Source organism: Sapajus apella, unplaced genomic scaffold (assembly GCF_009761245.1).
Source record: "Sapajus apella isolate SASKATOON/1434 unplaced genomic scaffold, GSC_monkey_1.0 scaffold11, whole genome shotgun sequence".
In the NCBI taxonomy this organism is placed as follows: Eukaryota; Metazoa; Chordata; class Mammalia; order Primates; family Cebidae; genus Sapajus; species Sapajus apella.
In genome coordinates, this window is record NW_022436951.1 from 8,963,370 (window position 1) to 9,035,458 (window position 72,089).

At 38.8% G+C, this 72,089-nt stretch overlaps 1 protein-coding gene across 2 annotated transcripts; it reads right to left on the reverse strand.

The window, feature by feature from the left end:
- Positions 1-8,764: 8,764 nt before the first annotated feature.
- On the reverse strand, positions 8,765-57,394 carry TARS1 (threonyl-tRNA synthetase 1). 2 transcript variants are annotated; one of them, XM_032279009.1, is made up of 19 exons: positions 57,162-57,394; positions 31,411-31,491; positions 27,843-28,033; positions 23,883-24,006; positions 22,224-22,345; positions 21,594-21,711; positions 21,198-21,262; positions 21,037-21,115; positions 19,902-20,048; positions 18,614-18,712; positions 17,463-17,629; positions 16,029-16,191; positions 15,799-15,936; positions 15,350-15,427; positions 15,085-15,185; positions 14,886-14,990; positions 13,268-13,340; positions 10,429-10,543; positions 8,765-9,522 (listed from the first exon to the last, which is right to left on the reverse strand). In XM_032279009.1, exons 3-19 carry the CDS (start codon positions 27,992-27,994, stop codon positions 9,374-9,376), a joined length of 1,995 nt encoding a protein of 664 aa, XP_032134900.1. In that variant the 5' UTR covers positions 27,995-28,033; positions 31,411-31,491; positions 57,162-57,394; the 3' UTR covers positions 8,765-9,373. The 2 variants fall into 2 exon arrangements, with proteins under 2 accessions (XP_032134900.1, XP_032134899.1); XM_032279008.1 differs by lacking the exon at positions 57,162-57,394 and adding an exon at positions 34,978-35,356.
- Between the last annotated feature and the right edge of the window lie 14,695 nt (positions 57,395-72,089).

Here is a 72,089-nt window from a genome sequence, read left to right on the forward strand (position 1 = left end):
GTGAAGGGGAACTGTTATATACTTTTAAACAACCGTATCTCATGAGAACTAAGTCAGTATAACAAGAACAGCAAGGGAGAAATCCACCCCATGATCCAATCACCTCCCACCCGGCCCTTCCTCCAACACTGGGAATTACAATTCCAGGTAAGATTTGGGTAGGGACACAGAGCAAAACCGTATCAAGGTATTATCTACATTTTATGGGTAAGAAAAGTAGCTCAGAGAAATTAAATAATTTTGCCTTAGGTCATCCAACTGACAAGAGACAGAACAGTAACCAACTGCCTGGCTCCAAAGTTCATAACCTTGCTTCTATACCAGGGGACCAAGAGGTTCAGTAGAATGGCTGGACTTAAAAGGAGGCAGAACACCTCATTTACTGGAGGAAAGAAGGGAAGTACTATATAAGTTTCCAGATTTAATGAAGTAGGAGGAGAGCAAACAGTCTGCTGACAGTGTAGAAAGCAGACGAAAAGCGAGGTGAGAATTGAAAATATAAAGTTATATGCTTTCTATAGCTCTTAGAGAAATTCAATCTGGGGGAGATGTAGGTATGTGAAGAAAGTAGTGACAGTTACTGAGGGACTTAAGGGACTAGATAAGGAAACTACATGGAGATAAATTATGGTGCAGCTGAAGCTAGAAATCATGAATTGGAAGCAGCTCCGGTTCTGACAATTCTAAACTGTTTTCTCTAACAGTGCTCAGTCTCCTAACTGTAGAATTTGGAGAAACATTCGGCATTTGTTCAATGAATCAAGCAGGACATGGATGCACAGAAATTGAGATTACTGGTAAAAGAGGTTTATAAGTGATTGGCTATGGAAATTAAGGCTTAGTGAGGAAGAGAAACATAAGGGGGACAGAACAGGAGACACAAAGGAATTAAAAGACTAGACAGGGCAGAGGACTTTTGATATGGTTTGGCTGTGTCCCCACCCAAATCTCATCGTGAATTGTAGCTCCCATAATCCCCACGTCATGAGAAAGACCTGGTGGGAGGTAATGAATCACGGGGGTGGTTACCTTTATGCTGTTCTCATGATAGTGAGTGAGTTCTCACAAGATCTGATGTTTTTATATGGGATTTTTCCCTCTTTTGCTCATTTTTCTTCTCCTTCCTACTGCCATGGGAAGGATGTGTTTGCTCCCCCTTCCACCATGATCCTTAAGTGTCTTAAGGCCTCCCCAGCTCTGTCGAACTGTGAGTAAATTAAACCTCTTTGCTTTATAAGTTACTCAGTCTTAGATATTTCTTCATAGCAGCATGAGAACGGACTAATACACGTTTTAAAATTTAGATTTTCAATTTTTTTTAGAGACAGGATCTCTGTCACCCAGGCTAGAGTGCAGAGGTACAATCATAGCTCATTATAACCTAGAACTAGCCGCTGGGCTCAAGCAATCGCTCCACTTCAGCAGCCTGAGAAGCTGGGACTACAGGCAGAAGCCACCATGCCTAGCTGTGGCAGAGGAGTTTCAACCCCGTTTGCTCAAAATTATTCTTGAAACAAAGACAGAAGCAGCTGTCCATCTTTGGACTAGAAATCTGACCATAGCAATTCAATTAAATTGGGTTTTATTCTATCATATAAAAACGTAGTAGGCAGTCCAGGCAGGTTCAGTGGGTCTATAACATCATCAATAATCTAAACTCCTTCTATCATCCTGTTCTTCTCTACTAACCTGTACGGTTTTCATTTTCATGGTCACCTGGTGTTTGCAAGATGGCTGCTGGACTTCCTTCTAGAAAAAAGAGGAAGAAAGGCAAAGAAGGGCAAACAAAAGGCAAAAATTTCTCCCATTTAGTAAGCTTTCCAAGCAGCTCTACACAGGGACTTCCACTCCTATTTCACTGACCAAATCTATCTCACAGGTGCTCCTAGGGCACCACTGTCTTCTTCAACTAAATCTGAGTGTAAGAAGTTAGTTGAGCAATAAGCAGTCTGACACACCAGGAGACATTTGTAACCTCAAACCACAATCTCTGAAGACTGCCAACAAAAAGAGTCAAACTCTGTAAAATATTTGAAGAGACTTATTTTGAGCCAAATATGAGTAACCCTGACCCAAAACACAACTCCAGGAGATCTTGAGAACATGTGCCCAAGTTGGTCAGGCTACAGCTTGATTTTATACATCTTAGGGAGACATAAGACATCAAACAATACATGTAAGATATACACTGATTCAATCTGGAAAGAGAGGTCAACTCCAAATGAGGGCTTCCTGGCCATAGGTGATTTAAAGATTTTCTGATTGGCAATTGATTGAAAGAGTTATCTCAAAACCTGGAATCAACAGAAATGAGTGTCTCGATTAAGATAAGGAGTTGTGGAGACCAAGGTTCTTCTTACGTATAATAGATGAAGCCTCTAGGTAGCAGGCTTCAGAGAGAATAAATGGCAAATGTTTCTTACAAGACTTCAAAAGGTGCCAGATTCTTAATTCTCTCTGGGATTAGAGAAAAGACCTGGAAAGGGAAGGAGATTCTCTATAGAACATAGATTTTCCCTTATCAGAAAGTTTTGCAGGGCCATCTGAAAATATGTCAAAGAAATATATATTTTAGGGTAAACTAATTTCTTTCAGGGTCTGCTGTCATGTTGGTATCTTATTGTTCTGTTAAGGTTTCTGTTTTAATATTAATGCAGGTCAGTTGTGCCTGAATTCCAAAGGGATGTGAGTATAATCAGGCATGTCTGAACCCCATTCCCATTACGACCTGAACTAGTTAACTTTGGAATGCCCTTGGCTGAGAGGAGAGGTCCATTCAGTTGATGGGGTAAGGGGACCTCAGAAAATGATGTAATAGAGGGAATGAAGGTCAAATCAAAGCACCTGCAAATGGCAGGAGTGGTACCAACAACTAGCAGGGCTATTTGCCCTCAAGGCATGCTTATAAAATAGAGGCCAAAATATAAACAAACAAACTTAAAGGAAATAGAAACAAGGCAGGGTACTAAATAAAACTTCAATGTAATTAAAATAAATGATCTGAGATAAGAAAATAAATCCAATCCAAGTAACAAAAACAGGATGCTTTGATATAAACACTGAAAAGTTAAAAAACAGCTGAAAAATTTTAAAACTCAACAGAATAAATGGGAAGAGAAAGTTAAGAAAATCTCCCTTAAAATAGAAAACCTTAATAATAGAAGGCCCATTATGGAGAGAACAAGGTAGGGAAGGAAACCACCAAAGACTAAATATAAAAGTATTTAGAACTGAAAGATGCAAGTCTCCACAATGAAGACTGCTCCCCATTATCGAAGGCTAAGGTAACACAGTCATGAAATTTTAGAATATTATGCCCAATAAAAGAGATCTAAATCTTTTAGAGAAAAAAAATGACTGGTGACATACAAAGGTATGAAAATAAAAATGGCTTCCTCATAAAAACACTGGAAAGCAGAGGAAAATGGGGGCAATTTCTTCTGAATGTTAAGAAAAAATATATTAAAAAAAATTATTGTGTTGTCTAGGCTAGTCTAGAACTCCCTCGCCTCAAGCAATCCTCCTACTTCAGCCTCCCGAAGTTCTGGGATTACAGGTACAAGCCACTGTGCCCAGCCACAAAGAAAACATTTTACTTTATTTGTTTTCAGACAGGGTCTAGCTCTGTCACCCAGGAAGGAGTGCAGTGGCATGATCTCAGCTCACTGCAACCTCTACCTCCCGGGTACAAGCAATCCTCCCAGCCCAGCCTCCTGAACAGCTGGGACTACAGGTGCATGCTACCATGCCGGGCTAATTTTTTGTATTTTTGGTAGAGACAGGGTTTTGCCATGTTGCCCAGGCTGGTCTCGAACTCCTAAGCTCAAGCAATTCACCTGCCTTGGCCTCCCAAGGTGCTGGGATTATAGAAGTGAGCCACTGCACCCAGCCAAAGAAAACATAATTTATTTTTTATTTTTGAGACAGTGTCTCACTCTGTCACCCAGGCTGGAGTGCAATGGCACTGTATCAGCTCACTGCAACTTCTGCCTCCTAAGTCTAAGCGATTCTCCTGCCTCAGTCTCCCAAGTAGCTGGGATTACAGGCATGCACTATCATGGCCTGCTAATTTTTATATTTTGGGTAGAGACGAGGTTTCACCATGTTGGCCAGGCTGGTCTTGAACTCATGGCCTCAAGTGGTCCACCCACCTTGCCCTCCCAAAGTACTGGGATTACAGACATGAGCCACCACACCTGGCCGAAAGAAAACATTTTAAAGAAATGAATAATTATTAGCTCCAATAATATATACAGAAAAGTACTAAAAAAAAAAGTAAACATAGAATACTATGTGGCTTACTAGAGCATAATATTTATGGGCATAATAACAAAGGCAGCTAATACGGATTTAATAAAAAGTTTAGATATGACATTAAAAGGATGGAGGGAAGAAATGGAGTGTGAAATAAATTCCTCATTTTCTGAAACAGGAAGTCAAGAGAGGGGTTCTAAGAGTGACTGTAGGGGTTCAGTCAGGGTGGTGGGAAAAACTGTAAAATAGATACAAACCTTCTTGGAAGGCCAGGAGGTTTTTGCAAAAGCCTTGGGGAGGAATGAGCCAAACGTGGCAGTTCTTATCTAGAGGCAATTAGGCAGAAGTAGTACAAAGGAAATGTGGGGGTTTAACTAAAGAATTTGCTTACTCATGTGGTCCTAAGACTGACCTTTGAACATCCAGGGGAGCATGACTGCTCTCTACTGGGGGAGAAGGTGTCAACAATGTTATTACCCACAAATGGTGTTTGCTTTAGGACTTGGAACCTGGCCTGTAATCATTAGTCACAAGTATGTTGACTCAAAGCCTCTGTCATTAAATCTATACTGAAAAAATGCCTGGAGTGCCAGCTGGTCAGGGACGCAGCTGTTAACTCTTTACAGCACCCTCCTCGGGGTCAGTAAGCTGCCTGGACTCCCAGCCCACTCTTTCACTGAGTATCTGTGTCTGAGTGCATTTGTTTATCCATCACTGGGTCAGGGTCTGCTGGTTGGATCTGGCAAGTGATGAACCAGGGGACAGCAACAATCAGGTGTGGTGGCTCACTCCTGTAATCCCAACTATGTTGGGGGCTGAAGTGTGAAGATTATTTGAGGCCAGGAGTTCAAGACTAGCCTGGGCAACACAGTGAGATCTCATCTCTACAAATAAAAAATTTTTTAAAATTAGCCAGGAGTGATAATGTCTACCTGTTCCCAGCTACTTGGGAGGCTGAGGCAGGAGGACTGCTTGAATTAAGCAGTTTGAAGCTACAGTGAGCTATGAATGGGCCACCACATTGTGGCCTGGGCATCTCTGTTAAAAATAATGAGATTGCAATAGTATTTAGAAATAGGAAAAGAGATATACACCAGCATGTCTAAAAGTGGTTGCCTCAGCAACAGAAAGACAGATGAAGGTCAAAAGTACAAAAAGTTCATTTTCTTATAAGCCTCTTTTCCCTATTTGACTTCTTAAAATATTTTTTTAAGGCAAAACAAATAAGGATGGTCAGAGCAGGAATGAGAGCCTTCTATTCAAGTGTGTTTCTCAACATCAACTGGGAGCTTGTTAATGCAGTATCTCCAACCCAGTCCACATCTACAGAATCAGCCTGCATTTTAATGCCATCTCCTGGTGATTCGTATGACCACTGAAATTTGAGAAGCATTTGTCTAGTAGTCACAGAACAGGGAGGCCGAGATGAGATGCAGGTGTCTATCGTGATAGTAAAGGTGAGGAACTGAAGCAAGATTGATGAAGCACACAAGATTGTAAGTCTGAACTCAGCCCATCATTTGAGGTAACTTCACCCTTTACCCTTGCCTACACCTTCTTAACATCACTGCTCTGTATTTCTGGAAAGCCTTAATCTTCTTGCTTCCCAAATTTCCTGCCCTGGTCATCGCTTTTTTCATGATATGATTTGATTTTAGCTCTTTACTTCACAAAATGTACCTTTACAAATTTCGTCAAATGGCAGTTGCATGTATTATTGTTCTCAAATTATCCCTGTTTATTTAATTACCAAGACCGTGTAACACTCAAACTAGATGCTCAATTAAGCTTAGTAACTGGGTTCTTTCAAATCTTCAAGTTACATTCTGGAACAGATGCATGAAGAATTGTAAGTAAGTAGAACAGCCCACTCTCTAAGCACTTTGGGAGGCTGAGGCGGGAAGACTGCTTAAGCCTGAGAGTTTGGGACCAGCCTGGGCAACAAAGGAAGAACCCATCTCTACTAAATAAATAAATAAATAAATAATTAGCCAAGTGTGGTGGCATGCACCAGAAAAGGAAGGAGAGATACAAATACAGATAACAGCTTTGATGGGGTAAACCCACAATTATAATAGCTTTTAGAGAGTGGTCCCTGGGTACAGTGGCTCACACTTACAATCACAGCACTTTGGGAGGCTGAGGCAGGAAGACTGCTTAAGCCCGAGAGTTTGAGACCAGCCTGGGCAACAAAGGAAGAACTCTATCTCTACAAAATAAATAAACAAATAAATAGTCAAGTGTGGTGGCATGCACCTGTAGTCCCAGCTACACAGGAGGGTGTTGTGGGAGGACCACTTGAACCTGGGAGTTCAAAGCAGCAGCAAGCCCTGATTGTGCCAGTGCTCTCTAGCTTCGGTGACAGAGCAGGACGGACCCTGTCTCAAAAAAAAAAAAAAAAAAAAAAAAAAAAAAAAAAAAAAACCAAGAAAACCCCCCACCAAGACAGTGGCTCTCTAATGATTCCACTAGAAGTGAAGACTAGGCTAAGTAAGGTGTTAGGTAGATCAAGAGAAATCTTTGATCACCAGTCCCACTAAAGTATGTCTTTATTATACTTTTTATCCCAAGTTTTGAAAGATTTGTAAATCTTTCATAAATGTTTCAAGGGGAGTTATGCAATTAATATATTACATAGGCCCTTTGTTGCTTTAAGTGTAAAATGGGTACTGAAAACAAAATCTAGCTAAACAATAAATAGTTGGTCTTTAGACCATAACAAAATGATTCTGTAATATTAAAAAACACTAAGAAATAAAAAAATACAGTTTTAAAAATAATCAGAAAATTGTGGTATTATAATGAGAATACAGAGTCTGGTTTAAGCATAAAATTAAGTTCCTTCAAACACATAAAAATTACAACTCTATGAAAAGCTAATTTTGAAGCCATTCAGAAGCAACACTTAATTACAAAGTTTCAAAAAAAAAAAAAAAAAAAAAACCTCTCTGATTAAAGATTTTATCTCCTTTATTAAAGTGAAAATTAATCTAGGCAAATTAGCTTTTCTCTGAAGTGAACCTTGTGTATTAGAGTTCTCCAGAGGGACAGAACTAATAGGATGTATGTACATATGAAAGAGAATTTATTAAGAATTGACTCACACAAGCATATGGTGAAGTCCCACGATAGGCCGTCTGCAAGCTGAGGAGCAAGAGAGCCAGTAGTGGTTCAGTCCAAGTCCAAAGCCTCAAAAGCAGGGAAACCGACAGTGCAACCTTCCGTCAAATGGCTGAAGGCTGGAGAGCCCCTGGCAAACCACAGGTGTAAATCCAAGAGTCAAAAAGCTGAAGAACCTGGCATCTGATGTCCAAAGGTAGGAAGCATCCAGCACAGGAGAAAGATGAAAGTCAGAAGACTCAGCAAACCAATTTATCCCACCTTCTTCCACCTGCTTTGTTCTAGCCACACTGGCAGCCAACTGGATGGTACCCACACACACTGAGGTTGTCTGCCTCTCCCAGTCCACTGACTCAAATGCCAGTCTTTCTGGTAACACCCTCACAGACACAGCCAGAAACAATACTACTTTACGAGTTATATAGGCATCCTTCAATCCAATCAAGTTGACACCTAGTATTAACCATCACACCTTGCAAACAAGCTCTTTGAGGTTATTTAAAAGCACTGACAAGATGTTGCTTTTTAGGCTGGGCGTGGGGGCTCACGCCTGTAACCCCAACACTTTAGGAGGCCGAGGCAGGTGGATCTCTCATACCTAGGAGTTTAATACCAGCCTCAGCAACACAGAGAAACCCTGTCTCTAGAGAAAATACAAATATTAGCCAGGTGTGGTGGCACATGTCTGTAGTCCCAGCTACTTGGGAGGCTGAGGTTGCAGTGAGCCAAGATCGTGCCACCGTACTCCAGTCTGGCTGACAAAGGGAGACCTGGTCTCAAAAAAAAATAAGAAATAAAAAAAATACGTTGCTTTTAAAACATCATTATATCAAGGAGGAATTACTATTTATCCACATAATAAATTATTTACTTTGTGCTGTCCTCTCAATCACCATTTATTGGTAGAAGATTTTGAAAATGATCCCTTATAAGAGAATAGGGGATTTGTAAAACAAGTAATTCTATGGCTAAGAAGTCTGCCATAAACAGATATTTCTCTGAAAACTCATTTATCTTTTAAAAATTTGTGCAAAACTGGCCGGGCGCGGTGGCTCAAGCCTGTAATCCCAGCACTTTGGGAGGCCGAGGCGGGTGGATCACGAGGTCAAGAGATCAAGACCATCCTGGTCAACATGGTGAAACCCCGTCTCTACTAAAAAAAAAACTACAAAAAATTAGCTGGGCATGGTGGTGCATGCCTGTAATCCCAGCTACTCAGGAGGCTGAGGCAGGAGAATTGCCTGAACCCAGGAGGCGGAGGTTGCAGTGAGCCGAGATCGCGCCATTGCACTCCAGCCTGGGTAACAAGAGCGAAATTCCGTCCCAAAAAAAAAAAAAAAAAAAAAAAAAATTTGTGCAAAACTACTCTATAATAGATCCATGGTTTTTATTTGAAAAGGCTGTCGATCCAACATTAAGTAAAAATGACACTCCCACAGGTGTTTATCCTCTGAGAAGCCAGCACCCAGCTCACAGTTTAAGAACAGCATGATGATGCTGCAGACTCACCCCATCTCCCCGCATCCTGCATTATGTTTGCTGTAAAACTGCAACACTGAACCACATAATCTGTCTCAGGCATGTATGTGTACATGTGAGGGACAGAGCAATCTTGAAACTCATGTGAATAAATTTTTTTAATTTTTACATCATAATTCTAGTTTTCATCTTAATTGAATTTGAAAATTTTTTCAACTGCATTAAATTTACAAAAAAGTTCTCCCACATTACACTAAAGCATTCCTGATGTTCATTTCCAGTAATGAGGTGTGGAATGAGCAAAATCAATTCACTGGCTCTCTTTTAATTAACTCCTCCAAATGTACATTGTTTAAAAACTGACTAGGTCAAAAATGGTTGCCCCTATAGGTTGACCTATTTGGACTCTGCCAAACTCCTCCAAGTTCAATATAAATTGATGTTTTCAGAGGACAAAATCAATGTAATGGAAACACTCCTCCTCGTTTTCCATGGAGCCACCTTGGGCAAATCTTTGTCATTAAAATTCTTCTTCTGCCTGTTTGCTGCGGGACTCCTTGAGCTGCTGTAGTCGCTCGATAGTTTCAGAAATGGTGCGCTCCCCGTGAACCTTATTGTCTCTTGTGCGGATATTAACAGTGCCACTGATTTTCTCTTTTTCACCAACAACTAAAACAAACACACAAAGCTTTGTCAGATTTAACCTTAAGATATGGAAGGATTCACAATGAACATCTGAAAAGAAATGATCCTATGATCCAAAAGCTACCCTAGAACTTCAGATACATTAAAAGTTACAAGTGACCATGTATTAATATTAATATTAAAAAAAAAAAAAAAAAAAAAAAAAAAACTCTTTGCAATATCTAAAACTACTGTGCTTAGTGAGTCAATCCAGGAAACTTAAAAACAAAGCAACAAAACCCTAAACATCATGAATACCCTTTTTCAAATAATTCTACATAAGGTAATCAAACATATGTATTTAAAACAATGCTTCTTCATTCTTGTTATAATGCCAAAATATTTTTTTCAAAAAAATCCGTTTTTTTTTTTTTTTTTTTTTTTTGTGACAGAGTCTTGCTCTGTTGCCAGGTGCCAGGCTGGAGTGCAATGGCGCGATCTCAGCTCACTGCAACCTCCGCCTCCCGGGTTCAAGCAACTCTCCTGCCTCAGCCTCCCAAGTAGCTGGGACTACAGGCGCACGCCACCATGACCAGCTAATTTTCGTATTTTTTTAGTAGAGGCGGGGTTTCACCATGTTGGTCAGGATGGTCTCGATCTCTTGACCTCGTGATCCATCCGCCTCTGCCTCCCAAAGTGCTGGGATTACAGGCGTGAGCCACCACATCTGTGATTAAGTGAAAAAAAAAAAAAAAAAACAAACAAAACAAACAGTATGTAGGCATGGGCCTATTTTTATAGTTATTACATATTAAGATATATGATCAAAAAAAAATCAGGACTGGAAGGAACTAAATAAATTCTTGACTACAATTCACTTAAGCCTGTCTCAAGGTTTCAGTAGACTTTCCTGAGGTCTGGCAAGTTTTCTCTGTAAGTTTCCTTTCTTACCTAAAATGAAGTTATACTGTGCTAACTGTGCATTTCGAATTTTCTTATTCAATGTGCAGCCTGGATCCAGATCAACGTCCGCCATGAATTTAGCATCATGGAATTGTTGCCGTACCTATTGCAACAGAGATACAGAATTCATCAGATCTAAAATTAGAATTATATTTTGATCTTACATGATTTTATTGAACACAGGGCTCAGGATTTCCTGAATGAACTTTCAGGAATTTAAAGCTGACAAAACTATTCAGATAATATTATTCACTGCCATTTTTTCCCCTCAAAAAGGCTGGTTCCTCTTTATTGCCTCAGGTCATGTGTATCAAGTAAACAATGTTGTCATTCGTCTTCTTTTCCAACAAAGCAATATACTAGGTTATATTTTATTAATTAGCTTAAACTTCCCATTACCCTAATAACCTATTATTAATATGACAAAAAGACCTAACTGAACAATTTTAATTTCACTGTTGTTTCATATGAACCTAGATTACAGATATGAAAAATACTATGTGATCAACACCTGAAAGAAATGATCTTCAACTGAATAAATCTTAACTTCTGAGTATCAGAAAGTTTATCAGGTTATCATAGGCATTAGTCCTTTAACTTTAAAATGGAATAATAAAGATTTAATAATCTAAAGTAATTTAGATTACAACAATTTAACGATAATATAAAAAATATGTTTCCATTAAACCTGCTATGAGAATTCAGCATTTTACCTTCAAATCACCCCACACCTGGCAGAAACCTGTTTCCTAACAGCGGCCATTAATGCAAAGGAGGAGCAGGAGAGTTGGAAGAAGCTGGAGTTCCTTCCTCATCTTTGCCAGAGACAACACCCTTGGGTTTTCATGCAAAGCCATGTGAGCAGTGACTGCCTATCCTCTTTTTGTAGACACATAAGTTATGGTGTCCACTAGGAGAATCCACCCAACGGTGGCCACAATTCCACCCAGACCCCTAAGAAGAAGGGTCAGAGCTTCTGGAAGTCCTTGTCAGAAAGCAGAATGAATTCTTCCATGGAAACACCTTAAGTACAGCTGAAAGTGAAATAGTATCATACTCTACTTAAGTAGCACCGGTAAAACCGGCATTCTCTTGTTGACCTAGGTGACCAAATATTTCTTTCAATTTTTGACTGAAAAAGATTCTAAACGATCTACGACACATTCATTTCTCAAATGTGAGTTGTGTAAACTAAGGGTTATTTATGTATGTCAAGTGTTTATTTCCATTTAAGGGATGCTTTTTGAAACAATGTAATTGACTTTGCCTATACTGTGCACAAGCGTTAGGTTTTAACTAGTAGATTTTTCAGCCATAATGATCACGAACCAATTAACCTGTTGAAATTTTAAAACACCTATTTCAGAAGCGTCCTTATGGAATTTTAGAATGCCAGCATAGGTCTACATCTTCAACTTGTACCTACTTTGAAGAATAAAGTACCAGTTTTTTCATTTTTCTCAACATGGGTTGTGTGTGTGCATGTGAGATGGGCAATTCTGCAGTTGGGGAAGTGGCCTAATAATTATAGGGCACTTAACATGGCTCCTCTATAGTCACTAGGTATCAGGAGTACTGCCCTGTCTTCTCTCCCCCTAAACACAAAGCTTACCACCACATTATTCCGAATGCCACCCTACCCCCAAAAGGAAGCGGGGAAGTCAGTGCTGTCTCCAGTTGAGAACTCAGCTAACCAATACAGAACTTTTTCCTACTGTGTGAGCTTTCACGTGCAAGTAAGATAAAGCATTCTCAACCATGGAACAGAACTTTGATTCTCATCATTTTTAACTAAAACTACTGTGTGCAGTACTAGGAACAGTCTGAATGGTTTACCTATTAGAATAGTTTAATGTTCATTTTTTCTGAGATGGAGTCTCACTATGTTGCTCAGGCTGGAATGCAGTGGCTATACACAAGCACAATCATCACACCCTGCACCTCGAAGATCCTCCTGCCTCAAGCTTCCAAGTAGCTGGGATTACAGGTATGCATCACCACGCTCAAGTTCATTTATTTCTTAAGGATAGTTAAGACCTAAGTGTGGTTTATTTTGATGGTCTGGAGGCATGATGGTTTTGATGTTACAGTACTGTTCACTGATCAACTTTTAATAATTTGAAATTCCTTAGTATGGAATTTTCGCTATGGCAGAACAGATTGTTCTGTGCTTTAAAGTGAAGTTATGAATGGCTATACATTTGTTGGTAGGTTAGTTTTTTGGTGGGAGGGGCAAGACATTGGTCTGCTATGCTACTAACCTGAAAAAAAGTTTCAAATAGCTGAAGAAACTTACATTAAAATGAAGCAAAATTACTCTTTGAGTCAAACAGCAGCTTAAACTGTATTTTGAACTGGAATTTATCTATCGTACTGAAGTACTTGACATTTGCTAATTTAGTTTTTTAAAATAATAAATACTAAAATATACAAGTGTAACTGGGTACAGCACCTGCTGCCTGTAGTCCCTGCTACTAGGGAGGCTGAGGTGGGAGGATTGCTTGACCCCAGGAGTTTGAGGTTACAGTGAGCCATGACTGTACCACTGAACTCCAGCAGAGGCAAGAGAAAGATCCCAACCCTTAAAACAAATACAATAAAATATAAAAGTGTATATAAAACACCATCCAAATATGTCTTCCAATTATGGAATCATGTAGAAAGCATTAAAGAAGCAATATAATCTATTCAAGCTTAACAAAGATTAATAATAGTAACATTTCTCTACATCACAACAGCTCGATTCACCAAGAATACAGGGCTTATGTGATTCGAAAAGCTTAACAAAAGATATTAAATTGAAAGAAAATTCATATCTAAGGCTTACCTTTTGGGCATATTCATCACAGGTTGGTCCCACTGGAACTACCATTACCTGGCGAGGTGACAGCCAGAAGGGCCTTTGGAAGAGAATAAAAATACTCAATGTAGATGTGGGCACATTCACTAAACAGAGACAGCACATTTCTTAATCTACTCTTCTTTGGTATCCTTTCCTGAAACATGTAAGGACTACTTTTAAAACTTGGCTTAAAAAAACCCCAAAATGAAAAAAACCTAGCCAATAAAGATTAAGGCAAAGAGACTCAGGAGAAGAACACTAACCCTACGTAATGAAAGCTTGTAACTACGATTCGTCTTGCTAAGCAGACAGCAAAGCAAACTGAGGATAGGACGAGGCCTCACACTTTAATATAGCACATAACAAAATACCACGTATTGGTTGAGAGGAAGTAACAAATTGTTTAATAACTGCATGTAGTGATTAATTGTTCAAGAGTATTTTATTACTTATTCTTCATGGGGGATAACGTGCCTTCAGTTTACTCAAAATCCATTTGCACCATTCAACAAATTGTAAGTGATAATAATTAGCTATGGCACTTGGTAAAAATGTGGGTTTTCACTACTTATTTAAAAATAAGCCTATATGCAATTCTCTCTTTGAAGCAATTCACGTATCAAATGCTTCTGATGCTGCAAACATCAGGCCAATATTCCTGTCATTCCTCTATTTTCAGTTGTTCTGTTTATCAGCCAGAAGGCTAAAGTAGACACTAAATTCTACCTTAATAATGAACTTTTCCCCACCTACAACAGGTTTAGCAGAGCATTAGCTGAGGACTCCCTCAATTATTGAAATATCTTGTAGAGAATGTGTCTCACATTTTATCTGACTTTTCTAAAGAGATTATCTTACATCATTGACTAGCATGAGAAACTGTCCTAATTTCTGAACTAACCAAGTTCAAATAAAACTGAAATGACAGTAACGTGTAAGATTAAATCAATTTACATCATTTTATACAAGTTTTACATCACTAAGATTAGCATGGCAGCCTCTACAAATGGATGTTTTTATAACCCTGTACTACTTTCAAATGTATTGTGGGTCCAGAAAAAACTGCTTAAGAAATAAGATGAAAGGTATGTGGTCATGTATCTTGCCAACAAAAACTTAGCCTCATAGAAACTAGTCATAAAATGATGACTGGTTTGGCATCTGTTTTAAAACACGCTTGGCTTTTGAAAGGTGTCAAAATACTTGCTTGTTATGATTAGCAAGGCTGAACGAAGAAAGTCATAAGCCTACTCATTTATCTATGTAAAACCAGCAAAGCCGTCTAAATCTCAAAACAAAGTCACTAGAAAAGAAACCAAAGCAGTAAGTATACTTTTCACAGAAAGTAAGTCCTAATTAGAAAGTATTACACAACATTCAAACAAATCAAGTTCTGGAATTAAAGTAATTACTATTAACAAGAGTTTTTAATGCTAAAAAGTTTGTGTTTAGATTGTGGTTCCTTACTTTTTAACGAACACTTGTCATTAGTTAGAAGCAACTGATCGGAATCATTCACCCTTGATAATTAAATGGAAAAGTAGACATTTCTTGTAGCCAATTTATATTAATCAGACAAAAACAAAACAATGATAAAAATTACCATTTGCCCCCATAGTTTTCTGTGAGGATAGCAATCATTCTTTCCACTGACCCCAAGATGGCTCGATGAACAATCACTGGCCTTTTCTTATCATCACCATCATGGCTATAAAGAAAAAGAATTTGTTTTGTCTTGTTACATATATTTTCCTTTATGTATCCTTGGAGGACCATATTCAGAGCAGACACCAGAAACTCACCTTACAAAAGTAAGATTAAATCTGATGGGCAGCTGAAAATCCAGCTGGATGGTTGCACACTGGTGGTACCGCCCAATCGCATCTTTAATCTGTATGTCAATCTAAGAAGCAAAGGCTGGGTTATTATAAAATATGCCAGTGATACTAAAGTGGAGCTCAACAGTTGGATTAGGACTGGTTTATCTTTTTTCCAACTTTTTTCAAAGTCATATCTTCTTCATCCACAAATGAAAATCCCATAACCCAAATATACTTTAGTGCTCACCTTTGGACCATAGAAAGCTCCGTCTCCAGAATTTAACTCCCACTTTTCACCAAATTCATTCAGACTGTTTTCAAGTTGCTGAGGATAAAGCAAAATTATTTTTACTTTTTTTCATCTGCAATATCTCTTCTTCCAGCCCAATTTGAGACTAAAAATACAGTAATTACTCATAGATCAATATTCTCTGCTTTAGAATTTTGTCTATGTGAACATATGCTCAAACCAACCCCTTTTTAAAGCTTATAGCTTGATAACTGAAAAAAGCCATTAAAACATTCAACCATTTCTAAAATACATAATCACAAAGGAAAAAACTAGCTTACTCAAACCTAGGAACCATTTCCAACTTCCTTTTGCTTTTATCCATTTAGAGAGGCTTGGCTTTCTTACATCTTGGAACAAGCCAATTTCAAACAATATTCAAAAGCATGCTGAAAAACACCACTTACTTTCTCAGCTTGATTCCATACTTCAGTATCTCCAAGGAATTTTTCCGGGCGAGTAGAAAGGTTCAGTTTAAAAGAAAATCCAAATACGCTATACACCGTACGTAGAAAATCCAAACAACCTTTTATTTCATCTTCAATCTTTAATTTTTTTTAAAAAAAGAAACAGTAGTTATTTTCCTTGACTTTCTTGACACTTCTTTCAAAGTATTTTATTCCACAGGGTCTCATACCTGCTCCATGGCACAGAATATGTGAGCATCATCCTGCTGGAATCTTCGTACCCGGGTGAGTCCTGTGAGTGCCCCAGACAGCTCATTCCTATGAAGTACCCCAAAATCAGCTAGCCGCAGAGGCAGCTCTCGCCAGGACCTTGGCCGATGATCAAACATAAGGCTGAAGAGAAAAAGAAAAGTCCACAGACACTTAAGAATAAAAACGTTTCTGTAATGTTTTATTTAATTACATGAAAGGTTTTCAAAAAGCCACTGATTCTAGTTGTCCATCCAGGCAACATTTCTCAAATTCTGGGCTTCATACAGCAATAAAAGCACTTGCATGAATAAAACAATAAATTAATTATAATTTAACAAACCATAGCTAAGAATAAAAAATATATTCCAGTAAGCCTGGAGTCAAATCCTTGTGACCCATATTTCATTAATTTGAAGCCTGCTATTAAGAGTCCTCTAATAGGATCAAATGTAACAAAAAAAATATTGCAAAAATAAAAAGAGGAAAAAAAAGCTACATACAAAATTGTTTATAACACTGGAAACTAAAGTTTGATTTGCTCTCTTGTCAGTCTCAAAATTGCTCCAGCTTCCTTGTTAGTCTGACGGTACTTCAGAAACTGAAGAATCTGGGAAAATTAAGAGTGAACTTGGTTGGTTCCATGGCCTATCATACAGCTTCTTCACGAAGATTCCTCTCTCAGCTCCTGTGCCCTACAGGCCTGTTAGTAGGAGCTGTGGACACTGAGCTACCTTTATCCACAGCTTTCCGTGTCTTCCCTTAAGCTGCTCTTCACCCAGCTTTCAAAGACAAAAAGCAGAGCAGCCTCACAACAAGCAACATTTTCCAAGAATGCTGAGTTATTAGTAGTAGGTTTTGACAGAACAAGTTTCTTTAAAAAACAATAACAAAAAACCACATTAGATCATTTGTTACACCCCCATATTCCATCTTTATGTTCTGCCTTGCTCACTGCTATAATCCCAGTATCATTACTGAATGCCCATAGATCTGGAGCTCTAGCCTGGCATGGTGGCTTGTGCCTGTAATCCCAGTGCTTTGGGAAGCCAAGGTGGGAGGAGAGCTTGAGATCAGGAGTTTGAGACCAGGCTGAGCAATGTGGCAATATCTTATCGCTACAGAAACAAAAATTAAAAAGTTAGCTGGGCATGTTGGCATATGACTGCAGTCCCAGCTGCAGTGAGCTATGATTGCAAACCAGCACTCCCATCGGGAGACCTGTCTCTTTAAAAAAAAAAAAAGATCTGGGGATCTAATCAGGTACAGAAGATATAATACAACAATGATGTTGCATTTAAATGCTCTTCTGACACATAATTTATTTTTAATGAAAATGTTGTTAAAGGAGACAGAACCCAGGATGAATTGTGGCCTGTGAAAATCTTTAACAGGAATTCAAAGCTGCCAAATACCAGTGTCCTGGGCAGTTCATAGGTTTCAGAGCAAACTGTTCTTTCTCCACCTCAAAGGAGAACATGTTCTCGCTGTAGTGCTGCCAGTGGCCCGAGGTCATCCAGAGTCGGCTATTGTAGATGTTTGGGGTGACTACCTCCTGGAATCCTCTTTTCCTATATTCGCTCTGATAGAAAATAAACAAAACACATGTGTAGGCAGATAAAGGCTTACCCTTCAAGTGGGAATAAAAACTGAAAGAGCAATTTTATACTCTCATGAAAAATGTGCACACATGCCATGATTCAGAAATCCGATTTCTAAGTACATACCAAAGACAAAACTCTCAGCACATGCACATAAGGAGGGTTATGAAAGCGATGCTACCACAGCATGGCTGATAATAAGGGACAATTCTAAATTAGCATCCATCGATACAGGGATGAGTGCACTGTGGTAGTTATATAACAAAATAATATGTAACAAGCGAAAATATGCTGGATTTGTATGTCTAAAAATAAATCACAGTGCAGTCTGATACCAGTGAGGCTTCCTGTATGTAACACATAAATACATAAATAATTTAAGGGTACAAATACATAGGCTAGATGTAAATAACATGGACAAAAAGAATCCATGCCAACTTCAAAACTGGTATATGAGATGACAGCATAAGGATATATATAATATACCAGTATATGGAGATATATGCATCAGAAAGGGGTCCTAAAGATAGGCTTTTAAACATCGTAAACAAAAAAATCTCAAGCAAATATAGCTCAACGTCAGTATTTGTAAAATTTGGGTAGTAAGTACACAAGATAGTGGTTATACTGTTCTCTGTAAACTTGTATTTGAAACATTTCATAATTTACGAAGAAAAAAAGCAACATACAAACTGTTTTTTCAAAAAAATACAAATGAATGATCAAAGTCAAAGAGGACTCCTATATCAAGGACCACAGATCCCCCTTCAAGCTCACCAGCTTCTATGTATATGGGCAAAATCACCTACTAGAAATGATTTATGAGACCACAGACTTCTACTTTTACTTATCGTTTTATGTATTTCTTCTCAAATACACATTATCTTTCCTTTTAGTAGATCCTTATTTAACAAAAATGATCATATATCCTAAATCTAAAAAAGAAAGCAGTAAATATGACTTACCCTAATGAAATCAATAAGGGCATTATAAATGTAGGCTCCCTTCGGCAGAAAAAAGCAACTTCCAGGGCTAAGTTCATGAAAGAAATATAGTTCTTGGTCCTGGGTAAAAGAAAAGCAAAAAAAATGTTTATGTATGTCATGTATATGTGTATGTATATATATACACATACATTTCAGTGTTCTGGAGCTCAGAATATGGTCATGATGTGCCACATTTCAATCAGTGCCAATCCTGAATCAAAGAAACCACATCAGTGTTTCTGGTGGTACAGAACTGCAGCTGATTTACAATTTGGCAGATGTGTAACACATGCCCTTCCTGTTACATTCCTCAATCCAATCAAGTTTCCCCAACAGTAACAGGGAGTAAGGATCCCTCAGTTCTCTTACTATCCACTGCAGTACCTCTTATGGTTCTTAATTCCTTAAAGCTCCAAGATCTAGATGTTTTTTTCATTTTCATTCTTTTTTTTTTTTTTTTTTTTCTTATTAGGAGGGTCAGGAAGGAGACTGGGAAAAATACCCTGATAATGAAATAGATGATGGTAAAGTGGGCTGACTTTGAGTCATGGTTAAAGAAACATACCCTCCTACCTTCTTGCCCAACATACCCCCCACACCAACCAAATGCCCAAAAGTCCCAGGGAAGGGCCCGCCAATCATTGCTGGCTGCCTCATAGCTGGACTATCAGGTAGTCAGGGGTACAAGGGAGTGGCTGATATCTCCAGCTCAAGCTTAATAACTTAAAAGCCACAGACCTCAGGCACAGAGTGACTATTTTAAAGAGAAATGTTTTATTGAGCCCAACCTCCAGTTCAGAGGACATTCAGGAGTAAAAGAGATAATGGGTAGAGGAAATGACAGCATAGAATCCATGTGTGACAACCTTGGGCAACAAGCAGGTTATCCTTTGTGGGACTCTGTTTCCATATTTTAAATGAGTCAGTGAGACTAAATTGTTTCCGAAGTCTAGGAAACAATTATCTAGATCTCCCAGCTCTACGAGAAGCTATATACTTCTTTTATGAAAAAACTGTAGCTCAAATCAGCATTTGTTCTCAATAAAAGTAGTTCAAATGCATTTTTTAACGGTATTGAACACGCTCCAGGCCGATAATGTGGACAATCAGTAAGTATTTACAGCTCGTACAGGACGTAGCACCAGTTACTAAAAAGCTACATTATCGCTTCAAAACAAAATTCCTAGTACTTCATACAGCTAAATTTCAAACTTCAAATGAAACTGAAGATAACTCAGTCTAGACGCATCACTGTTGTTGAACATACCCTGCCAATTTTCCTATGATCCCGGTTTTTAGCTTCCTCTTGGAACTTCTCCCACTCTTTCAACATTTTAGGATCTGGGAATGAAATGCCATAAATTCTCTGGAGAGTCTCCATATCTGCTTTGCCTTCCCAGTATGTGGAGGAATTCTGAAAACAAGGATTAACCATGAAACAACATTCAAATTTATAAACATCTCATTTATTTTAACTCCCAATTGCTCTGAGGCCTTGTTAGAGTAGTTACTCATTCTGCAGCACAAAGTTGGCTGTTTTCTTCCCTTGAAAATGCCCCTCCCTCAATAATCCCAATACTTTGTGAAGCTGAGGCGGGAGGATTGCTTGAGCCCAGGAGTTCGAAACCAGCCTGGGCAACACAGGGATACCCTGTTCTTTACAAAAAAAGGAAAATTAGCCAGGCATGGTGGTGTGCCCCTATGGTCCCTGCTACTCAGGAGGCTCACGTGGGAGGACCACTTGAGCCTAGAGTACAGATCTCCGCTCACTGTAACCTCCATTTCCCAGGCTCAAGTGGTCCTCCACTCTGTCTTTTTGGGGCAACGGAGTGAGACCCAGTTTGGGGCAACACCCCTAAAACTGCCCACCCCTCAATACTCAATCAACCACAATTCCACAAACATTGCTTTGCCTGCAAAGGCATTTCTCCCAAAATGATTGAGCAGAAATAGAAATGAACCAATAAAAAAAATCTTGAAATGACTCAATTATTCTCTTGATTTAAAGTGCATTTTAATAACCTCCATAAAATGTTTATGAACTAGTATAAAACTGACTGGGTTTTATAAAAAGAACAACTTGGGGATTGATTAATTTAGACATATAAAGGGCAAAAGCACATACTCCTACAGTCAGTCTCAGAGCTTTCAGAGCCAGGATGGCCCATGCTGTATGATTCTGTAAAACCTCCACCCCCTGTGCTTGCTCTGGCCAGTCACTCCTTGAGGGAATTTCAATTATAAAAACCTGATGGCATACAGCTCCCAGCTAATAGATAGCCTGAGAAAATATCATCCTTTCATGTGCAACAGAAAATGATAAAGAGAAATCAGTGAAAGTTTAAACAGATATCTACTCTAGACAGATACATTCACATAATCTTTAAAGTTACATTGCTTACTTTGTGTATTTTTAAAGCCTTAATTTTGCCTGTGTGTCTGACATGAGGACCCCGGCAGAGATCTATCAAAGGGCCACACCTAAAGATAAAATGAAAGGAATATTAACAAAGACAAACTGACATACACACCAGATACATCTAATGATATGTAATATTCTCACCTATAGACTGTGGTAGTTGGAGTATTCACCTTTTCATTCAATATCCGACATTTGAACTTGTTGTACTGAAAACAGGAAATATTTTTAAAAAACTGTCCTTTAATTTTTACCTCTAAGTACTATAGCTAAAACATAACTCAAAGTATATCTCAACAAAGCACTATATGAATATAAATGTTGACACTGAATGCTTTAAAAACATGTTGGAATGGTTTGCTAGGAAAAAAATGAGATTAAAAATAAATAAATAAAGACACATAAATTTTTCTAAAGAACCAAATAGGCTTCAACTTAGTACACTGAACCCCAGTGGTTACACTGAACCCCAGTGGTGGCACTTCAACTACCATAAATAAATGATATAACAGTGGAGGCAGACACTGTGATTCAATTTACCTTAAACATTGCCAGTAAAGTTTCTTTCTTAACTTCCAGTCTTTCAAAAGCTTGCTTTTCTTTAATGATTTTCTTACATAAAGCCTCCAGAGAAGAGAAATCATTGCTAGACACGCCCCTGAGGGAGAAGAAAGTATAATCTTTTTATTCCATTCGATCACACCATGGTTTAGAAAAATGTTTATTTGGAAAAAGTATTTTGAATACTTGAAGGGTTTTTAAAAAATTAGACTAAATTCTAAAAAAAAAAAAAAAAAAAAAAATTCCTAAGTAATTTTTACATTTTATATTTTCAGTGGTTTCTACCTTGGTCATCCATGGAGACTTTTCTCACTAGTGACCCCCTTCCTGCAACTCTATCACCAGGTTTTAAAGGAGTGGGGAGGATCAGTCTCCTCGAATTTCCTAGAATACCTTAGGACTCTACCTCCATTCAATCTAGAACAGAGATCTCATTAAATCCTCCATAACTTCAAGAAAATTGCAACACTTCAAGTACTGATAATGGGGATGCCTGATGACTAAGAAGCAGTGAGCTCCATATCATTCCTTGTTTACTGAGAACACTAAAAATAATTTAGGGACTCATAGTCATTTACTTCATTTTTCTTTATCTAGTTGATAGCTTACCCTTCTTCGAGGTACATGTCATAATAGAATCCATTTTCTATTGGCGGACCATAACATAAACATCCACCATAGACTCTTTCCATGGCTTCACCCATTATGTGAGCACTAGAGTGCCAATACACCTGAAAATTTAAAGAAAAGTGGCATGGTCTGAGTATTGGCATATAAGCTGTGAATTAATGTGGTTGTCTGAAAGAGACAAAAAATATTTATTACAAGTAAACCCAATATATAAAAATCTATATTTCTAAATCTATAAACTACTGTGTTTCTATCCATAGCCAAACTAATTCAAAAGGCTTCCAATTACTAAAGTGTATTTTTATTTTGGAAATCATCTGGTTTAGCTGTTTTCAAACAAATTAAACTAAACTTGGCATCATTAATTAAATGGCATTGACTTTGTTCTCTGAAAACAATTGCTACTCAAAATGTGACTGTCTCATTGACTGCAATGGCCCAGGTTCTTTTGAGTCAATGTGCTCACAGCACCATGTCTCAGACACTGTGACCTGGCCTTCAGCTGGGTATGGAACATCACTTAGAAATTATATGTTGTTACTGGCCCAAAACAAAGGTGGTACAACCTGACCCCACAACACAATGACAAAACACAAGGACACACATCTGTACACTGAAATCAAATGGCAGTACTTGGTTTTACAGTAATCACTGGGATGAGTCAGAATACACCCAAAGCAATGTTTTCAAGATTTATTATTAAGGTACCAAAGTGACATTAAAAAATTCTCATAAGAAGCTTGTGGACTCCAAAATACATTTGAAAACCACTGACCCACATACATAAGTGAACAATCAGAACTAAAACAAAATACTTTGTCTTCCCTTATATGATACATAGCCACGGAGAAATAAAATCTTGGCATTAAATGCAGGTTGATTTTTATAGTGCTACCTAGCAGATTTGCATCTTAAGATGAGAAAAAAAATACAGAAATTGTTTAATCAAGGGAGTACCTTGAAGTAAGGTTCAAATTTATTTGTCAAATGTACATATCTAGCTAAAGTATTCATAGTTTAGAGGCCAGGCACAGTGGCTCACACCTATAATCCCAGAACTTTGGGAAGCTAAGATGTGCAGATCACTTGAAGTCAGGTGTTCAAGACCAGCCTGGCCAACATGGTGAAACCCTGTCTCTACTAAAAATACAAAAATTAGCTGGGTATGGTAGCACACTCCTATAATCCCAGTTACTCAGGAGGCTGAGGCTGAAGAATTACTTGAACCTGGAAGGTGGAGGCTGCAGTGAGCCAAGATTATGCCACTGCACTCCAGTCTGGGTGACAGAGCGAGACTCCATCTTAACATAAAACAAAATACAATAAAATATAAAATAAAGTGTTCATAATTTAGAAAATGATTTTTACTTCCTTAATCAATGCTTAATAAAATTCCCAAAACATTTTCCCCACTGAAGTGTCTTAGTAGTGAAAAGACTTATTCAGATTTACCTCTTAATTTTCTAAGGCAAGCACTTTTATTATGTTCCCTAAATGAAGGACAAAATGAAGATTTCAAATATGACAATGAGACAACAATAAATGTTAGCTACCCAATCGCAGCAATACTGAGCTGGAAAAGACTGCAAATGTGAAACAGTGCCCTAAAATTCAATGAATACTAAATCAGCAACTTACTGCCTGAGCTTCCTCATCCTCAAACTTGAGAAGTGCCAGCGTACAATCTTCTTCCAGAGGGCGGTCCAGGTCCCACACGGCATTATTTACTTTAGCAATAACGGTGTTGTCAGCCAGGCCTTGACTTAAAAAAAAAAAGTCCACACATACATAAACACACAATAATCTAAAAAATAATCTCTTGTAGCACAACACTTAATTTGAAAACAAGAAAATAAACACATTTTTATTACATATTGATTTTTTATATTGATGTATCTCTATTTTTCTGAAATAAAATGAAAAAACAACAAACTCCAAAAATGTACCTAAGAATGTAACTGGAAGATCCTAAAAATGCAGAACACTATCATTTGACATTTAGTGCCTCTTTTTAAGCAGATATGGCAGCTCTGATAAATAAGCATGATAAATTTCCAATGGTCTGATTAATAATTTCTCCAAATACGTGTTTTTGTTTTTTTCATTTTTTAGAGACAGGGTCTTGCTTTGTTGCCCAGGTTGGCCTCCTGGCCTCAAGCAATCCTCCAACATCAGCCTCCCGAGTAGCTGGGACAACAGGCACAAGTCACTACACCCAGCTTTCTCTTAATACACCCACCTTTCTCTTTCTACAAAGCTAAGCTATTGAGATTCCAAAGAAAAACAAAAAAAAGAGACCTACTAAATAACTTCTCTGCTCCTCTTCCTAAAATGTATACCAGATAACTTTCTTTGACAGACAATGCTAACCCCAGAATTCTGCAAATGACTAAGATGATAGTATTTATAATAAATACAGAGGTAAAATGAAAGACTAGTAACTTTTCATAATATGGTTAAAAATATTATTTAGACACCAAATATACAGGATCAAACATTAAGTGTCTTCAAGTGATGAAATATCAGACCACACAGAGTGTAAAGCCACAGAAGTTCTGAGGAGAGAAAAGCAGCCCAGGTCAGAGTCATCTGGAAAGGCTGCAAGCACTCATGGGAAGAAAAGGGGAGGCGATGGCATTCTAGATAAGCGAATGGCCACAGATGCAAGCAGGGATGCAAGTGAAGAAAGGATTGTTCAGGAAGCTGTGTGACTAGAGCAGAGTTGAGTGAGATGAGCCACATTGTATATCTGAATGCATAACTAGAGAAATAATGGTCTATAATAGTCTGGGCATCTCAACAAAGGTAGGCAACACTCCACACTGTGAAGAAAAACTATACACCCTTTACATTGTAAATCTCAAAGAAATCTACCACTAGAATGCTTCAAACTAGCTAGGCGTACTGTGTTGGTGGTTCTTTTTGTGAGGTTTACAACCAAATGTATACAACTTTTCCTATGTAAGGATCAGGAGAGAAAAATGAACAGAAGGTAAACAAACTCCTTTCTATTTTCAATGTTCCTACTGACTTTACCATAGGTTATAGACAATGTTTTCTTTCCTCCTGAGATCAAATGGAACCAATACAATAAATATATGCATTTCACAAAACATAACATGAATTTGGCAGAGAAATGTATTTTATCATATTAGTGTAAAATGGTTTACAGGAGCTTAAATAACTGATCAAAAAGTGACTGATTCCCTACATTCTTTGGGAAGAACCTGACTTTTATCTTATGATCCAAAATGGAGTCCCAAGATTCTTAGAGTTACTTTGAAAATGCAGATTACACATGGACCATACTGGATCATTTCAATTTTTCAAAGAAGGGTAAAATAATCTATAAGATGTGTAACAAAACAAAACTTAGAAAAACCTTTGATGCAAATGAAACGTGTGTTTTCTTTTCCTTCCATTTCACATACACCACAAATTATCTGAAACTTTAAAGAGACTGCTATATTTTCACAAAATAAAAAGTTATTCTGGACTTCTGTAAAAATTTCATCAAATATTCTCAGTGCAGACCAGTGACTTAACTCTAGAGCTAAAGCCCATCAATGTTTTATGTAATTCAACTTCTTTTTTTCGAGACGAGTCTTGCTGTCACCGAGGCTGGAGTACAGTGGCTCAATCTTGGCTCACTGTAACCTTCACCTCCCCCGTTCAAGCTATCCTCCCAACTCAGCCTCCAAGTAGTTGGGACTACAAGCGTGCACCACCAGGCCCAGCTAATTTCTGTATTTTTAGTAGAGATGGGATTTCACCATGTTGGCCAGGCTGGTCTCGAACTCCTGACCTCAGGTGATCCACCTGCCTCAGCCTCCCAAAGTGCAGGGATTACAGGTGTGAGCCACTGCATCTGGCTATGTAATTCAACTTATAATTTTATAGTTCTCAAAAAATATTTTTCAACTAGAGACTTGATAAATACAATGTAATCTAGATCAACATTGTAGACGGTAGAGAAAAAAATTCCCAGACTAACAGAAGCCTAAATTTTAATGACATGGCTACAATCTCATTGTGTGACAACAGAAGAATCTCTAAATCAACCTGACCTTCAAAATTATCTCCAAAATGAAAAGTTGAACTGATACTTAAAGGTCTATCCAGTTCTCTATGCTCTCACATAGAAACCTGCATGGTATTCCAACTTTTTTACTTCCTTTGGCGTATGGTAGAAGTTATAGGTAGAAGCACTTGTCAAATGAACTGAAACACTCCATTCACTTTGTAAAAAGTACTAACCAATGTCTGTGGTACAGTAGAGGGCCATGGCTCACAGGCTTAACTGGTTCTGCTTCTACTAGTTGTACAATAGGCTTACCAAGAATCAGCCACATAGGTTCCCCAAACTGTTTCTGTGCTTGTTATTTTACGTGTTTGGTTCAACAATACAAAATTGATGATAATCAACCATATGACAATTCATATGGTGATTTCAAATGGTTCAATTCAATATATAACGATTATGAATAAACTTTAAAAAATATAAATATAAAATAATACAATGAGGGAATTACGATTTCTATGAAAACCAAGTTGCGTGTTTGAGAAGGCTTGATAAATCCAAGTCACACAAACAAAAATATTGTCTAGTTTGGTGTGACTCTACAACTATGTGAAAATCTGGAAGGATTGTGCACTCCGATTGCTTCTCAAATGTGTTAAGATAATGTAAGGATTCTAACTAGCACTCACTATCCCCCAAAACCTTGCCATATAGATTCACTATTTTATATATGTATATAAAGTTAGTAAATAGATATATATTTACATATTTTAAAATGAAGTGTTTAAAATCAAGATTGGCAAGCTTTTTCTGTAACAGGCCACACAAATATTTCACACAATGCAGGCCAAACATGGTCTCTGTTGCATATTCTTAGTTGTTTTATATTTTCCAACTATTTAAAAATCATTTTTATTTTTGGCTTTCAGGACATACACAAACAGCTTATGACCACAGTTTGCCAACACCTGGTTTAAGACATATATATAATTATTTATGTTGTACCAACTATCATTTTGTTAAAATGACCAATTACTGATCCCAATCATATCAGATTAAGAAAGCTTCTCCCCTATTACAAAATATGCATCTAATTCTCAGTTAGTTGAGATAACTTCTTCCTACCCCAATAAAAGTTTTAAGACTAGGTATAGTCCGTCACTGAATTTATAAAAATAGTACATTTTTTTCATGTGTCAGATAAAGTTTCTCAACCTTTCCATGTGAGAGTATCTAGCTTCATTTTTAACTTCAAAACCAAGACATTTAAGTAAAAATAAGTAAACACTGTCTATCTGGTTTTGTAACATTTATAATCAAAGTAAGACTAATAATATAAAATGTCCCATAAGATAATAAGACCAAAATGAACTCTTTCAGAAATTAACTTTGAATTTTGACTACAAAGTTCTGTATCATTTCGATTTTTAAAAAACCTCAAGTAGGCCAAATTCAACAGATTAAAAACACTGAACAGTAACATAAAAAATATTATAAGAATAAAACATGGCAGGACGATAAAAGGAAGTTTAGTTAGGTCACAAACTATAGAAGGTCATGATGAGTGTAGCTTATACCTAATTCCACAGGCAATTTGATATGGTGTAGTTTTCCAAGATTCCGCATCAACCTGTTTACCATCAGGCAAAGTGACTTTAATTGGCTTGCTATCTTTTTCTGCCTTTTCTGCCAGAATAGAATCATGTTCTGCTTTTAGTATATTGTACATCTCAAGACGTGTGTAAATATACTCAGGCCAAGGATTCAACTGCAAGACAATAAATGAGGAAATAAATAATCAGTAAATATTGCTTTCCTATTTAGAAATGGGAAAGAAATAATAAAAACAACACAGAAATCCACAACTATTGATTCATTGTGGTAAAAAACACACTGCTAAAATCACCAGGCATTACCTCAATTTGGTCCTAAATGAAGGTAAAAGAAGGAGTTAAGTGCCCCATTCTTATGCTGAATTGACAATTACTATTTAGCTACTATTTACAGCAAGTGGTCTTTTCTCTTTTAAGATGCTTTCTTAGTATCTTTTCTAACTAAATTATTTTACACATAGAGCTATAAACAATACTGGAAATATAAACAATAAACTGGCTTTTCCATTTTGTTTCAGTCATGTCCAGGTGATGGTCTGTGCAGCTGGTCAGCCTATATGTCCACTCACAACCAATCACAAATTTATTTGACTTAAGGTATCCCTTTCAAGGGAAGTATTTACTGAATTCAAAGATGCCATGATCACCTTGGAGTATTTAATTAGTAAATAAAATAAAACAGCACACTACTACTTTCTATTGTAGATAAAATTAACAGAAATATTTTATATAAAACACCCACTTAGGTTTCCTAAGGTTTGGCTAAGAAAAAAAAAAAGAGACAGCAATCAAAGAGCTGACTTCCTTCACTGTCAGAGACTCTGTAATCTATGGAACATTCCAAAAAGGCAGTGAATCTGTGGTAACAAAACAGTCAAACTTCTAACATCTACAGCATTTATAATCTTTAGATAACATCAACATTAACACTACATACAAAAGTGAAGAGGAAATTGCTCAATTTTGCCATGACTTTCTATCTTCAATAAATTTCTATTTATCAGATATAAAATGACTTATTGCAACACAGATTTTAACATTTGTTCAATGTTGATAAAATGCTACCAAAACATCCCCATATATATCAACATACCACAACATGAAAGGAGTACAAGCTAATATCTCATCCTTAAGAAACTGACTAGGGCCGGGCACGGTGGCTCATGCCTATAATCTCAGCACTTAGGGAGGCCAAGTCAGGTGGATCACTTGAGGCCAGGAGTTTGAGACCAGCCTGGCCAACATGGCAAAACCCTCTCTCTACTAAAAATACAAAAATTAGCTGGGTGTGGTGGCACACACCTGTAGTCCCAGCTGCTTGTGGGGCTGAGGCGTAAGCATCGCTTCAACCTGAGAGGTGGAGGTTGCAGTGAGCTGAGATTACACCACTGCACTCCAGCCTAGGCAACAGAGTGAGACCCTGTCTCAAATAAAACAAAACAAAACAAAACTGACTGGAGATAACAGAAAATAACATCAAATGAAAAAGATTCATGGTCTGCCAAGCTTGGGTACAGAGGTTTCTGATGGTAATGATTATCCACTATCTTAATCTTAAAGGTTAACAACATTTTTCTACATATAATAGCAAAAAAAGAAAAAAAAAGCCATGACATTAAAATAAATATGTATTTATATTTCATCCTGTTCAAACATGTCAGAATAAATTCCCTATGTGAGGTAGTATTATCTTTTATGCCACTCACACAAAATTTATTTCAGTCATGTTTTTTGAAATGGAAGTCCCTAATTAATTCCTTCCCTCCCTCCTCCTTTCCAGTCTTTTTTAACGACAGGGTCTCACTATGTTGCTTAGGCTGGCTAGAGTACAGTGATTATTCACAGGCAAAAATCACAGCGTATTTCAGCCCCAAACTCCTGGGCTCCAGTGATCTACCCACTCAGTCTCAAGTGGTTGGCCCCCACCATCGTACTAGGCCCTAATATCTTTATAATTCCCACCCACAGCAGTCCCTCCCTTTCTTTAGTCTTTTTGTTGCTCTTTGGGAGCTTTTCATCAAATTATCACAATGGTCCATAACCTTCAATGGTGAAGAACCCAGGAATTAACTAAAAGCTCAGAGCCTGTCATTATACAACCATAATCTGAACCCCTCAGACTAAAGTACAGTACCTGGTTCTATCCACTTGAAAGCATCATTATAATCCTACCCAACTGCACTACTCTCTGTATCTTAACTGCATTTTATCATCATAGCCACTTGGCATGTCCTAATTAGAATTTAGTGTCAAAATTTCTTCAACATTCATTCAGCAGATACTCTCTGTGGCAGGCTCTGTGATTGCAGAGATGAATAAAACCTGCATGTTGTCCTTGAAGGGGAAGGCCAAGGTCTTGGACAGTTCACCGTAAACTCTTTTTTCCAGACCAATCGTTAAACATAAATAATCACATGTCCCACTCAAAATTCTCTGTTCAGAAGAGTCCTCTAATTATACTCTTTGTCTTATTTCCAGGCCAATTCTCAAGCTGTGATGGAACAGCATGTATAATATGTTTGTATTGAAAGTATAAAAAAGAAGTTAGGGAACATAAGCATTTTTCCATTTGCTTGCAAATTTTAAAATTCACAATCAACAATTTTCTTCACAATTACACTGTTCGGGACAGTGATCAAACGTAAGAGAAATGGTTAGGTAGGGCTCTAAGCAACACTACACTTGACCACCTATAAACGTACCCTAAAATAAATGACGTATCCCAAAATAAATGACGGCACTATAAACTTAGCAATTGCAACTTTGTAAAAGTGGCTCTTAAAAGCCAGCTTATTGTGCTACTTCTAAAACGGCTGTTCCTTTATGCTTCTTCCTTCCTTTCTAGAGAGTCTCCAATAAAACAGCTGTAATGACTAAAGCAAAAAGTGAAGCACAGTTCACAGCAGTAAAAATAAAGTAGAAAGGCAAGCTTAACTGCCTCCAAAAGCAAAATACTCAGGAACCACGTTGATTCAGGGCTGACTTTTGATATGCCAGTTCCTTTCAGAGTGAGCCTAGGGAAGTGAAAGCATTTTCTCCAGACTTGAGAGGCCTTAAGGGGATTTGTCCTGGCTTAGAAGCCAACCCCAGGGCAGGTCCAGATGGAAAGGGCAAGAAGCAGGTCAAAACACTGACTTTCTTTGGCTTCCATTGTATTCAGTGTAAGCCCAAATCTTTATTCCCTAACATCTCATTTAATGAAATGATCAGAGGGCTAGCATCACATCTGGCAAATGAATAATTACCAGTCTCCTCTTCAACTTTTGTTCTCTGATTTTTATATTCAACCCCACAATCAGACCATCTTATGTAATCATAATCCAGTTGCTTTCTTTTGCAGTAACAAACAACTGAAAGTCTTTTCTTCCCCTCTCAGGTTACCCTTACCTAATTCTTCTTCCTGATTTTCCCAACCAGTACCATCTTACATCATGTAAACAATTAGAAACCTTACATATTTGGAAAGTCTGAGAAAGTTTCCTGCAATTTGCCAACCTTTGATAACAGAGCCCTCTGCGATGATAACTTTTACCTCAGCTCGACCTCCATCTCCAGATCCTTCTTTGTTCTTCTTCTTGCCTCCTTCCTTTCGCTTCTCCTCATCAGCACCAATCTAAATAAGCAAAAAAAGTTTTATGTTTTAATCTAATGTGACACCCCCACCCTGTAATGCCCCAGGAAAAGTCCTGATAATGTTATTTTAGCATTTGTTATTTAATTTTTAAAAAATGGAAATCTGATTTTGAAAGACTGAACAATTTCATCACCAGCAAAGACAGGTTAACAACTTACAATAAACACAAGTATTTAAAAAGTAGAAAGAAGTTACTAACAATGTTTAACTCCTCAAATTTCATTTATTTTACTTTAACTATTCCCATGACTCTGCTTCAGGTTTACTTGGACCACGTACTAAACATATAGCCAAAAGGCAACATGTAGTTGATTCAGTAAGCATATTTCCAGGAGGAAAAAAAAAAAAAAGTGAATGCAAAGTGTACCTATCAATTCCACCAGTGCTACCAAAAGCCATGGAAGAAGCAAACGTAAGACCCAATCTCTAATATGTGTAAACCTAGTCTCTCCAGGGAAACTAGGGCATACAAGTGTGAGAAACTCCTGGAGAAAACAACACAGCAGTAGTGCCAGGATTAGATGTCAAATAAGCTGGGACTAATGGAAGGACTTTAAAGGATGGAATGCACTTCAACAGGTGGATTCTGAGAATAGAGGCAACGCGTCCTGTGTGTCACATAAGCTTGTTGTTAGAAATGTTAAAATTTAAGAAGAGAGGAAAAATAATTAAACCAGGTTGATTAATGAAGGATTGCTTTAGAAAGTTATGCAAGGTAAGACAGACTAAGGCTGACAAAAGCAAGAACTAAAAGTTACCATAAGGAATAGAGACTTTAATGAGAAGCAAGTGAAGTCACAGAAAGTTTTAAAGTAATAAATCCTGTACCAGGAATGTAAAGGAGGGAGGATTTTATTTAGTTTGCATGTTTGTGACCTTTAGATTTTTTAAGTTTTATTAAGAGACAATTCATACACCACACAAGTTATCCATGTGAAGTATATAATTCAATGGTTTTTAGGTATTCACAGTTGTGCAAGTATCACCACCATCAATTTGAGAGTATTTTCATCACCCTCAAAAAGAAACCTTGTACCCATTAGCAGTTCACTCCCTGTTGCCTTCATCTCCAGACCCTAACAACCATTAATCTAGTTTCTGTTTCTATGGATTTGCCATAGAATTTCATATAAAGAGAATCACACATTATGTGGTCTTTTGTGACAGGCTTCTTCTAGTTAGAATAATAATTATTTGATCATCAGGTTGTAACATGTATCATTATTGTCAGTGTACCTTTTAATTATCAAATAATATTCCATTGTTTACTTATCCATTAATCAGTTGATGGATGTTTTCTTAACTTACATTGTCTTTTAAATCCTATAAAACATGTTACTTGTATAATTAAAAAAATAAATTTTGAAATATGATCCCTAATTTCATGCTGAACCAAAATCCCCCCTACTCCAGGAGTCTGGATTTAGTAAACTTTAAAGGTTCATTTAGATTCGATAAATCCCTTGTTATACTGTAGAAGTGATTTAACTGGTCAAGTATACTGGGTAAAAATAAAAATTAATTGTAGGTCTGTGCAGGTTTAAAATGGAAAGTGAATAAAATAAGTTTTATATTTCTGATAAGATTATTTTTTATTTTGACCACTTGGCCAAATGACCAGGGGTAGTGGGAGAGACAATCACCACAAACGTTTTCTGGTTCTAATAGTGTTCCATTTTACAAACGAGAGCATTGGCTCAAAGAAGTAACTTGTCCATTTGCTGAGACATTACAACAGGTCTCTCTGGAATCCTGAGGCCTATTACCTCTTTTCTACATCTCTGGGAAGAGAATGGGCAACTGTTCCCTATTTTTCTGAGTATATGTGTTACGTACATCTACATAAAAGTAATGTAAAATTTCAACCCAAAAGTTGAGAAACAGAACTGGATTGTGAAGAGAAGCTACAGAATTACCTTTTTCTGGAATGATGTTTCCCTGACTCACTCAGAACAACACAGAGGTTATGATTATTGGCAATAAGATGCTGAGTTTGAGGAAGAAAAAAACAGGGAAAAAAGTGGGGGGATACTGGGTTTGAGCAAGTTACTATTCCAGTGCCTGCTTTCTCATCTGTATAATGGAGATAATAACAGAATCCAGTTCATAGCCTTATGAAGACGACTGAATGACTTAACTCATGGAATGCATTAACACAGTGCCAAACTCAATTACATATTTGTTAACCATATATATCACTTCCAATTAAGACTAGCAGGGGAGAATATGGATTCGGAAAGTTATAGACCACATCCTATTAAGTAAAAAAAAAAAAAAAAAAAAAAAAAGTTACAAAACAGTAAAAATACAATTTTTATGTGAAAAAAATCTAAATGTATGTATAGTGTATGTATTACGTATGTAAAATCTGTGTATAATGATACTATTTATCATCTAGAATTAAACTTACATATTTTAGAATGTGCCCATATGCAGTTTCTCCATTCACTCCCAAGTGGACAACCAAGAAAAAACTTGGGCTTCTAAGTGACTTGTCCTGTCATAGAGCTGGGACAGGGGCTCCCTTATCTGATAATGTCACCACTTCTCACCTGGACTATTACAACAGCTTTCTGGATGTGGCCTCAGCTTCTACCCCAATGCCAGCATGATTTTTACAAATACAGTCTTCCCGCTTAAGATCCTTCATGTATAGAATACAAATATCAAACATCCTTGTTGCCTAAGATCCTTCTGATTGTCGTACCTTCCCATTGAGGCATATATGTCTCTTGCAAACAACCCCAAAGACAATTCACCTGCGTGCCCCTTTTCACCGCCTTCCCTACCTTTACGTGGGAAGCCCCGTCCTGCCTGTTTTACCTGGTGAAATCACTCAACTCGAAAGAGCCCTCTTAAGCTCCCTCTTCTGTAGTCCCACACGGTTGATCACAAAACAAAGCACTGGGGCTGTTTTCCTGTCTCTTACACACCAGGCTGTGAGGCCCTCAAAGTCTGGTAACTGGGTCCTATTCATCTTCCCACCTGCATCGTCCAGCTCAGTGCTGGGCAGAATGTATACTTAACCACCCAAACTTGGACAAGTTGGGTCAGATCTCATGGACACGGTTTTCCTTTCCTTAAACTAGAGCTCTTTACCCCTGCAGAATCTTAGGAGATTGATTAAATAAAGCTCTGCTATGCGTTTCCCTCTTACAATACGCCCTAAGCGCAACTTTGGAAGCCCCAAGCCTAAGATTCTGATTCTGTCTCCGCGTCTAACTAGATGTCTGTTACATCATCTGTAAAGAGAATGGACCCAGAGCTGAACTGCAAGACCCCACCCCTATTTATGAATGAACGGTTCCCAAAGGGGTCTCTGACTTTCCAGGCGTTCCACCATTCCCCACCTCCTCCGCCCCACGCGGTCCGGGCCGCTTCCTGCTTCTTGGCCCTACGCTGAGCGTAGCGTCTGCACCCACGAGAGTCCCAGGTCGGTCTGTGGGCCCCACCAGGTCTGCTCACCGACTTCTCCTCGCTTCCCATCTTCCCTGAAGAACTGCTAGGCTGCTCCTCAAACATTGGTGAACCACGAAGCGATGAGAGAACCCAAAAGCTATAGTCTAGAGGAGAGGAGCAAAGAAGCAGGTAGGAGACGGGCCAGAGCGCCCGGGAACGCTGCGCTTGCGCCACTTGGCTTCCACTGGACCAGCTGATGCAATCGGAAGGCGCCCTAACTCCGCCCCCAACCTGCGGCGTAACGGGCAGCCAATGGACAACAGGGGAAGGCGGGCCCTCCCTCCTCTAAGCCAATGGAAAAGCTTGTTGAGTGACAGCCCTTCTAGGAAATCAGGGCGCGGTGGATGAGGAGGGACAACTGCAGTAGCTATACGCGTAGTCTTTGCGACCTAGGTCTGGACGCTTTCCAGGGTCAAGTCCGCAATGCGCGTGCGCTTTTCTCTCTCTCTCTTCTGCCTTCATGTCTCACAATCATGGACCTTCCCGGCCACCGTAGATAATACGATGGTCTTTGTCTAAACTTCCGGAAAGTTTTCGGCGAGCGGGTTACCATCTCCAGCCCTGGGACGAATCCACCGTGGAGTTCAAGTTTTCCCGAGGCGTCGGCGCTTCCTGACCTAGCTCGACTGCCAACTTCTGAGCACTCCCCAGGCCTCGGGCTCCCTATCTGTAGTGATGAATTTAGCCTTCCTCATGGCAGTCTAGGCTCCTCAAGCCCCGAGTCCTGATGATTTGGGACAAACCCTTCCTTGAACATTCTTCACTACGAGCCGCCCCTGATGTGTACTGCCTGGAAGAGAATTTCCATAGCGCCCGCAAAAATACAATAAAGCTCACCCAAGGCAATAAACATGGATTCTCCCGCCTAGGTGTCAGTGTTTGGAATCGACTGGGCCTTTTAAATTTATGTTAGTACGCAATTTAAAACAATTAGTTATTTGAAGTCAGAAGCGCAGTGGGCACATTTTCAGGTATGTGCTCCAACAACACGTTTTGTGGATTTTTCTTTTTAAACATCGGTTCTGTTTTCTACAACTCTCCGCCTTCAGGGTCATCTTTTCCAGGAACAATAGCTTCCTAGTTCTGCTTTCTGCATCTGTTTTTTCATACAGCACCGGTGTAGTCTTCAAATACAGATACGATCACGGCAATCTGCTGAAAAATCTTTGGTGGCTTTTCCTTGCTCTTAGAATAAAAATACGCTCCTGGTTGTCGAAGTTTTTAGCTTCATCTCGTTCCCCCACCAGTCTTTCTCTGTTGCCCTGGCTGGAGTGCGGTGGTGTGATCATAGCTCACTGCAGCCTTGATCTCCCAGGCTTAAGTGATCCCCTCGCTTCAGCCTCCTAAATAGCTGAGATTATAGGTGCAAACCGCCATGCTTGGCTGATATATATATTTTTTAATTTTTAATAGGCATGAGGTCTATGTCACTCAGACTGTTCTCGAACTCCTGAGCTTAAGCTACCCTCCTACCTTGCAAGTTTACAGCTTTTTATATGTTTTTATCTACTTGATTGAAAGCGTCACAAAATAACACTGTATTTTTGCCAGCACCTGGAAGATGTAAACCCAGCACATGTTCGATAAATGTGGAGTGTTGAGACAAAACTTGCTTAATTTTTCAAGCAAGATTTGGAAAATTAGCTCTTAGTTTGTATTATAAAAGAAGTCAAAACCCCTTGACTAGATCTAGAAGAAAGTTTATGATGAGAGTAGATTATTAGTACTGCTTGATGTTCCAGGAGTTATATACAATTTCAATAGGCTTTAATAGACCAAACTAACTTCCCACATTTAAATTAGAATGAGAATCAGCGGTATCTAATCTTACTTTCTAATGTGAAACAATTTAATTATGCCCATTAGACATATTTGCCTGAATTGTGTCTTAATTTTAAATAAGTATAATGAAAACCAGAGAGATCAAGATTACTGAATTTGCTAGATGCAGAAAATTATAGGCTAACAATTATTTTGAACTGCCATATAACATAGTTTCTAGCAGCTTCTCTTAACCCCTTTGTTCTCTTTCAACTTTAAAACCAGTCCTCATTTAAGGATGGCAAAAAGAAAAAGCTGGAGGCATTTCTAACAGGTTGACTGGTGCAGGAACAGAGGAAGCTGTAATGAGTTGCTAGTGTGGGAACCTCCCGGAGGTCTATCCCGGTGGCACAGTGCCCTCTGGTGTTAGGAAGATGTTCTTTCACTATGTGTGTATTTAGAACTAAACAAAGATGGGAGTTTCCAACAGATCTTAGACCTAAAGCACAAAACACTGTTATGCAACTTTTGTGTATTTGCCAACAATAAAACTACTGGCTTACTTCCAGTGTTATAATTTCTTCCCATTGTATTAGTCCGTTCTCACACTGCTATGAAGAAATACCTGAGACTGGTTAATTTATAAAGGAAAGAGGTTGAATTGACTCACAGTTCTGCATGGCTGGGGAAGCATCAGGAAACTTACAATCATAGCAGAAGGTACCTCTTCACAGAGCAGCAGGAGAGAGAATGAATGCCAGCAAGGAAAATGCCAGATGCTTATAAAACCATCAGATCTCGTGAGACTCACTAATTATCACGAGAATAGCATGAGGGAAACTGCCCCATGATCAAAATACCCCCACCTGGTCCCACCTTTGACCACATGGGGATTATGGGTATTACAGTTCAAGATGAGATTTTGGGTGGGGACACAGCCAAACCGTATCACCCACTACCCTACATACTTTAAATTTTTTAAAATTATTTTATTATTATTTTTATTATTTGTAGAGACAGGGTCTTGCTTTGTTGCCCAGCTAGTCTCAAACTCCTGGCCTCAAATGATCCTCCCACCTTGGCCTCTCACTCTGGGATTACAGATGTAAGCCACAGCACTGGTCTCCTCCATACTTTTTAGGAAAGCAGCTGTCAATAGCTCTGCCTTGACAAGTCAAGCAAAATTATGTGATATGATAAAAATAATGTTACAAATAATAGGTTTGTACATAACTATCTCCGTGGGTTCAGGGACAAAATAACCTTCTTCATTGTCAATCCTTAATTACTCATTTGAATAATTTTTGCTTCTGATTTCTATAACCTTTGGCTGGATTATTTGGAAGAAACTAGTCCGTAAGGGAAGCATGCTTCTATCTGGGAGCACAGTGATGGTTCTGATGAATTGGCCTAACAGTACACTCTTATGTGGGGCTTCACATGCTCCTGCACTCACAGGCAGAATTGGGGGTTGTTTTTCTGGACAGAGTGATTGATCCTGATTACAAGTGGACAAATTGGTTTCTACTACATAAAGGAGAATTTTGTCAAGAACCTAGGAGATTCACTAAGACATTTTTTTAGTACTTCCTTGTCTAATGTTCTGCTGTCAGAAAACTCTGGGAACCCAGCAAAGACAAGGAAAGAAGGAAGATTTGGGCTATCCTTCTAGGTAAAGAATCCAGTATAGCCAGGTCCTGACAAAGGCTAAGGGTAACTTGAATAGGTTCTAGGAGAACAGAGTTATGCAATATTAGCTACATAATTTTCAGAGCCCAATGCAAAATAAAAATGGGGGACTTCTTGATAATTTCAATATAATAGGCACAGCAGAGCAGCAACCAAGTGCAGAGCACTTCTTAGTGTTGAGCCCTATGTGACTGCCCAGGTTGTACATCCATGGAGCTGGTGCTAGTGCTGTGATTGCTAAATTAGCTCTCATGACCAGAAAGATGTATGGCCTGTAGAAGTCATGTTTCTTGTCACTTTTTTTACCCACTCCCCCAACTTTTCCTTATGTATATCATATATAAAGAATACTAGGGGTGGCTAACATTTTATTTCTTGTGAGGGAATATGATTGAATCAAGATCACTTCATGATGATGCAGAATCTGAAGGGACTTCATGTGTCCCTTGTGTTGGAAGCACACACTTTTCATTTGGATGAAAAGCTATACAGGATGTTGAAGGGGAAAGGGTGCAGCCTGTACCAGTGGACTCCTGGGCCACTGGCTTCCAGTTGCTTCCAGCCAATGAGACCCTCAACAGGAGTTGGGAGGGAAGAAAACAAAATCGGGACACGTATTAACCTGGCTCCTCCTTGGGAGGAGTTTGCCTTGGGCTGTTTATGTTTCACAACTAAAAGTCACTGCTGATCTCATAGCAATCTCTATACAGCACTTCCCTTTTAGGTTCCAGCAAACACTGGCTGCCCTCACCCTGCCTAGCCTAGAAGTGGTTAGGGTCCTGGTTCCCTGTACTTCCCATCTCTTGTAAATAAACCCTCTTTAAATTGCTCTAACTTGAGTGTGACCTCTGTACTCTGTCGGAACCCTGTGTGATATAATCATGTTCCTCAGCTATAAAATGGTGACAAAAATAATAAACTTGATTCCAGAACTTGTTGGGAGGATAATATGAAAGTCTATGTATACAAAGTACTTTGCAAATTCTAACGGGCTATAAAAGTTAATTATGTTTGGGGAAATGAATGCTCTGGCCAATTACCCTCTCTGGTTTACTCTAGATTTGTTTGGAACAATTCTGAATAATATTCCTAAATTAATTTTCATTTTGTTATATCTCTTCTTTGCTGAGAGCTTTTGCTATGATTTAGCTGTGTCCTCTAAAATTCATGTGTTGAAAACTGAATCCCCAATGCAACTGTTGGGACGTGAAGCCTAGTAAGAGGTGATTAGGTCATGACAGCTCTGCCATCATGAATGAAGTAATGCCGTTATCTTGGGAGTGGGTTAGTTATTATGAGAGCAGGCATGTTTTAAAAGTGAGTTCGACCTCCTCCCGCTCCTTTGCTCTGGGAGCTCTCTTCCCCTTTCACTTTCCATCATAGGATGATGCAGCAAGAAAGCCTTCACTGGGAATAGGCCCCTTGACCTTGGACTTCCAAGCCTCCAGAATTTAAGAAATAAATTCATTCTCTTTATACATTTCCTAGCTGTGGTATTTTGTTATAGCAATACAAAATAGACTAAGCCAGATTTTAAATAGCTTTGAAATGCCTAGCATATGAGGAATACATTCTGGATAGCTTTTAGGAGGTCCTGAACCTCATCTCCAAAGGGCATGCTTTCCTCCAAAGTTAAGTCGTACATTTGTAGAATTGTGCATTTGTCTTTGGTGTCCCTCCCTTCTCATTTCTTTGCAGAGTATCTGTGCCATTCCCTGAAGGTACTTGAGCACCTCACACTTTTTTCCATCCACCTCCTTCTATAAAAAACACTTTCCAGGAGAGGCTGTGAATTTATTTTTACTAAATAAATGGAATTCATGTTTACTAAATAAATACAGAACTTGAGTGCTTGCTGGTAAAGAATCACCTGGTTCTCTGAGTTGTATGGTCAGTTATTTTTTCCTCCAAACAAATCTGTACATATCCATGTTGTTTCTGAGTACTTTCCCCCAGTGATTCAATTATGGTGACACATGATTATGAATAAAAACATATTTTTTCAAGTCCTGTTTCATATAGCAATGTGACTGATTTATGTATACATATAAAATATTCTGAATATTAGCCAAAGTTCTTCAGAGAAACAAACTCATCTATTTATTATCTATATCTACCTATCTGCCATTTATCTACCTACGTACCTACCTACCTATCTATCTGAAGAGAGAGAAAGAATGAAGGAGAGAGAGACAGAGAGAAAGAGATTTCTTAGAAGGAATTGGCTCACATGATTATAGAGGCTGAGAAGTCTCAAGATCTACAGTTGGAAAACTGGAGACTCAGGAGAGCCCATGGTATAAGTTCCATTCCAAAAGGCAGCAGGCTCAAGATCCAAGAAGAGCCCATTTTTTTCAGTCATGTTTGAAGGCACAGTGTTCCAGCTCAAGCAGTCAGGCAGGAAGAGTTCCCTATTACTCAGCCTTTTTGTTCTACTCAAAAGGTCTTTAATTATTGGATGAGGCCCACGTGCATTAAGGAAGGCACTCTACTCAGTCCGCCCACTCAAATGTTTATCTCATCCAGAAACCCTCACAGATACAACCAGAATAATGTTTAACCAGATATCTGGGCACCCATGGTCCAGTCAAGTTGACATGTAAATTAATCATCGTATCTTCCCATTGACTTGTTGGACTATTTAAAATTATCTCTCAAGAACTGAGTTTGGGAAAGTTGATACCAAGATTTCAATTTGAGACACTATGCTAGTTCAAGGATATTTATAGTCAGCTGAATTTTTCAATGAGACGCAGCTTGGAAGCTTAATAAAATTGGAGTCCTCTGCTGGTATAACCTACTTGGATCCAACAAGACCATGGTGCCACATTCATGCTTGCCCCTAGCCATAATGAGCCCCTATTTCTAACAATTAGATATAAGATAAACAGAAATCCAGTTCATAAGATGTAATAGTTACAGTACATGCTAAACTGAGGTAGAAGAGTGGCTCCAAAATATAATGACAGTAAAATAGATGTTTACTTATTTTTCTGTTACAACCATGTAGGGACTCAAGTTCCTTCTATCTTTTTGCTCTAGTTCAGTGATTGGCAAACTTTTTCCAAAAACACCAGATAGCAAGTATTTAAGGATTGCAGCCCGGCATGGTCTTTGTTGCAATTACTCAAGTTCTCTGTCACTGTGGTGCAAAAGCAGCTACATATACTTTGCAGACAAATGGATATAGCTGTGCTTCAATAAAACTTTATGTACAAAACCAAGTGGCTGGTCTATGGATAATAGTTTCTTAACCCTTTCTCTAGAGGGTTCTCATATGCATGGTTGTACTTAGATTGCTGGCACTTCCACATTTCAATTTGCAAAAAAAGAGTGGAATTGCTTATTCCAAGTGTTTTAAGGTCCAGACCCAGAAGTGGCACATAGTTACTTTGACTCATATCTCAGTGGTCCAAACTAAGTTGCATAGCTTCTAGGGAGGCTGGGGAATCTGGTCTCTAGCTACAGAGTCATGTACTTCACTTAATTTCTGTTATTGAGGGGAAGAATATGTTTTGGTGGAAAATTAGTACTGCCATATGACACCAACTACTCAGGGTAATTCTGCAAATTACATGATTCTCTATCTTTTTAATTTAATTTAATTTTAAGTTCTGGGATACATGTGCAGGAGTACAGGTTTTTTACATAGGTAAACATGTGCCATAGCGGTTTGCTCCACCTATCAACCCATCACTTAAGTATTCAGCCCCACAGGCATTAGCTATTTATCTTGATGCTCTCCCCCCTACCCCCTGACAGACCCCAATGTGAGTTGTTCCCCTCCCTGTGTACATGTGTTCTCATTGTTTGACTCACATTTATAAGTGAGAACATGTGGTGTTTGGTTTTCTGTCCCTGCATTAGTTTGCTAAGGATAAAGGCTACTAGCTTCATCCATGTCCCTGAAGAGGACATGATCTCATTCCTTTTTATGGCTGCATAGTATTCCATGGTGTATATGTACCATATTTACTTTATCCAGTCTATCATTGATGAGCATTTGGGTTGATTCAATGTCTTTGCTATTGTGAATAGTGCTGCAATGAACATATGCATACATATATCTTCATAATGGAATGATGTATATTCCTTTGGGTATATACCCAGTAAAAGGATCTGTGGGTCAAATGGTATTTCTGGTTCTAAGTCTTTGAGGAATCATCACACTGTCTTCCACAATGGTTGAACTAATTTACATTCCAACCAACATGTAAAAGAATTGCTATTTCTCCACAGCCTTGTCAGCAACTGTTGTTTCTTGACTTTTTAATAATTGCCATTCTGACTAGTGTGAGATGGTATTTCACTGTGGTTTTGTTTTCATTTCTCTAATGGTCAGGGATGTGGAGATTTTTTTCATATGCTTGTTGGCCACATAAATGTCTTCTTTCGAGAAGTGTCTGTTCATGTCCTTTGCCCACTTTTTAGTGAAGTTTTTTTTTAAATTGTAAATTTGTTTAAATTCCTTAATCCTAAGCAAAAAGAACAAGCCAGAAGCATCATGCTACCCAACTTCAAACTATACTGCAAGGCTACAATAACGAAAGCAGCATGGCATGGTACAAAAACAGACACATAGACCAATGGAACAGAACAGAGATCTCAGAAATAAGACCACACACCTACAACCATCTGATCTTAGACAACCCTGAGAAAAGCAATGGGGAAAGAATTCTCTGTTTAATAAATGGTGCTGGGAAAACTGGCTAGCCATATGCAGAAAACTGAAACTGGACCCCTTCCTTACACCTTATAATACAATTAGCTCGAGATGGATTAAAGACTTAAATGTAAAACCCAAAACTATAAAAACCCTAGAAGAAAATCTAGGCATTACCATTGAGAACATAGGCACAGACAAAGATTTCATGACAAAAACATTAAAAGCAATTGCAACAAAAGCAAAGAAAGTAACTCTCATAAAATATTTTCTCCAAATGTAATGTATAATCTGAATAGTATACACAAGTTAGACCTTATATTCCTCAAGAATATATCTACTAATACCTACTTTGTTGTAGGCTGTTCTGTGATTGGTGCCTTTAGAGAGTTTACATTATGCTTGAAGAAATAAAATATCTCAACATAAAGATCAGCAATACAGAGGGGGAAGCCAAAATGCTGGATTAGAAGGAGCTCATAAGTGCCATTCTCAGGAAAAGGAAATAAAAAGGCTAATGAACAGTGACCCTGCAGGTCAGTCATCTGAGAAACCATGTTTGGATCCATCAAGGCAGCAGAACATGGGGGCAGAGAGGAGCAAAAGTGGGCATCATCCTATGTGGGCTCAAGAAGGAGTCAGGAGAACCTCTCCAGCATGGCAAATGGTGAGAGAGAGCCCCCCGGTGGATTCATGCTCTCCACAGGGATCTGTGCAAGACTGGGAATAGGACAATCCCCTTGGCCTTCGCATAACCCCTTCCCTGCAATGTACTTCTAGAGTGAGGTAGAGAGCCACCCAGATGTGGGAGCAACTCTTGAATTTCAGGGGACCTCTACAAGCCTTGGGCTATGAAGCAGACTAGCACCAACACATCAGCCCCAATAGAGTCCACTGTTGTGGTGCCTGGGAGAAGTAAGATTGCTCTACTCCCTCTTGCTGGATGTGGCTCCAAGCTTCCAGTCCAGCAGTCTTGCTTCCCCCTAAACTCGGCCAGCCACTCCACCCACCCTCACCACCCAGGTGCTAGCCAGGTGTGCAACACTTGCAAGAGCTTCTAGCTCGGTCGTCCCGCTTCTGTGTGAACTCAGCTGGAGAGCTCAGTCTCTTGTTGTCCTGGGAAACACCCAGACAGTAGGGGGCATGATCCCACACATTTCTGCTACGGATAGCCAGGTGGGCAACCTGCTAGAGCTTTCGACCCAGTGATCCTGCTTCTGTGGAAACTCAGCTAGTGGGTGCAGCCTCTTGTTGTTCTAGGAAGCATCTGGAGATAACTCTCACCCACCCCCTGCCACCCCCCCCCCCACCACTAGTAGCCAGGTGAGCAATGCCTGCTAGAGCTTTTGGCCCAGTGGTTCTACTTCTGCCTGAATTTGCCAAAGAGTTCAGCCTCTTGTTGCCCTGAAAACACCCTACAGCAGGGTAGGCAACTCCATCCATTCTCCCCTCCCACAGCCAGACAGGCCACACCCACTAGAGTTTCCAACTCATAGGTCCCACTTCTGCCTGAACTCTGCAGACAGGCACAACCCATGTTTTTTCAGGAAGCACACAGACAGCAGATTAGGGCCAATCTGGCAAGGATATAGCTTGTCTACCAACTGCAGCCCCTACCAAAGGGAGCCCAGTGGACCAGAACACTCAACAAAAGAAATGTGGATATGGAAATAGTCATCAGAGGAGGCTTCTTCAAGATCCAGTAGTGAACAAGAATTGAATCCAGCCAATTGAACCCACCTTATATCATACATAACATTTCCAAGGGCATCAAAGAACAACAACAGCAACAAACAAACCACCAAAGGACGGCAACTTCAAAGACATCAGCCAACACAGAAAGAGCCAGCATGAGAACTCTGGGAACTCAAAAGGCCAGAGTGGCTTCTTTCTTCCTAGTGATCACACTAGTTCCCTAGTAAGCGTTCTTAACCAAGCTGAAATGGCTGAAATAGAAATAGAATTCAGAATATACATGGGAATAAAGATCATTGAGATTCAGGAGAACGTTGAAACCCAATCCAAGGAAGCTAAGAATCACAATAAAACAATACAGAAACTGTTAGACAAAATAGCCATTACACAAAAGAACCAAGCTGACCTGATAGAGCTGAAAAACACACTACAAGAATTGTATAATGCAATTGCAAGTGTTAACAACAGAATAGACCAAGATGAGGAAAGAATCTCAGAGCTGGAAGATTGGTTCTCTGAAATAACTGTCAGACAAAAATAAAGAAAAACCCATAAAGGAGAATGAATAAAACCTGCAAGAAATGTGTGACTATGGAGAGAAACCCGTTATATGACTCATTGGTGTGCCTGAGGAAGAGGGAAAGAAACCATGCAACTTGGAAAATATATTCTAGGATATTGCTCATGAAATCTTCCCCAACCTTGCTAGAGAGGCCAACATGCAAATCTGGGAAATACAGAGAACCCTTGTGAGATATTACCCAAGAAGATCATTCTAAGACACACAATTATCAGTTTCTTCAAGGTCAAAATGAAAGGAAAAATGTTAAAGGCAGTTAGAGATAAGGGCAGGTTACCCTACAAAGGGAACAACCAGGCTAACAGTTGACCTTTCAGCAGAGATTCTACAAGCCAGAAAAGATTGGGGGCCTACATTCAGCATTCTTAAAGAAAAAAATTTCTAGTCAACAATTTCATATCCCACCAACCTAAGCTTTATATGTGAAGGAGAAATAAGATTTTTTTTTAGACAAGCAAATGCTAAGGGAATTCATTACTACCAGACCTGCCCTACAAAAGGTCCTGAAAGGAGCACTAAATATGGAAAGAAAAGACCACTACCAGCCACTACAAAAACACACTTACGTATACAACCAGTGATACCATATAGCAACGTTTATAGTATACATAATAACCAGCTAATGACATGATGACAGGATCACATCCACACATACAAATATTAACCTTCAATGTAAACAGGCTTAATTCTCCAATTACAAGGCATGAACTATACTACAAGGCTACAGTAACCAAAACAGCATGGTACTTATACAAAAACAGACACATAGACCAATGGAACAGAATAGAGAGAGGAGAAATAATGCCACACACCTATAATCATCTGATTTTTGACAAAGCTGACAGAAACAAGCAACGGGAAAAGGACTCCCCATTCAAATAAATTATGCTGGGATAGCTGGCTAGCCATATGCTGAAGATTGAGACTGGGTTCCTGTCTTACAACACATATAAAAATCAACTCAAGGTAAAAGTATAAAATCCATGGAAGATAACTTGGGAAATACTATTGTGGACATAGGACTTGTCACAGATTTCATGACAAAGATGCCAAAAACAATTGCAACAAAAACAAAAAATAATTGACAAATCTAATTAAACTAAAGGGATTCTGCACAGCAAAATAAACCATCAACAGAGTAAACAGACAACTTATAGAATTGGAGAAAATATTTGTAAGCTATGCATCTGACAAAGTTTTAATGTCCAGAATCAATAAGGAACTTAAACAAATTTGCAAGCAAAAAGCCAACAATCCCATTAAAAAGTGGGCAAAGGACACAAACAGACACTTTTCCAAGAAGAGATACATGCAACCAACAAGCATATGAAACAATGTTCAACATCACTAATAATTAGAGGAATGTAAATCAAAACCACAATGAGACATCATCTCACACCAGTCAGAATGGCTAATATTAAAAAGTAAAAAAATAACAGATGCTGGCAAGGTTGTGGATAAAAGGGAATGCTTATACACTGCTGGTGGGAATGTGAATTAATTCAGCCATTGTGAAAAACAGTGTGGTGATTTCTCAAAGCTCTTAAAACAGAATTATCAGCCGGGCATGGTGGCTCATGCCTGTAATCCCAGCATTTTGGGGGACTGAGGTGGGCGGATCATCTGAGGTCAGGAGTTCGAGATCAACCTGACCAACACGAAGAAACCCTGTCTCTATAAAAAATAAACAATCAACAACAACAACAACAACAACAAAACAGAATTATCATTTGACCCAGGAATTATATTATTGGATATATACCCAAAGAATATAAATCATTCTGCCATAAAGACACATGCATGGTATCCTCATTGAAGCACTATTCACAACAGCAAAGACAGAATCAACCTAAATGGCCATCAACAGTAGAATAGGTAAAGAAAATATGATACTTACACACCATGGAATACTATGAAGCCACAAAAAAAGAATGAGATCGTGTCTTTTATGACAACATGGTTGAAGCTGGAGGCCATTGTCCTAAGCAAACTAATGAGGAACAGAAAACTAAATACTCATGTTCTCCCTTAAAAATGGGGCTTAAACAATGATAACACATGGATCCACCAGGAGAGGACCAACAGACACTGGGGCCTATTTGGGGGTAGAGGGTAAGTGGAGGGAGAGGATCAGAAAAGTAACTGTCAGGTACTATGCTTATTACCCATGTGACTACTATGCTTATTACCCACATGACAAAATTATCTGTATACCAAACCCCCAAAACACACAGTTTGCCTATATAACAAACCTGCACATGTACCCCTGAGCCTACAATAAAAGATAAAAAAGGATTGAAACAAAAATTTGCAATACATTTTCAATAACTGAATCAGATGCTGTAATATAAGCATTCAGAGAAGGAGGAAGAGATCATTGCTATCTCATAATCTAGGATATGATTTTCTATTCTCAAGCTGAGTTGATAAAACTGCCTTGTTTGCATGGAAACAGTTGGGAACTAAAGACTTGTCCTAAAAAATTGCTTTTCTGAGTCATATATTTTAATTAATATTTTATTGAGACAAGAGTTTTTCTCTGTCACCCAGGCTGGAGTGCGGTGGCATAATCTCAGCTCACTGCAACCTTCACATCACAGGTTCACGCGATTCTCCTGCCTCAGCCTTCCAAATAGCTGGGATTACAGGCACGTGCCACCATGCCCAGCTACCTTTTTTTTTTTTTTTTTTTTTTTTAGTAGACATGGGGTTTCATCATATTGGTCAGGTTGGTCTCGAACTCCTGACCTCAAGTATCCACCCTCCTGGCCTTCCAAAGTGCTGGGATTACAAACATGAGCCACCACACATGGCCTTCGAGTGACATATTTTAATATTATCAGCACTTGATTTCAAGAGACAGAAACCCACTCAAGCAAGTTTATACAGACAAAAAATGGCGTGGCCAGATTAATAGGCTTTAATGATGAGTCCAGTCTCTAATCTCTGCTTCCCTTCATGTGTCAGCTTCAATTTTAGAAAAGCTCTTGACATGTGCCCAGAAAAACGGGTCACTGATTATTCTATTTTGTGTTTACATCTTTATAGCTCAAGATCCTGAGGAAGGGGAGCCATCTTTCCCAGTGACTTCAGCATCCCTGAGCCAGTCATTGTGGCTACTGGAAGACAAATGGGGACTGGCCAACCCTTGGTTATGAACTCACTGGGACTGTAAGAGACTGGGTCAGCCCAACCAAAATAATGCAGAAGAGAAATATGTGGTTTTCCAAAGGAAAGGTGGGAAAAGCCAGTCCAATAAATGTGTTTTCCTTTTGGTCATACGTATCATATACAATATGTGCTCATTTTATAAAATTACATATGCCCCACTATATTTTAAAAAGGATATATTGACAATGTACTATCAATTCTCGTTTGATAGATGATAGATGATATACAGATAAATAATAGATTAGATAGATGATAGAGATAGATAGATTTGATAGATGATAGATTGGATAGATAGATGATTGATTGATAGATAGATAGATAGATAGGATGGATAGATAGATAGATAGTGTCATCAGTGGTAGAGTCAGCATAGGCCTGGGTGCTGGAGCTACAAAGATAAGTAAGACCTGGGGTTTCCAGCTTCATGAAACTCACAGGAAAACTTAAACAAGTAAACAAACATTACAAAACAGTGTAATTATCACTAATAGGTTTGATATCAGAAAATAATTTTGCACAAAGGAATAAAATTTTTTAAAGTATTATTTCTTTCCTTTTTGGCTTTTGAGGGTACAAATGTAAATGACAAGCATACTGAAAACTCTACCTCTGTAACTTTAAGCATGGATAAAAATGACCACTTCGGTTCTCAGTTTTCACCAGTGGAAAATGAAAAGGTTGAAGTACATGATCCCCTAGATTCCTCTAAGTTAAAAAATTCTAAATATTTGCATGCACGGGATAATAGTAATCCGTGGTGACGTCACTGGAATTCTTGATTGTTCAGGATGTATATAAACTGAGAAGCCACTAGATGTCACCCGTGTAACAGGTTGTTGCGATTCAATTTTTTTTTTTTTTTTTTTTTTTTTTTGTAAATATCTATCTGGGAGTTAAGCAGGACCTTAAAATTTTTTCAGTCATGTCTTTTAATTTTTTTAAAAAGACTTTTTGGACTAGACAGATCAAATTACTCAGCTAAATTCACAAAGCTAGCTAGCATTAATAACAGCCCTCCTGATTTTTAGTCCAGTGGAGCTGTCTCTCTTTAAATTGAATGATGTGTGAAATGATATTTTTACATCAGCTATCAACTTTGGTAATGATAATTTTTTCTTTTTCTTTTTGAACTATCACTCAAAGTAATTTGGGGAACTAATTGTTCAAAAATTCTTTGATTCAATACAATACCAATAACAATAGATAAAAAGTAGTTATTACTCATAGATTTCTAGACTGCCTTGAAACCCTGTTTGATGATAATTTACAGGATAATGTAAGAAATTGGGTAGATGTGAATAAAAGTGGAAATTAAAGTTCACATACACCTAGCTTATCTGAATTTCAGACTTCAAGAATTTCAGGTTTTCTTTTCTTACGATGGCTCTGGATGGAAAATAAGTTTTTATAAAAAGCTTTCTTTGAGAAGTGAATAACTTTTAGGTTTCTGAACCAAACTAATTAACACTAATTTTTATGTAATCCCTTTAACTTTATCTAACATGCAGCTCTTAATAAACGTGATTCTCTAGTTTATGATTCCCAGTACTTATTTGTGCGAGAGGATTTGAAACAGAAACAGGGCTGTAGAGGCAGAATTGCAGCAGATAGGCTGATAAGAGGAGGGGGAAGATCGCTAGACTCAAACAAACCAAGCTATCTTACGTCATTACAAAATAACAGATGCTTCTAATTACAACCTCGTGTCTTCCAGAAAAGGTTAAATTATATTAACAGTCCTTTGTGACATGTAAGCTTTTGGAGAAGGATTTTCTATCAAATGGTCAAAATGAAGCCTTGGTGTCTGAAAGCCATTAAATATTGCTTATATGGGGAAGTCATTTATCTAATTCTTATAACTGTGAAGTTACAATAAATCCTTTTTTGAAAGTGAGGGTAAGGTTGGATTACGGGTATAAATAGTGAGCCTGTTAATACTGGCTCCGTTGCCTCAGTAAACTGAGAAGAATGCTACTATTGCACAGAGATGCTGTGGGATACTTGAAAGAGTTTGAACAATGGAAAGTGCTATATAGTTGTAAGCTATCAAGATGATGACAGTTAGGAAACGTGAATGGACACATCCTCCCAAGAAAAGCTCTCCCTGTGGAGATGGGCTAAGGAAACTGGAAGAGCTCGATATTAAAGAGCTAGACGAACATATGGGAAGCTCACAGGTTAACTTCTCCGTGGATGATGAAGTAGCTGGACTGATCTACTTTCCAAAAGTTAAGAAGTGATCAGAGAGATTCTTCCAGGGATGAGAAAATGGGAACAGTCTCTGAATCAATACTGAGATGTGACCTGTCATGAATGCAGGTAAAGCTATGGCTGTCCAAACAAGATGAAGCTTTGCAACCACAAGAGACCACCTCTTGCATTCTCTCTTCCCGTCTTTGTTCTGTTTTCCCTGCTCACTTCCAAAATGAAGGAAAGCCAGGAGCTGTGTAATATCTTTCTTAAGCTATTTTCAGTTGTATTTTATATTTATTCCTGGGTATATTTATTGAGGTGTTCTGCTGTTTTTCCTGTCTTCTGTGGTCAGTTTTCAGTGTTTTCTTACCTCTTTTTAAATCCTCTTAGTGAACTTATACTTAAAAAACAAAAGTTATTTGTTGAAGAAATATTGCAGTTGGTTCTAGAGAGGGAGCAAGACAAGTTAGCTATGACATGCTCATATCTCTCATGTGTGTGCTAACTGGATTTCTACATTCCCTCACATCACCTCATGTTTTGCAAAATTGTTATGGTAGAATCAGCAAATAATTAGAAAATGTGCTTTATTTCAGTGTGGCAATTTTATAGTCTCCTATTACTGAAACAAATCATTTCCTACATATTTTGCTTACATTACACTGGCGCCAGTCACGTTATTGTGTCAAGGTGGTGTCAGCATTCCCATGGTAAACTTTGTAAGGCTCTTGTAACTTGGCTACAAAACTCTACCTCAAGTCTGAGTCTTGCTTTCAATCCCAGACCATTTGGGAAATAAAATAAATTTATCTTAAATTAGATACAATGTTAGTGATAAAATAATTGACAGTGAAAACCTCCCATTGCTCAAATCTTGTTGCTATTTTTCAACAACTCCAATCCCCAAAACGTAATTTTTTAATTTCATAAATTATCTCATTTTTTATAAATTTTTGTATCATTTGGAAGTTCATCTTTAGATCAGAGAAAGACATTTTATCTCTACATATAAACCAATTAAATATCTGGGTGACAAAATTCTATTTTTAAAAAGTTTCTTAGGAAACTAAGTCGTTTCCTAAGGGTTACACAATGGAAGGGCAAAGAGGGCAGCCAAGAGCTGTGGAGGCACCATTTGTTCTGATGCTGTCTTTTTTCAATTTCAGAGATAAACTCACAGAAATCCTGCTTCACTCGCCTTTTCTCTCTTGAGTTGATATTTTTTTTCCTTTCTAAAGTTTTAGTTCAAATTATTTGTATTTTGATAGAAAGGGAGTTCTGCTGATAAAAGTGAATAGAACATAGCTACACATCAAATTCACTTTGCAAAATGTCTCTTTAGAGATTATCAGTAAGTGAGCCAAGGTGCTGTAGAAGTAAAATCCTTTCTCAGTTGAACTATCTTTCTGGATTACTTTAATTTTTAAACTGCCAATTTGTCTGCACTCCTCCATTTTTAACATACCCACTCAATGATAACTTGGGTGGCCCTGAGGCTTTCATTAGACTTACATTCAGAGATCAAGGCTCCAGTCAGGGACACAGCCCCTCTGGGGATGTTTCCTACTCTCATGGACTTCAAAGAAAGCCCAGAGAAAAATAGCACATTGGGGTTATCTGAGCCAATTTTTTAAAAATCAAGAATATCATGCAGCATACCCAGGTAACAAACCTGCACATATACTCCCCTGAATCTGAAATAGAGGTTGAATATTTCTTTTAAAAAAGAATATTTTAGGGAAGGATTCTTGGGAAGAACCAAACTATACACAACTTCTAATCACCTTCATAGCCCTAAATTAGAATGTTTCATTTTAGTAAGTTAAGTTTAAATTGAATGCCAATCAGTTGGAAAACTAGCAGATGTGTTATGGGACCTCTAAATTAGATATGCTTCCTAAAAACATGCCCTCATTCAAAGTTCTATAAGTGTAGCAGGGGATATGCAGTGGGAAGAACAGGAGAGAAGCCCTGTCTTCACCTTGTTGGGTCATTCTTATTAAGTTGTTGTACTTCTCTGAAAGTCAGTTTGTGAAAGTTTCTCTCTACATAAAATAATAAAAGGAAGCTATCATAATAGTCAAAAAATGGTTTAATGCAGGGACTGGCAAACATTTTCTGGAAAGGGGCAGGTAAGAAATATTTTTGGCTTTGCAGGCTGCATAGTCTCTGTCACAAGTACTCACCTCTGCTGACATAGCATGAAAGCTGCCATAGACAATATGTTAATGAGTGGATGTGGCTGTGTTCCAATAAAACTTTATTTATTAAAAAAAACTGTGGCTCACAAACCAATGTTTGGTGACTTTGGTTGGAATGTTTGCAGTCTTATTTTGTGACAGGTACCACTTCACTGCGTTACATACATGTGTGCCTAATGAGGTAGATACTACGATTGTCATCAGTTTATGAATGAGGAAGCCAAAGCTCAGAGAAATTGATCTACTTGCCCAAGGACACATAGCTAGTAAACGGAAGAGCTGAGTTTGAGCATGAAGTACATCTCCCTCAGTCTCTTACTTTTTTCTTTTCTTTTTTTTAAGGCAGATTTACCTTCCCACCTAAAAGCTAAAAGTTTCCATAAGGGACTTGCAAAGACCCAGGAATAAATACTAGGAAATTTTATGTAAATCTTAATATCTCCAACTGGTGAGTGATATAGAATAGCATTCAGAGTATTTTGTCACAGAACATATTTTCCAGATGATTCTTGGAATTTAGCTTGGTGATATAGATAATTTTTTTTCTGGTATGCAACTATACTTATTCCACCCACATTTTAGCTTAAAGGGGGATTCCTCTTCTCTCCAAATGTATGTACTAGCTTTTCCACTTTGTTCCCCTCCCTTGAAAGCAAGAAAAGTACTATTAAGATGCACACACAAAAAAAGATGCACCAATTACTTGAACTTCTCTTTTTAGGTGAAAAACTCCAAAGCATATCTTTTTTTCTGCCCACCCCCCTTCAAGAGGTAAAACTAAAAAGCAGTGTTTCATAAATGGAAACAATGAGAAAACCTTGGCAAGCACCATGGAGATGGTGAATTGTAATTCAACAGGAATGTCATTCCCAACCTCTTGTGTGATTTGACAGTTACTGAAGGGCTTGCATCTTTAGTTGCATGGCGTTTGTAATAATAAAAGTGTATGCATGTTTACAATAAGACTGTTGGGTTGTTACTCAGGCAGAACAGTTCATTTGATGAGACTTAGCAGTATATTGAGATTCCAAGTTGCTTTATCTCCAACAGGGAGAGGAGCACTCCCCCTATACCTCATGTTTTCCATTTGGCTCCCAGGGCAGGCTAAGATTGAATAGAAAAATATTGGAGTATTGACCGACAAATATTTTCTGGGAAGGGGCAGTTAGCAAATATTTTTGGCTTTGCATGCTGCATGGTCTCTGTCACAAATACTCCACTCTGTTGATACAGCATGAAAACTACCATAGACAATATGTTAATGGATGGATGTGACTGTGCTCCAGTAAAACTTGACCAAAAGCCTGGTGGCTCACAAGCCAAAGTTTGGTAACTTTGGTTGGAATGTGTGCATTCTTATTATGTGACAGATACCATTTAACAGCTTTATATGCATTAGTATGACTAATGTATGTAGAAATGTAAATGTAAAACTCCCACATTTTCAGTGTAGTAGAACCAACTATCATACTTTTCTTTAGGCTGGCTGTGGTTGGTGATGTTCTTCTCAACTCTTCTCTTAGATTTCCAAGAAGATCTTATCACAGGGTCTCTGAAAGAGAACACGGGCTCCAGAGAAAGTCTCCTAGTGCATCAAATATTCCCAGTGAACCTGACCTAAGCAGTGCGAACTTTCTCAATTCAAAGGTTACCTCTTAATCAATCAGATCTGGAAGAGTACAAAACAGGCCCCAAGATTTGGCCTTTCAGAACAAAATCATCCACCCATGTATGTGCAGTGCCATGGCTAGAACTCCTGGGCTCTCTTTTTGTAGGATGGAGCCATTCTGCCTTTGGAAACTTGGTGAGCTTGCCCTGGTTTTTGGATTGGAGTCATGAATGTTTTATGGACAGTAAACCTCCTTGACAATTTTCTGAAGATCTTCTTGGATTATTAACTCTGCTGAAGGTCTGATTAAACCAAATCAGCATTTGTAGTGTATTTTCTGGGAGTAGCAATGCAGTGATACGGGTGTATAGTTGCCACTAACATTATCATCATTCAGGCGGTATTTGGTGACCATTGGGGAGCATTGTGCTAGGTATCAGTGTTATCCAGCTGTCTTTTCAGAGTCTCTCACTTCCAGGAACCTCCACATTATGGTGTTCCCAAGCTAATCTTTCATTTTTATCTCTACCTAAGCCTATCCCTTCCAAGTTTCTTATAGGTCTCTGTATCTTACACATTTATTTAACCCACGTATGCACATGTTGCTTGTGTTGGAATAAAGTCTCATCAGGTTGTTTTTTGGAAAATTAACCTTACTTTTTAAATCATAATTAGGTCTGAAAGAGAGAAAACGAGATCACATTTCTTCCTGCTTTTATTTTTCCTAAGAAATACTAACTGTATCAGGCACTAGGTTGAAATATAGTGCTCCAGGACAACCAATTAATATATGTATAATATTAAAGTACATGGTTACAAAAGGGATAACAGTAAACTTTTGAACTCTTGATGGTTCAAGAGAAATTCCTTACAAATGAACTCGAAAGTACATGTTTATGATAACAGGATATAGAACACGCTACAGATGTCAACCATTTCATCCCTTTTTAGAGACACCAAGGCAAAGATACGATATTTGAATTTTTGAATTGTCTGGAGAGTTCTGTTAATTATCCACTTATTGATGTAGAATTGATCTTCTAAGAAACTACATGGCTTATTTTATAATTATTCCCAGAGAGAGATAATTATACTCTTGTTTTTCATTTCTGGTAAAATTGACTTTGCTGGAAAAGAATGCAGTAAGAGTGAACACTTAATTACAATCCAACAGCAGAAAAATTTGTCAATTCAACTATCTATATTGTTCTTTAGAAACACATTTTATTTTAATCTATTTTTTTGGTATGTTTATCATCAAATACATTTCTTCTAAATATACAGCAGGGTCAGAGTTTTCCCTAGGAAATCATACTATCCAGGAAAAATTAATGACAGAGTAACACAACCTCTGCCTCCTAGACCAAAAACAATTTTTATGTTTATGAAAGTAACATATGCAGTACTTTTCCCTTATTTACAGCCTTGCTTTCCATAGTTTCAATTACCCATGGTCGACTGTGGTCCAAAAATATTCAATGGACAATTTCAGAAATAAACAATACATAAGTTTTAAGTTTTCCAGAGTCCTAAGCAGCATAATGAAATCTCACACCATTCTGCCCTGGAAATGTATTATCCCTTTGTCTACTGGATCCATGCTGTAGACACGACTTGCTCATGAGTCAATTAGTAGCCATGTTGGTTATCAAATCCACATTCACATAATTTTTATTACAGCCTAAGGTTATATTTGTCTTATTTTACTATCAGTTATTGCTCTCAATCTCTTACTGTGCCTAATTTATAAATTAAGCTTTATCACAGACAGGTATACATAGCAAAAAACATAGTATATATAGGTTTTGGTTCAGTCATCCACTTTGGATCTTGGAATATATCTTGTGAGGATAAAGGAAGACTACTATATTCATTCTGGAACATTTGGAAATAGATTTTATATGAAATTATATTAAAATATCACTCATAATCTCACTGTCCGTAAATAATCACTGTTACCGCTCAATATATTTCCTTTCAACCCTTATCCATGCAGGTGTAAGTCAGTGTGCATATATAAATGGGGACACAGTAAGAATTTTAATCAGAATGTAACTGGTTTATATTCTCATCTGTAGAGCTTCAACCTCCAATTGCAGCCCACGAGCTCCACTCCCTAGTTATTTCTGGGAGTTCCTCGGATGTCCCAGATGGGTTCATAAATAGTTTTTTATGTACTTCTCTATTTCCCTTATTGTTTTCTTCTGCTCTTGCTTCTTGTTCACTGCTGTATCCCTTAGCATCTACAAGAATGGCTGGCACAGAGAGCCACTGATATATATTAATTGCTGGGCACACTTGCTCATGCCTTTAATCCCAGTCCTTTGGAAAGCCAGCACAAGAGGATCACTTGAAGCCAGGAATTCGAAGCCAGCCTGGGCAAGAGAGTGAGATCCCGTCTCTCCAAAAATATTTTTAAAATTAGCTGGGCATGGTGGCACGCGCCTGCCATCTCAGCTATTCAGGAGGCTGAGGTGAGAGGATCACTGGAGCCCAGGAATATGAGGCTGCAGTGAACTATGATTGTACCATTGCACTCCAGCCTGGGTGACAGACCGAGACCCTGTCTCTAATAAATAAACAAATGACATTGAGGTTCTCAACAAATAAAAAATTAAAAAAAAATACCTTAACAGTGTCCCAACTGCTGGTGCTCTTTCAGGGGACACCATTGTTCCACAAGGGTGCAGTGTCCTCATTCTCTTCTTAAAATTCTCACTCGGATGGGCTGATGTGTCACACAGAGTTGTGAAGGCCGCACTTCCTAGCTCTGTGCTTTCTCTCCCCAAACAACAATGCACTAGGTAGGCCCCCATGCCTCATAAAGTCCCTTTGAAAACATTTTCTTTGGCTTCTGCCTGCAGTCACCTTTGCACTGGACTCAGACTTGATTCTATAGGGTTGGGAACAAACATATCTATGTAGTTTCTCAGAAGATCAATTCTATATCAATAAGTAGATAATTAACAGAACTGGTTAATTATCTGAAACAGACAATATGCTGTCTCCTCCAGTTTTATGGCTGTATTCCCTCCTCTCCAAATGTTTTCATACAACTGAAATTTGATTACAACGGGAAAATGAAATTACATAGTAGGTGCTCACTGAATATTCTTTTTCATTTTTTTATTGCATTTTAGGTTTTGGGGTACATTTGAAGAACATGCAAGATAGTTGCATAGGTACACACATGGCAGTGAGATTTGCTGCCTTCCTCCCATTCACCTATATCTGGCATTTCTCCCCATGCTATCTCTCCCCAACTCCCAACCCCCCCGCTGTCCCTCCCCCATTTTCCCCCAACAGACCCCAGTGCATAGTGCTCCCCTCCCTGTGTCCATGTGTTCTCATTGTTCAACACCCGCCTATGAGTGAGAACATGCAGTGTTTGATTTTCTACTCTTGTGTCAGTTTGCTGAGAATGATGGTTTCCAGGTTCATTCATGTCTCTACAAAGGACACCAACTCATCGTTTTTGATGGCTGCATAATATTCCATGGTGTATATGTGCCACATTTTCCCTGTCCAGTCTATCATCGATGGGCATTTGGGTTGGTTCCAGGTCTTTACTATTGTAAACAGTGCACGTGTCCTTATAGTAGAATGATTTATAATCCTTTGGATATATACCCAGTAATGGGATTGCTGGGTCAAATGGAATTTCTATTTCTAGATCCTTAAAGAATCGCCACATTGTCTTCTACAATGGTTGAACTAATTTACACTCCCACCAACAGTGTAAAAGTGTTCCTATTTCTCCACATCCTCTCCAGCATCTGTTATCTCCAGATTTTTTAATGATCGCCATTCTAACTGGTGTGAGATGGTATCTCAATGTAGTTTTGATTTGTATTTCTCTAATGACCAGTGATGATGAGCATTTTTTCATATGTTTGTTAGCCTCATGTATGTCTTCTTTTGTAAAGTGTCTGTTCATATCCTTCGCCCACTTTTGAATGGGTTTATTTGTTTTTTTCTTTTAATCTGTTTTAGTTCTTTGTAAATTCTGGATATCAGCCCTTTGTCAGATGGGTAGACTGCAAAAATTTTTTCCCATTCTGTTGGTTGCCGATTCACTCTAATGACGGTTTCTTTTCTCGTGCAGAAGCTGTGGAGTTTGATTAGGACCTATTTGTCTATTTTGGCTTTTGTTGCCAATGCTTTTGGTGTTTTGGTAACGAAGTCCTTGCCTACGCCTATGTCCTGAATGGTTTTGCCTAGATTTTCTTCTAGGGTTTTTATGGTGTTAGGTCTTATGTTTAAGTCTTTAATCCATCTGGAGTTAATTTTAGTGTAAGGTGTCAGGAAGGAATCCAGTTTCTGCTTTCTGCACATGGCTAGCCAGTTTCCCCAACACCGTTTATTAAACAGGGGATCGTTTCCCTATTGCTTGTTTTTGTCTGGTTTGTCAAAGATTGGATGGTTGTAGATATGTTGTGTTGCCTCTGAGACCTCTGTTCTGTTCCATTGGTCTATATCTCTGTTTTGGTACCAGTGCCATGCTGTTTTGATTACTGTAGCCTTGTAGTATAGTTTGAAGTCCGGTAGTGTGATGCCTCCCGCTTTGTTCTTTTTGCTTAGAATTGACTTGGCTATGTGAGCTCTCTTTTGGTTCCATATGAAGTGTAAGGTGTTTTTTTCCAGTTCTTTGAAGAAGGTCATTGGTAGTTTGATGGGCATGGCATTGAATCTGTAAATTACTTTGGGCAGTATGGCCATTTTCATGATATTGATTCTTCCTAACCATGAACATGGAATGTTTCTCCATCTGTTTGTGTCCTCTTTTATTTCGTTGAGCAGTGGTTTGTAGTTCTCCTTGAAGAGGTCCTTTACGTTCCTTGTTAGTTGTATTCCTAGGTATTTGATTCTCTTTGTAGCAATTGTGAATGGCAGTTCATTCTTGATTTGGCTCTCTTTAAATCTGTTATTGGTGTATAGGAATGCTTGTGATTTTTGCATATTGATTTTGTATCCTGAGACTTTGCTGAACTTGCTTAGCAGTTTCAGGAGATTTGGGGCTGAGACAATGGGGTCTTCTAGATATACAATCATGTCATCTGCAAATAGAGACAATTTGACTTCCTCCTTTCCTATTTGAATACCCTTTATTTCTTTTTCTTGCCTGATTGCTCTGGTTAGAACTTCCAGTACTATATTGAATTGAAGTGGTGAGAGAGGGCATCCTTGTCTAGTGCCAGATTTCAAAGGGAATGCTTCCAGTTTTTGCCCATTCAGTATGATATTGGCTGTTGGTTTGTCATAAATAGCTTTTATTATTTTGAGTTACGTTCCATCAATACCTAATTTATTGAGCGTTTTTGCATAAAACGCTGTTGAATTTTGTCAAAGGCCTTCTCTGCATCAATTGAGATAATTATGTGGTTTTTGTCTTTGGTTCTGTTTATGTGGTAAATTATGGTTATAGACTTGCGTATGTTCAACCAGCCTTGCATCCCTGGGATGAAGCCTACTTGGTCATGGTGGATAAGCTTTTTGATGTGCTGTTGCACTCGGCTTGCCAGTATTTTATTGAAGATTTTTGCATCTATGTTCATCATGGATATTGGCCTGAAGTTCTCTTTTCTTGTTGAGTCTCTGCCTGGTTTTGGTATCAGGGAGATGTTGGCCTCATAAAATGATTTGGGAAGGATTCCCTCTTTTTTGATTATTTGGAATAGTTTCAGAAGGAATGGTACCAGCTCCTCTTTGTATGTCTGGTAGAATTCGGCTGTGAACCCATCTGGACCTGGGCTTTTTTTGGGTGGTAAGCTCTTAATTGCTGCCTCAACTTCAGACCTTGTTATTGGTCTATACAGGATTTTGACTGCTTCCTGGTTTAGGCTTGGGACGAGGCAAGTGTCCAGGAATTTATCCATTTCTTCCAGGTTTACTAGTTTATGTGCATAGAGTTGTTTGTAATAATCTCTGATGATGGTTTGAATTTTTGTGGAATCTGTGGTGATGTCCCCTTTATCGTTTTTTATCGCATCTATTTGATTATTCTCTCTTTTCTTTTTTATTAATCTGGCTAGTAGTCTGTCTATTTTGCTGATCTTTTCAAAAAACCAGCTCCTGGATTTATTGATTTTTTGAAGGGTTTTTTTGTGTCTCTATCTGCTTCAGTTCTGCTCTGATCTTAGTTTTTTCTTGTCTTCTGCTAGGTTTTGAGTTTTTTTGATCTTGCTCCTCTAGCTCTTTCAATTTTGATAATAGGGTGTCAATTTTTTATCTCTCCTTGCTTCTCATGTGGGCACTTATTGCTATATATTTTCCTCTAGAGACTGCTTTAAATGCATCCCAAAGATTCTGGTATGTTGTGTCTTCGCTCTCGTTGGTTTCGAAGAAGATCTTTATTTCTACCTTCATTTCATTGTTTATCCAGTCAACATTCAAGAGTTCAGTTTCCATGAATCTGTATAGTTCTGAGTTAGTTTCTGCATTCTGAGTTCTAACTTGATTGTACTGAGAGACTGTTTGTTATGATTTCCATTATTTTGCATTTGCTGAGGAGTGATTTACTTCCAATTACATGGTCAATTTTAGAGTAGGTGTGATGTGGTGCTGAGAAGAATGTATATACTGTGGATTTGGGGTGGAGAGTTCTGTAAATGTCTATTAGGTTTGCTTGGTCCAGGTCTGAGTTCAAGTCCTGGATATCCTTGTTAATTTTCTGTCTGGTTGATCTGTCTAATATTGACAATGGGGTGTTAAAGTCTCCCACTATTATTGTGTAGGAGTCTAAGTCTCCTTGTAAGTCATTAAGAACTTGCCTTATGTATCCAGGTGCTCCTGTATTGGGTGTGTATAAATTTAGGATCATTATCTCTTCTTGTTGCATTGATACTTTTACCATTATGTAATGTCCTTCTTTGTCTCTTTTGATCTTTGTTGCTTTAAAGTCTATTTTATCAGAGACGAGAATTGCAACTGCTGCTTTTTTTTTCTCTCCATTTGCTTGGTAAATCTTCCTCCATCCCTTTATTTTGAGCCTTTGTGTATCCTTGCATGTGAGATGGATTTCCTGGATACAGCACACTGATGGGTTTTGGCTTTTTATCCAATTTGCCAGTCTGTGTCTTTTGATTGGGGCATTTAGTCCAATTACATTTAGGGTTAATATGGTTATTTGTGAATTTGATACTGCCATTTTGATGCTAGCTGTCTGTTTTCCCTGTTAGTTGATGCAGATTCTTGATTGTGTTGATGCTCTTTACAATTTGGTATGTTTTTGGAGTGACTGGTACTGGTTGTTCCTTTCTATGTGTAGAGCCTCTTTCAGGAGCTCTTGTACAGCAAGCCTGGTGGTGATGAAATCTCTGAGTACTTGCTTGTTCACAAAGGATTTTATTTTTCCTTCACTTATGAAGCTTAGTTTGGCTGGATTTGTGATTCTGGGTTGAAAGTTCTTTTCTTTAAGGATATTGAATATTGGTCCCCACACTCTTCTGGCTTGTAGGGTTTCTGCTGAGAGATCTGCTGTGAGTCTGATGGGCTTCCCTTTGTGGGTAACCCGATCTTTCTCTCTGGCTGCCCTTAGCATTTTGTCCTTCATTTCAACCCTGGTGAATCTGACGATTATGTGCCTTGGGGTTGCTCTTGTTCAGGAATATCTTTGTGGTGTTCTCTGTATTTCCTCGACTTGAATATTGGCCTGCCTTGCTAGGTTGGGGAAGTTTTCCTGGATAATACCCTGAAGAGTATTTTCCAGCTTGGATTCATTCTCTTCATCACATTCAGGTACACCTATCTAACGTAGATTAGGTCTTTTCACATAGTCCCACATTTCTTGGAGACTGTGTTCATTCCTTTTTACCCTTTTTCCTTTATTCTTGCCTTCTCGTTTTATTTCATTGTGTTGATCTTCGACCTCTGATATCCTTTCTTCTGCTTGATCAATTTGACTCTTGAAACTTGTGCATGCTTCACGACGTTCTCATGTTGTGTTTTTCAGCTCCATCAACTCACTTATATTCCTCTCTATGTTGTCCATTCTCATGAGCATTTTGTCAAATCTTTTTTCAAAGTTCTTAGTTTCTTTGCATTGGGTTAGAACATGTTCTTTTAGCTCATAGAAGTTTCTTATTATCCACCTTCTGAAGTCTGATTCTGTCATTTCATCACACTCATTCTCCATCCAGCCTTCTTCCCTTTCTGGTGAGGAATTGTGATCCCTTGTAGGAGGAGAGGTGTTCTGGTTTCAGGTGTTTTCATCATTTTTGTGCTGGTTTCTTCCCATCTTTGTGGATTTATCCACCTGTTGTCTTTGTAGTTGCTGACTTTCAGATTGGGTCTGTGAGTGAACTGCCAGTTTGTGGATGATGAAGTTATTTCTGTTTCTTAGTTTTCCTTCTACCAGTCTGGCCCCTCTGCTGTAGGACTGCTGAGGACCACTCCAGGCCCTGCTTGCTTGGGGATCACCTGCAGTAATTGCAGAACAGTAAGGGTTGCTACCAATTTCTTCTTCTGCTATCTTTGTCCCAGAAGGATACTTACCAAATGTCAGTGTGTTCTCTCCTTTATGAGGTGACTGTTTGGACATACGGGGGTCAGGGAGCTGCTTTAGGAGACAGTCTTTCCTTTATTGGAGCTCAAGCGCTGAGCTCTGAGCTCCATTGTTCATTCAGAGTTGCTGGGCAGGTACATTTAGGTCTGCTGCAGCAGGACTCATAAACTCCTTTTTTTTCCCCCCCAGGTGCTCTGTCCCAGGGAGTTAGGGCTTTATTTATGAGTTTCCGTTGTGCTGTTGCCTTTTTTTTTTTTCAGGTCTGCCCTGCCCAGCGAGGAGGCAGCCTAGTCACTGTCTGCCTGCAGAGGCTTTGCTGAGCTGCTGCGGGCTCCACCCAGCTGCTGTGTAATCTTTCCTGCAGTCCTGTTTGTATGGGTGCAGTTAGAACTGCCTCAGCAATGGTGGCCCGCCTCTGTAATGGTGGAGTCTCTCTGTAATGGCAGGTTGCCTCGGCAATGGCAGGCTGCCTCAGTGATGGCAGACTACCTCCATAGTGGTGGAGTGTCTCGGTAATGGTGGACGCCCCTCCCCCACAGAGCTGGACCATCCCAGGTTCCACTGTGCTTGCTGTGAAACTCAACCCAGAGTGTTCTCAATTGCTGGGGTTTTTTTGTCTTTTTTTAGTTGAACGGTTGATTCTCTCCCAGGTGTTCCAGTCACCTGTTGAAAAGTCACCAGGATCTGTGTGATTTTACCTGCGGCGACTCACTGTGCCAGCTGAAACAGCGGCGCTGAGATTCGTGGCAGTTTTTTTGCCCAGGAATCTCCTGGTCTGGCTTCCTGTTTCAGTCCCTTTTAAAATCAGATTAATGGGCGATCTGCCTTCCCAGGTCTCCAATTGCCAGCTAAAAGGACACCCGGACCAGTGTATTTTGTACATAGACCCCTGCGCCAGGGCACTGGCAAAGTAGCCGCGCCAGCTGCGCTGGTGACCCATGGGGTTCCTCCACCTGGGAATCTCCTGGTCTGTAGGCAATAAAAATCCATCTGAAAATGCAGCGTCCACTCACCCTCTGCGCTTTCACTCGGAGCTGCAATCCTGAGCTGTTCCTAGTCAGCCATCTTGGGTCGATCTCTCTCACTGAATATTTTTAAAAGGTGTGAGCAGTGGACCCAATATTCCAATGATTCAGTGAGGTATTTTGCCTGATAAATTGGGAGAACGATAGCACTATTTCATTACCTTGGAAATAATAATTGTAGTAATAAAAATACCAGATGTTTCAAGATCTTTCTCAGGTTTTGATGACATTTTTGTGTTACAGGTTTTTAAATGTATTTTCATTTATTTGTTTTGGTATTGGATTAATTCAATTTCGTGGCTCATATAGTCACATTCACTTTTTCATAATTTATATAATCCATTTACTGAAGCCAGATTTATCCCTTGATACAGAAAGAAAATTTAGCTTATGCGAGACAAAAGGAATCAAGTCCATTTTGATATTCAAAGTCAATACTATAGAGAGAAAAGTGATAAAATTTCAGTTTCAGAAGCACAATGGTTGTTTCTGTTCCTAGGATTTTGAAGTGTGGTTTTGTAATTTGAATAATAAAGTTGATGTCTTTAATGGACTGAAGACTTGGTGATGCCTTTCACCTTCAGCTAAGCTACTCCCATGGATCCTCTCTGGGTCAGTGGGGCACTTTGAATACAGCAAAAGTGAGGACAGTACTCAGAAAAGAAAGTCATCTGGGATTCCTCAGAATGACTTTGAAAACGATCCCATATCTTCTTTTCCTTCTTTCCCAACACGAGCTTAGTTCCCGGTTAACATCAGCCACTTTTCTGCTGCTCTGTGTCCTCTCATGTTGTTCCCAACTTGGCACCAGGGCCATGGGAAAGATACCAGAATGGCCCTCCAGACCCAGTGTACTAGACAGCACCCCACAACAAATAACTATATAGTTCAAAATGTTAACAGTGCCAGGTTTGAGAAATCCTACTATATAATAAGCCTATTGATGGTGGAGATTTTGTCTTATTTTTTTATTTGTTTTCTAGAGATTGATGCTTGTTTCTCACATTCTCCAAAAATTGATCTAATTCTTTCAGCTTAACATTACTGTTCCATATTTTATGGAACTAAAATTATTTTAAAATTCATAATCTATGTGCATAATATTTGTAATTTTTAAATAATTAGAATATTCAATTAACCAGAACAATCACCATTTTAACCAGTAAGTTTCAGAATTAGCACGTATAACACCACAGTTTTCTGTACATTGAGCCTACAAAACATTATTCATAAGCAGTAATATAATCTGCCTCTAATGGACTCCCTAAAATTGACATTTTCCCCTAAAGTCAAGTTTAATTATGATAAATAAGTTGCATGAATACCTGAAGCACATTTCCAGATGTGAAGATGAAAGAGTGATGTTATACTTTTTTTCAGAAACTGAATTAGTGAGTGAAGAGAGAAGGAAAGAGGAGACATATGATGCTTACATAGTCACTGTTAATATTTTAACTTTCCCAACTTCAGCTTTGAGTATAGCATGGGTTTTTTTAAAATTTATTTAAAGATTTCTTTTTTTCTTTTTTTTTTCTTTGAGACAGTCTCGCTCTGTTGCCCAGGCTGGAGTGCAACAACGCTATCTTGGCCCATTGCAACCTCCACCTCCTGGGTTCAAGCAATTCTCTTGCCTCAGCCTCCCGAGTAGCTGAGATTACAGGCACCTGGCACTATGCCCAGCTAATTTTTGTATTTTTTGTAGAGACAGGGTTTTGCCATGTTGCCCAGGCTGATCTTGAACTCCTGACATCAAGTGATCCACCCACCTTGGCCTCTGAAAGCACTGGGATTGCAGGTGTGAGCCACTGCACCCAATCTCTCATGTACAATCTTCTATGATAGATAAAGACTGAGGAACAAGGATTCTGTTCTCTAGGAGTGTACAGGAAATTGGGACAGATAAGACATATTTATGTATATCTCTAATACAAAAAAGAATTTTTTTAAAGTTTATGAGACAGATTGTCATCACCAGTAACTTCCAACTGGTGATTTTGGTGGGGGGAGATATGTTGGGAAGAAACTTTGGGATTAGAAAATATGAGCAATATGTACACAGACATGAAATTCTCCTGTGACCCAGTAGTCTTTGCTCTTCCTGACCAGTAACAAAACCACTATTTACTGTGTGTGGAACTTCTCAGAGCCTTTGTTATGCTAAGTAAATGTCAAAAGAAGGAGATATGCAGCACATCCCAAACGTATTAGTAAACGCACCATTTTATTTATTTGTCAGGATGTAAGTTCCACAAGCCACATTTCGGAAAATGCTGTTTTACTTTATAGGAGCTGGGTGAGTGTGGAAGAAGACAGGCCTTTGAATAATTTTGACATCACATTTGGGGAAGGGGAAGGGAGATAACAATTTTCTTGTGACTGAAATTGCACCGCGTCTTGTAAGTAACCACTTGCGTGGGCCACTAAAAAGCTCCATCCCAAGGAAAGGGTTGTTTTTGAGACCAAGGATGAGCAGGCTGTTGGGTGCTATGGGGGCTACGTGTTTCACGTCACAGATACACACCAACAGTCCATTTAGCTCCATAGTAACATGGAGACTGGCTGCCTCACTTAGCCTACTCATTTCCTGTTATTAAACTTCAACAGTACATGAAAAGCAGGTTCCAGGCATTCCCCCAACACCCCTCCTTTTTTTCCATTTTCAGGATTAGGAATTTGATCTTTGGAATTACCCTTTTTTTCTTTTTAAAATGAAACAATGGTGGCAGGTCTGGTATGGAATGCTTCTTTAATTGTAAATAATTGTTTCATATATTGGCAATGGGGCCTACTTAGAACTGAAGGGTCTCTAGGTCAAAATGTGGAACCCATTCAGACAACATCAAAGCCTTCTCTGTTCTCTCCAGAGGGCAGAGAGCAGATACATCTGCTTGATCCAACACATACTTTTCTTGCAACCAACCAGCCGTTTATTGTTTTAGCACACACTGACAAGCAATGAGACAAGACAGGGACAGAGGAGGCAGCTTGCCAAGGGATAGGGCCCCCTGAGCATCTGTAAGGGAGCATTACAAAATTACAAAACGCTAGAGCTGAAGGGAACATAGTCATTCCCATAAAAGAACAAGCTTCCCTAGACTAGACAGGGGGAACCTGAGGCCAAGAAGGCCAAGTGACCTGCCTTAATCAGTCAAGAAATAAAATCAGATTCTGTGCTCAACAACTCAGTCCTAAATCAGTGTCCATTTTTCTACAACACAAATTAGTACTCTCAGTTTGGATTACATTGTGCGATACAGTCTCTTTTCACTCTTGGCTTTTTTACTTTTAGTTTGTTTGAGAATAAATTGGGATTCCCTGCTATCCTTTCCTCAGGCATGAGCCTTTGGAGGCTTCTAACTAGAAATAGTGCATGGTTCTGGCATTTGGATGGAGTGGAACACAAACAGATCTGCAACAGAGATTCAATTTTGTTGGAAACTCACTGAGGCTGAAAAAATGAAAGATGAAATTGCCAGGTAGAAATGTGTTCGGAGTTTTAGTGAATCCAGAATGTTGAGAAAGAGTTGAAGAATCTGGACCAACCTCCTCATTGCTTGGCTTGCTCAGCCCTGCTCAGCAGGAGATTTTGGTGGAAAACACTGGAAAGAGACTTAGTCTATAAATATCCCAGCAATAACCAGTCCACCAAAACAATCTTGGGCTCATGCTTTTATTCTCAATATATCCATTAGCAAATGTTTACTAAGCACCCACTGTGTGCTAGGCAGTGGGGATACAATGGCTTTAGATATGCTTTCTCCCTTGCAAGTTGTCTTCTAGCATGGAATTCCCAGGGGCCTGCCATGGTGGTTTATGCCTGTAATCCCAGCACTTTGGGAGGCTGAAGGGGGAGGATTGCTTGAGCCCTGGAGTTCAAAAGTAGGTTGGATAGCATAGCAAGACCGTATCTCTACAAAAAATATAAAATTAGCTGAGCATGGTGGCATACACCTATAGTCCCAACTACTCAGGAGGCTGAGGTGGGAGGAGAGTTTCAGTCTGGGAGGTTGAGGCTGCAGTAAACTGTGATAGTGTAACTGCATTCCAGCCTGGGTGACACAGTGAGACCCTGTCTCAAAAAAAAAAAAAAAAAAAAGAAAAAGAAATTTCCAGGGGACTTCTAGAAATCGTCCTTGACCTGCAGTTCAAGGACACTGCAGCAGATGTCCAGGTACATCCTTCATTTTTTGTGGGAGGGAAATTGAACTCAGCTCACAACTGAAGTTTAAACATCGATGCTCTGGTCTGATGCACTGGGTGCCAGGGCTGGGAGTTGGGAGTCAGAGATCAAGGATTCCCTGAGAGAAAATCATCATGAATGAAGGCAGTGGGCCCAGTGATTCAGATAGAGCAATGTGATGATGGTCTGAATGTTGGACGGAGTAGTGGTTTTGCCTTGGTGTGAAACTACACTTGACCCAACCAATTCTCCCTCATTCCCCAAGGGTGCTTAATCCATTCCACCAGGTATTATGTTGTTTACATATCTCTTTCTCCAACTAGATGTAAGTCTCTTAAAGGCAAGCTATTTCAAATGATGGTAATTTTTTTTTCTCTTAACGTTAAAGGAAATGCACATTTATTATTGGACAATTAGAAAATAAAGATAAGTATAATAAAGCAATACAATGTTTGGAAAATTTCCATGTACCTTTCTATTACTGATTTCTAAGTAAATTACATCACAGTTTGAGAACATAATTTGTATGATGTGAATGCTTTCAAATTTATTGATTTTTTCTTTTTTTTTTTTTTTTTTTTAGACGGAGTCTCCCTCTGTTGCCAGGTTGGAGTGCAGTGGCATGATCTCTGCTCACTATAATCTCCACCTCCTAAGTTCAAACGATTCTCCTGCCTCAGCCTCCTGAGTAGCTGGGACTACAAGCACACATCACTGCACCTGGCTAATTTTTTGTATTTAGTAGAGACAGGGTTTCACCATGTTGGCCAGGATGGTCTTGATCTCCTGACCTCATGATCCGCCTGCCTCAGCCTCCCAAAGTGCTAGGATTACAGGCATGAGTCACCACACCCAGCCTTATTGAGATTATTTTAAGGACAAAAATATAGTCTGTCTGCTAATTAGTGTATGTGCACTTGTAAAGACTGTGTATTCTACTGTTGCTGGGTGGAATGTTTTATAAATGTCAATCAGGTCAGATTGTTTCATAGTGTTGCCCAGGTCTTATATTCACTTACTCATTTTCTGTTTACTTGTTTCATCAATTAGTGAGAGAGAGGTATTGAAATATACAACCAAAGTTGTGGTTTTGTCTATTTTATTTTCAGTTCGTTTAGTTTTGCTTCATACACTTGAAAAAGCTCTGTTATTAGCTTCCAGTTCTTACTCCGGTGCTGCTGAGTCCTGGGTCTGCACAGTTCAGGGTCTCATGGATCAGGGGCAGGCTTTCAATGTCTTGGTAAATACTATTGCTAATAAGAAATAATAAGGTAGGAAGCAACATCTGATTTTGGTGCCATTTGATACCTGGTTTGAGAAGCCCCTCCCTTATTTTCAGAATCCCATCTCTGGCTATCCCCTCTGTGCCCTTGCTCATCTCTCTGTTACACAGAAGCTCATTTAAGATTGCCCTACTCTATTTATTTAAACTTTTCCTTTCTTTTACCCCTCTCCAAAATGTCTGGTTCTGCAGGGTTCAGATGAATGACAACTCTAACTGCTATAATGAGATTAACAAACACTAATCCAAATGTTCTATCAGACAAAGTCTTGAATCTATCTCAAGCAAGAAAGGAATCCACTGAAAATATACTGAATAACTCACAGAATACAGAAGGAGAAGGTTTCTAAGCTCAGAAATGACAGAAACTAAGGGAGGCCAGTGTATTAGTTCATTTTTACACTGATAGAAAGAGCTACCTGGGACTGTATCATTTACAAAGAAAACAGGTTTAATAGACTCAGTTCCACACGGCTGGGAAAGCCTCAAGAAACTTACAATTATGATGGAAGTTGAAGGAGAAGTGAGCATCTTCTCTAAAAGGTGACAGGAGAGAGATGAGTGAGATGGGAACTGCCAAACACCTAAATTATCAGATCTCATGAGAACTCACTCACTATGAGAACAGTGTGGGGGAAATTTCCCCCGTAATCCAATCACCTCCCACCAGGTCCCTCCCTTGACACATGGGGATTACAGTTTGAGATGAGATTTTGGTGGGGCCATAGAGCCAAACTACATCAGCCAAGCAGCAGGTACATAATTTTGAACATGTCACAGAAACAGCTGGTTGAAGTATGACCACTAACCTGACTGCCCCTGAGCACACTGAGCTACAGCTGCTGGCCTCCCACCTTTGAGCCACTGTCTCTGTCCTTTACGTCATTCTTTCTCTGTTCAAAATCCAAGGAAGAATCATCCAATTATCCAGGCTTAGGTTTTATACCTGTGTCCCCTTTACCAGAAAGTTGAGCAACGGAATATTTGTCCCCTAACTCTAGCTTCTATAGTTGGGTATGGACCCAACTCCCCAAGCAGAAAGGATGTTTACTTCTTGTGCAGATCCAAACCTGAATAATGTCATTGAATAACAATTTAACTTTCCTCCTGATGGCCTATTTTAATAAGTGCATTCAAAACATTAACAAAAAGAATGGCCTAATACAGTAACAGCAAAGACTTCTGGCAGCAGAGTGACTATCAGGCTTATTGACTTCCCTTTGACCATATCAAGTAATGACAATAAATTATAATTTAAATATTTTTTGCGTAATTTAAAAGGCAGTCTTATAAAAATTATCTCATTTCACCTTGATAATTTTCCTGAGTAACAGATGTCTAGAATTTTGAATCCCATTATACAGATGGAGAAACTGACACCTAAGGGGTTTTACCTAGCCTGAAAGGGAGTAGAAACATGGTTTTAACCCTTGATTCCTTTTGCTACATTCACATAGAGCTGCCAACTTTCAATGACCATAGTTCACACTAAAAACCAGAAAACAACTTTAAAAAACTCAATGTCGAAGAAATTGACCTTATCTCTAGCAGTGCTTCTCCAATATCGGTCCATGGACCAATGGAGTCAGGTTCACCTGGAGCTTCTGCTGCATCCCATCTTCAGTCCTTCTCCAAGGTCTCCCTGGAGGCCACCATTTTTAACACTTTTGACCAAGTGTCTTAGTCCATTCACGCTGCTATAACAAAGTACATTTGACTGGGAAGTGTATACATATCATAAGTTTGTTGCCCACAGTTATGGAGGCTGGAAAGTCCAAGATCAAAGTGCTGGCAAGTTCAGTGTCTAGTGAGGGCCTATTCTCTACTTCCAAGATGGTGTCTTAAACATTATTTCCTCTGGAGGGGTCAAACTCTGTGTCCTCAGATGGTAGAAGGGACAGAAGACAAAAGGGTCTAGACCCCTCAAGTCCTTTGATCAAGACATCATCCCATCCATAAGTGCTCTGCCAACATGACCTAATCACCTCCCAAAGGCTCTGCCTTTTATTTATTTTTCTTTTTTTCTGAAAAAAAAAAAAAAAAAAAAAAAAAAAAAAAAGGGATACACGTGCAGAACATGCATGTTTGTTACACAGGTATACATGTGCCATGGTAGTTTGTTGCACCTGTTGACCCACCATTTAAATTCCCTCCTTTTACCCCTCAACCTCCACCAGGCTCTGGTGTGTGTTGTTCCCCTCTGTGTCCATGTGTTCTCATTGTTCAACCCCCACTTATGAGTGAGAACATGAGGTGTTTGGTTTTCTGTTCCTGTGTTAGTTTGCTGAAGAGGATGGCTTCCGGCTTCATCCACGTCCCTGCAAAGGACATGATCTCATTCCTTTTTATGACTGCATAGTATTCCATGGTGTATCTGTACCACATTTTCTTTATCCAGTCTATTGTTGATGGGCATTTGTGTTGGTTCTACATCTTTGCTATTGTAAATAGTGCTTCAGTAAACATATGTGTGTATGTGTCTTTATAGTAGAATGATTTATATTCTTTTGGGTGTATACACAGTAATGGCATTGCTGGGTCAAATGGTATTTCTGGTTCTAGATCC

Excerpts from the sequence above, each read along its gene's own strand:
- TARS1 (XM_032279008.1), bottom strand. The coding sequence starts at position 35,034 with ATGTTTGAGGAGCAGCCTAGCAGTTCTTCAGGGAAGATGGGAAGCGAG. Across the intron at positions 21,116-21,197 it reads CCAACTACCACAGTCTATAG|GTGTGGCCCTTTGATAGATC; the intron begins GTGAGAATATTA and ends TTTTATCTTTAG. Across the intron at positions 16,192-17,462 it reads ATGAACTGCCCAGGACACTG|CCTTATGTTTGATCATCGGC; the intron begins GTATTTGGCAGC and ends TTTTCTCTTCAG.